A 60948-nucleotide genomic window follows, 5' to 3' on the forward strand; every position below is an offset into this window, starting at 1 on the left:
AACTCCCAGTGGCTTTGCAAAATATTTCCCGCATGATTCCAGGCAGTTAGAATAACTTCAGGAGAGACATGGTATGTACCCATCACTTCAGGTTGCTCTTTCCTGGTAGCAAGTGCATTTTTTCAGATGCCACTACAGTTACCTATGAAGCTGGGTGTCCTACTTCAGAGACTATTTTTTAGCTTTATACTTGCTTCCCAAAATAATGTTATCAGCTACTACTAACTAATAAAAAAGCAACAGAGCTAAAATTTTGAAACAATGAAATTGCTCTTAGAGTTAAGAGCATATCTAGGTGCTAGCCTTTTCTTTGAGTTCATGCCAACAAATGTTTTGAAAAAAAACATGACCTAACTTTTTTTTTTAATTTTTTTTTTTAAGATTTTATTTATTTATTTGACAGACAGATCACAGGTAGGCAGAGAGGCAGGCAGAGAGAGAAGGGAGGAAGCAGGCTCCCTGCTGAGCAGAGAGCCCGATGTGGGGCTCGATCCCAGGACGCTGGGATCATGACCTGAGCAGAAGGCAGCGGCTTTAACCCACCGAGCCACCCAGGCGCCCCTGACTTTTTTTTTTTTTTTTTTTAAAGAAAATTATACTACAATTATTTCACAACTTTAATTTAGGGATCACTGAAAAATTATTTTAAATATATAACTCAGGGGGCTCCTGGGTGGCTCAGTGGGTTAAAGCCTCTGCCTTCGGCTCAGGTCATGGTCTCAGGGTCCTGGGATCGAGCCCTGCATCGGGCTCTCTGCTCAGCAGGGAGCCTGCTTCCTCCTCTCTCCCTGCCTGCCTCTCTGACTACTTGTAATCTCTCTCTGTCAAATAAATAAATAAGATCTTTAGTAAAAAAATATATATATATAACTCAGGGTGCCTGGGTGGTTCAGTCGGTTAAGTGTCTGCCTTTGGCTCAGGTTGTCATCTCGGGGTCCTGGGATCGAGCCCCACGTCAGGCTCCCTGCTCAGCAAGGAACCCCCTTCTCCCTCTTCCTTGCCCTCCCCACTGCTCATGCTTCCTCTCTGTCAAATAAATAAAGAACATCTTTAAAATAAAATAAAATCAATCAATAAATATATACTTGAATACAGATCCTATCAGATTAGCCTCACTCTGGTGTCCATAATCAAAACCAAAGATTCATCTTCGGTTGCTGCTTCCTCTACAAACCTGTATTCACGGTTGCAGTCAGTTTCTTCCTTCACCTTGTCTTACCACCACCCCCTTTCTGTGCGAGGAAGTCCAGGCCCTGAGCCATTCAGGGCAATATTGTCACAGCCACATGGCTGACTCCCTTTTGTCTTTCAAAACTCATCAGCCCTGCAGGCATGGCAATGTCAGGTTAATCTCTCTCAGCCTCCATTTTTACCCTCTTATTTCTCTAATGATTTAAGAGGCTCCAGTGACTGTCTACTGATTGCCAGGTGGAAGCCTCCCGTCGCTGATGAGGCACAGTTGGATGAGTCAAAAATTAGCCATCCCGGAGGCGCTCACAGACGGAGCCACCAGCATGGACACGCCTCAGAGAGGTTATATCCGCCTGGGCTCATTGTGATGAAAGGCCAGTCTTTGACGTGTTTTTAGATACATTATATTTATTAGACTTCCCACTTGGTCCTGGAAAATTGATTCATTCTAATAACCACACAAAGACAGTTATAAACCAGGGCACAGTTTATTCATCTGCCGTGGGCCAACCACCAGCCGGCCTGGGAACAGGACTGGTCAGATGTGAACCAGGCACTCCCTTCCTGGTGAGTTGCTCCCCTCGGAGACAAGACTGTTTATCAGCGGGTGTGTGGGGAGCGCAGATTGGAAAAAGGAAATTGATTGTTGCCTGAAGGAAATGTGCGTCACACTCATACAACCCAACACTGACCTACTCCACCCAAGGGATAGCTCAAGCTAAGAAGGAAATAGAACTATCCTTATCACATAAATCAAAACATCAATCTCCTGGAAAGTGATGGATTAAAAGGATTTTTTTAAAATTGTTATTATTTATTTGTACTAGCTTCCTACACAAAGAGAGAGAGAGAGAGAGAGCACTTGATTTCTGGATTTTGTGTCATGATAGTGTCTCTTTATGATGTGTTATTGCATATAGCCTTCCTTTCATTTTGGGTTCTCTTCATAATGAAGTAAGACTTCATAAACAAGCTATTCCTAAATTGCAATGCAGTATGAGATAAAAGTACATGAATTCCAGCCATTGCTGAACTATAGTTTGTTCATTGTGCCCATTTCATGGCATCTGACTTCTTAACTTTGACTCTAAATACAGGTATTTACCTGACTTTCACTCATTATCCCTATCATATCATAAAATGGCCCTCAAATTCACTTCCCCATCGTAAAACCTTCACGCTGCTAATAAAACCCTACCAAAAGCCTTTCTACCTCCTCTGCATTTGTTAATTCAACAATTTTTCATTCAGAGCTTGCTTTTTGCCAAACACAAAGACCTTGCTCCCCCGGAATGAAGGTGTCAGATTATTATACAAATAACACGGAACAATTTGCTAAGAACTGTAATAGGAGGTCATCACTATGTGTGGGAGAAACCCTGAAAAGGACATGATTTCCTTTATCCTTTGGAGTCACCATATGCTCACAGAAGAGGGGATGCCTACATGTGATCTGTGAGGGTATGGTATGTAGAATAATGCCTTCCAAAGAGAACTACATCCTAGTCCCCAGAAGCTGTGAATAGGTTATACTATGTGGAAAAGAAGAATTAAGAGTGAAGTTGAAATTAAAATTGGTAATTCAGCTGGACATGAGATGGGGAGAAAATCTTGGATTATGAGTGGGCCCAGTGCCATCACAAGGATCCTTAAGAGTGGGAGCAGAAAAAGACTCCATGTCAGAGTGATGCGATAAAAGACTTATATTACTGAATTAAAAAATGGGGGAGGATTAGGAGACGACCAGTGTAGGACGCCTCTACAAGCTTTTAGAAGGCAAAGAAACAGATTCTCTCCTCCAGAAAAGGATACTGCTCTGATCTTAGCAGACACCTTGATATTAGCTCAGAGAAACCCATTTGGGACTTCTGATCCCTAGAACCATAAGAAAATAAATTTATATTGTGTTAAGTGGCTGCATTTATGGTCATTGTTCTACAGCAGCAATAGCCAACGGATATAAAAAGTAAGCAGGATTTCACTGGAGGAAGCAGCTAAGGTTGGGCTTGCGGTCAGGGACCATTACAATTAGTTGAGTATTTGTTGTGGTGAGGCACTCGATCAAGTGCTTTCATGCATCATACCACAAGAGAAGAGGGACTTTTGTATAGTAAATGATGATTCAATAAACTGTCGATAAAGGTTTTTAGTGATTGAGACTAGACAGGTTGCTTTGAGATCCACTGAGCAACGGTACCAAGAAGGTCATTACAGATGTGTTGAAGAGACTGTGTTTATCAAATTCTGGGAAATCAAGCACTGGGATACAGTGAACTGATCTGTAAAGTCACTCCCCCAACCTACAATTCCAACTGCTGTCCTGACAGTCACACCAAGAGATTCCACAGGCACCTCATGGTTACTGGCTTTTAGATTAAACTCATTCCAAGCCTCCTGCACAATCTAGTCGTTCTTCGTAGTTCCCTGTTCCGGGCACCGTGTATGGCTCATCACTCAGGCTTAAAATTTCCAAATCCTCTCTCTCCCCACCTCTCTGCACTCGAAATCCTTCATCACCATGATTTTCTAACACCTCTCTGCTCTTTCACCTTCCTGACATCACCCTTATCTGTGCCATTTTAACCTTGAACTATTATCTACGTTCTTTTCCCAATAAGCCATAAATTTCCCTTCCCCTCATCATACGTCCTTTATAAAGTTTCCTTGCTCTTTCCCTTCTCTGAACTCTTGCAACACGAATTGTTCTTCAAACCATGTAAAACTTCCTGCGAGAATGTCTCCACTCATGTTTCCCCATGCCCTTTCTTACTCACTCCTTAACTCACCACTGCTGACCTCACTACTGTTGGCCATTCTATTGAAATGGTTCTCCCTGAAGTCACAAGTGACCTTCTATTTATCAAATTTCAGGATCTATTTTGAGCCGCCTTCAATTTGACCTCTCTGTGACCTTGATATCATTGACTACTTTTATTTCTGATACTCTTTTCTTCCTTGGATTCTGAACTAACCTATTTCTGGTCTCCCCTTATATTGTTTTACTGTTTACTTTAAAACTCCTCCAACGAGAATTCAGCCTCTTCTGTCCCACTAAGGCTGCTGTTTCCTACAGGCCTAACCTAAGTCCTTGCATCACTTTTCACCATATACTATACATCTCTTCTCTACGTATTGAATATAGGTGTCATTTGAAAATGTAAAAGAACACTAGGATTTCTTAACTGTGATCATTCGAATTCTATCTTTCTAAATACTTTTTGCGTATCTGCTTTATGCTCAGTCACATACTGAACATAGAAGAGAATTCCGAAGTGATGAAGATATAGTTTCTATCTTCTGAAAATTGGTAGTCAATATAGAGAGGGGAAGCATATACACATAAACATTTTGAGAAGCAATCCAAGGCCGCATTCTTTCATTCACCAACAGACAATGACCATTATACAACACCAGCTGAGTGTGGATACTAGATAAATGGCAATAAAGGAATGTCTCTTCTCTTGTGGGTAAAGAGGACAAACACTAAGCCCCACGATAAATAGCTTTCCCCTCTCTATCCTTGAATTGAGACACAAAGAGGAAGTTATATGAAGAGAATGCCATTTCCCAAGTTATGTTCTGCCTAGCATACTGCCTCCTTTTGGCGGTTTTCACAGTTCCTCACCTGCAATAGATGTAACTTACATGAAATCTATTTTTCTGGGTGTGCCTGGGTGGCTCAGTCGTTAAGCGTCTGCTTCTAGCTCAGGGCATGATCCCAGGGTCCTGGGATTGAGCCCTGCATCGGGCTTCCTGCTTGGCAGGAAGCCTGCTTCTCCCTCTCCCACTCCCCCTGCTTGTCTTCCTGCTCTCGCTCGCGCTCTCTCTCTTTCAAATAAATAAATAAAATCTTTTTAAAAAATCTACTTTTATGGTTCGTTAAAATATTTGAAAACCTGTCATCCTTATATATATTTTTTTAAAGTGAATTGGGGTAAATCGAAGGGGGGAGATGAACCATGAGAGACTGTGGACTCTGAGAAACAAACTGAGGGTTTTGGAGGGGAGAGGGTGGGGGAAGCGGTGAGCCTGGTGGTGGGTATTAAGGAGGGCACGGATTGCATGGAGCACTTGGTGTGGTGCATAAGCAATGAATCTTGGAACACTGAAAAAATAAAATTAAATCTAAAAAAAAAAAAAGAAGAAGAAACCCATCTGAGGAATTATAGCAAGGAAAATATTTCCCAGGTCAATTAGAACAGGACTTTCAAGATTGTCCAATCTCTTCTTAGTGAATTATTTATTTACTCATTTGCAACTACAAATCAGACACCTGCATTTTCAGCCATTTCTTTCTCTAGTAAAATAGCCTCAAGTATCTTATCAGATAACAAATTTTAAACATTGGTATTTACACTAGATATAGACTGTACTATCCCTGGTATAGAGCCACTCCTGGCAGACAGTTTACAGGAACAAAACATTCTGGGTTCTTGCCTGCATGAGAATCAGATTAACTCGGGCATATCATGAAGAAAATTCCCCTTTCTGGTCCATTAGGCTACAATTTCAAATGGTCTGGAAAATTTGGAGTGACATTCTTAAACCTGATTCTCCATCTGGAAATTTAGAGCCCACATTTCTTACTATTCTTACCAATAAGAAAGTTTTTGTTTTTACACAAAACAATAATTATTCTATTATATAAGTCTTGGGCACAGGGAAAGGAAGCAAATCTTCTATACACTGGTGCCTACCTAAATCCTGGTATAAAAACTATCAAAAGCTAGAATACTCATCAGATATCATCGTAGTAATAGATGTAATCACTGAAGCTTTGTGGATTAAACTGAAAGAGAAATTCTGAGCTGCAATTACTTTAAAAATAGTTGCTCAATACACTAAACCAGAAAAAATAGTTTTCCTCACACATTTATTTTGATCCTTAGTCAGCCAAAAAATAGTATGAAGTAAACTTTTGCCCTGTTTCAAAACCATATTCTCTGCTAAAAATTCACTTCGCGTGAGAATCTGAAGGTTCATCCAACTTAATCCTTACCACATTTCTCTAGGCACACAAACGGGACTAGATATTAACTCTCAAAGTGAAGACAAAACTAGGCTATATTTTCAAGATTTTATCAAAAAATAGTAAAGAAACAGACTGGTACATACATGACTGTCTGATTTATGACAAAAATGAGACAATACCACAGGAAGAAAAGGATGATCTTTTTCAAGAAATGCTAGTTGGTTAATTGGATAGCTATAGGGGAACAATGCAGTTTGATTCCTAGCTCAATCTTTTCAGAAACAGAGCATCCGAATGAATTATGATTTACATAGGAGAGATGAAATAATAAAGATATTAGAAAAAGATGTAACTAAATATCTATATGCTCTTGGGGTAAGCAAGACTATTTTAATAGACACAGCAAACATTAAACATAAAGAAAAATTGATAATCTGACTATATTAAAGTTAAAGTTTTGTTTCTCAGGAGACATCATCGAAGGATAAATAGGTAGCTCACAGAAGAAAAGAAGCTATTCACAAGGCATGTATTCAACAAGACTCACATTTAGAAACACAAAAACCTATACATCTCAATATGAAGACTGACAACCCAAAAGAGAAATGGGAAGGACTCGAGCAGCCATGTCATAGAAGATCCCCAAATGGCCAATAAGAATCTGAAAGGTACCGAACTTCATTTAGTGTAAAACATTGCAAGCATGGCTCACTTCTTCCATCCTGTCTCTGCTCCCTTTGCCATGTGACTTTGTAGTACTGACTGACTCCGAATCTGAGCTAGACTGTGTGACTCACTTTGACCAATGGAATATTAGCAAATGTCATGCAAACAAAGTTTTGAAAAGCACTTGCACAATTGGGCTTGTTTGCTTTTGCACCTGTGCCATATCCATAAGAATCCTGGGGCGAGCCTGCTGGATGCAGATTGAGAGATGTGTAGAAGAGAGATGAGTAACCCCAGTCACACCAGCTGCAGTCAGCCTAAATCAGATGATAGTCAGCTGATACCCACAGGTATGTGAACAATCCCAGCCAAGAACAGCAGACCCGCCAAACCAGCCCCCCAGCTGACTCTATTCTTGGGATCAGCACATGGTTACTGCGAAATGCCACTGACATTTTGTGGTTGCCTGTTATGAAGCACTATTGTGGCATAGATAAATAATACAATCAGTCATGAAAAAGATGCAAATAAAAACTCAATGTAGTACTTCTATATACAATGAAGATTTCTGAAATGGAAAAGAAGGAAAATCTCAAGTGTTAGCAAGAATTTAAAGCAATCAAAACTTTCACATATTGTTGGTGGGAGTGCAACTTGGTTCAGTTGCTTTGGAAAACTGTTTGCAGTATCTTTTATAGTTGAACCTATGGGTACCCTGTGATTCCATTCCTAGGTATATACCAAGAGATGTGTATGCTCGTTCATTAAGAGACATGTACGAAAATGTTTGTAATAATAAAAAAACTAGAAACTACTCAAATGCCCATCAAATGTGGAATGGACAAATAAGTTATAGTATAGTCACAAAAAGAAATACTATGTAGCAGGGGGAATGAATTATCAACCTATATTCTACCATATGAATGAAAGTCACAAACATAATATTGAACACAAGAAACCAGATATAGGAGACTACTTATTGTGTGAATCCATCTGTCTAATAAATTAAAACAAGAAAAGGTAATCAATGCAATTAGAAATCAGGAAAGTATTTATTCGTAAGTGAGGATAGCTATTGGAAGGAGGACCAAGGGCATTTTGAGGTGGTGGAAATATTCTATTTCTTATTTAGCTACTGGTTATGCTTCTGTGTTCAGTTTGAAAAAATTTATTGAACCATAAACATGATGGACATGCCTCTATATGTGTAGTACACCTCATTAAAAAGGTTAAAAAAAATCACAGGTTTACACCAAAGAGCGGGAATAGAAACAGGGTACCAGATATATTAGATAGAAATTCTTCTAGAGTTTAGTTGCATTTGACAGAAAAGTCAAAATAGCATTAGCATAACTATAGTAGTTTATTTCTCCTTCACATAAATTTCACAAAAATGAAATTCAATGGGAGGTAGTCCAAAATTGGCATGATTGGCTCCATAAATCAGAGCCTTTTCTCCTGCTGTGTCACTATTTCTGGGTTTCATGGTCCCAGATTGCTGTTCAAGTACAAGCCACCATAATTGCACTGTAACCAGCAGGGTCCATAAAGGATCCATAAAGGATCCATTTTCTCCTTTATGGAAACTTTCAAAAAGTGCACATAATACTTCTGTTTACAACCCTTAGGCCAGATCTGAAAAGCAAGTTCATCTCTATCTGCAAAGAAGACTGGGGAATACAGTCTATGTTCCAGGTGATATATGCCCAATTGAAAATGGGGTGTATTTTTTAAAGAAAAAAGAGTATGAAGTGAATATTGGGGGTCAACTGGGAAGATCTGATATACCCTTAAATCCTTTAATGACTTTCTCTTTCTTACCTCTATGTATAATAGGAACTAGTTTTTCTTCCTGAGCAACAGTTGACAACATTTTTCGTAAAGGACCCAGTGGTAACTATTCTAGGTTTTGCCAACCCAGTGGATAAATTGCAGCTATTTATTATGGTAGCACAAAAGCAGCCATATATATTTTGTAACTGAATGAGCATGACTCTGTTCCAGTAAAACTTTATTTGCAAAATATGGCAATGAGCCAGATCTGTCCCATGAGGTGTACTTTGCTGACTTTCACTCTAGATGTTCCAGAAAGCCAGTAAGCCCCATCGGGACAGAGACAACATTTGATTTACTCTCCCCTGTGTCCCCAGGTCCTGGCATAGAGTCCTTGATCAAAAATATTGAGGGGCGCCTGGGTGGCTCAGTGGGTTAAGTTTCTGCCTTTGGCTCAGATCATGATCTCAGGGTCCTGGAATCGAGCCCCGCATTGGGCTCTCTTCTCAGCAGGAAGCCTGCTTCCCTCCCTCTCTCTCTCTGCCTGCCTCTCTGCCTACTTGTGATCTCTCTCTCTCTCTCTCTGTCAAATAAATAAATAAAATCTTAAAAAAATATATTGATTAGGGGTGCCTGGGTGGCTCAGTCGGTTAAGCATCTGCTTTTGGCTCAGGTCATGATCTTAGGGTCCTGGGACGGAGCCCGCTTAGGGCTCTCTGTTCATTGGGGGTTTGCTTCTCCCTCTCTCTCTGTCTCTGCCCTCCACTCGTGCTCACTCTCTCTCTTTCTCTCTCTCAAACAAATAGATAAAATCTTTTAAAAATATTGATTAAAAAATATGGGTAACTATTTAAATGTTACTTCTTCAAGATATTACAGTTTTCACACTAAAGTTTATTTAAAGAAAGAAAAGGAGTTCAGGGATGCCTGGGTGGCTCAGTCAGTTAAGTATCTGTCTTCCGCTCAGGTCATGATCCCAGGATCCTGGGATGGAACCCCACATCGGACTCCCTGTTCAGCGGGGAGCCTGCTTCTCCCTCTGACCCTCCGCCCTCTCGTGTTTTCTCTCTTTCTCTGACAAATAAGTAAATAAAATCTTAAACGAGAGAGAGAGAGAGAGAGAGAGAAAGAGAAGGAGTTGAGTTGAATTTTACCAAGAGATGGTACAACGTTCAAGCAAATGGAGAGGACAGGAAATGTGTGTTTGGAGGGGAAATGAAAAAAAAATAATCCAAAAAGAATAATTTATAAGCCTGCTAGGGTCATGAGGACTTTATAGTTACTAAGTAAACAAACAAACAAAATATTCTCCACTTGCCATGTTCTTTTGGATACTTTTTATTTAAGAGGAATGGTACCAAAGGTCAAGGAAAGGTGGTTTTTTTTTGTTGTTTTTTTTTTTTTTTTTTTTTTTCACTATTAGAGGATCTAAATGTGCTGTAAGCCTGGGGAAGCATTATTTCTTCAAGTTGAGTGACTCTTTTCTTCCGGGGTCTACTCCCTTACCCCATTCATCCTTCTTTTTCTGAAAATGATCCAGGGAAACTCTGTGTGCTCCTTCTCTTGGCATTCCACAAATAGAACACAGCAAGACATTAATGAAGAGAGAAAACAGTTTTCCATTTATTTTGCTTTCAGAAATATACTTGGAATAGCCTGTGCCAGAGTTGTGCTATATCAAAGAAACCATAATCCAAAAGACTAACCTTTTTAAAATGATAACCAACTGTATTTTGTATTTTCATAGAATTACTTTATTTCCATAAAAAACAGAATTTCCATTTTTCCAATCAAGGAGCTGAGTTTCTAAAGCTTCCTGTGGTCTATTTACATTTCCTACAGTAACCTTCTTAAGCAACAGACCAAGGAAAATATGAAACTTATTTTTTATTTCATTTTCCCTTTTTAAAGGAGCTTCTATATTTTCCTGACCTCATTAAAGACCTCAGAGACAACATCAATTTCCAAATATAAATTAGCAGCAAATTAGGAGATGCCTCTTTGTTATAAAAATTATCAACTGTTTTCAGTTATACCATCACCTCTGGTTAGGTCTCATGCATCAGATACTGTTCCTTTCCCACTTTTTTTTTTTTTTTTCCCCCAAGAGCAATGAGTTAGAAAAGAAAGATAGTAAGATGAATCTAAATTTCTATGAGCTGAAGAGGAGGTTTTTTTAAGAGAATGGGCAGATACTCTTAAAGAGAGGCTTGCTCCTAACTATTTAAACAAGACAATGAGGATAGGAAATCAAGACTTTAGAAGGTTGTATTTATTCATTTGTTTAAACAATATTTATTGAGGACTTCTATTTGACCATCATGGTTCTGATGGAAGGAAAAAGAAGGAGTTGCCAGTCATGATGTTGCAGACCTGTGAGCAGGTCTCTGTAAGCTGTTCTGGCTTTTGGGTTATTACAGAAGAAATTATTATAGTGATAAGAAACCTGGAACTTCATCAAACAAATTATTTTGAGAATGTTCTCTTGACTTTCCCACATCCTTTGGGGAGCAGCAGAGCAGGACCACTATTTAAAGCATGAAGATTTTAAATAGTTGTGTGAATGTCATTGAACCTAAGAATCCTGCTGCTTTCTTCATCTGTTACTGTATTCTCTGTTGCCTCTTCAAGTCAACACAAAACAGTCCTTTCAAACTCACAGATGGGGCTAACATTATTTGTTGAAGAATACTTCTTTCCCCTTTGGAGAAAACCTCAATTGGCACAGCACTTCTAGACCTTTTTGTCTTCTTCCCTCAGTCCTGCCCAAGCTAGATGGAATTACTTACCTGATAGGGAAATGTGGAAAGAAAAAAGTAACAGAGCCCTTCCTTCTTGGTTTCTCTTGAATGCAAGCTGTCCACAGGAAGCAATGGTTCTAGGCTCATAAGAATGCCCAAGTTTGGGACTCTGTGCTGGGAAACTCACAGCCTCCAAGCTGGTCTTTCACAGCAACAGAAAAAAAAAAAAAAAATTGTCCCACATGTGAACTTCCTTGCTTTATTTCTCAAATGGTTCTGAACTTGAATAGGGAGAAAGGGTATTATTACTGGTCTCTCCCACCATGATCCCAATATCTGGTACAATGGACCATGGATTTTGAAAAAAGAAGATAGGAAATTGGAATTATAGATGAAGACAAAAAAAATTAAGAATAATAACAACAAAAGACATGCTTAGAGGCATTTGACAGAGCATGATTGGAAGGGAAGGGAAGGGAAATGTACATCTTTGACCTTGACTGCTTTCTTTAGTTCTTTTGAAAATTCACTTCAGAATAGCTTCTGTGTCCAGTTGTCCAGGCATTAGAACAGGGGGTGGCGAACAATGACCTCAGGTCAAATATGGCCTGCTTCCTATATTTGTGTTAAAAAAAATTTTTTTTTTTTTTATTGGGGCACAGCTATGCCTATTCATTTACATATAATCTATCACCACTTTCATACTACAGTGGCAAAATTGAATGGTTGTGATAAAGACCATAAAGCCCACAAACCTAAAATATTTACTATCTGGCCTCTTATAGAGAAGTTTACCAACCCGTGTATTAGTGAGCTTAACAGTCTGATACCCTCTGCTGTGCTTCTCGGCCAGTTCTGTAAACCGATAAGAACAGATACTACACTTGATCTTAGCCAAAAGGCCGAGAAGCGATCAGTTCTGTAAACCAATAGGGGAATATAGGAATATTCAGACAATATATATAAATTGATATAAAAATGGAATATAAAGATAATATATGTAGTCTTGGAATATTAAGTATTGACCTTCATCTTCGGCCAAAGCAGGATTGATCCCAAAATGGGGTGGCTAGTCTGCTTTTGATCCACCATGTGTTAATTACACATGTGAATCTTGGAGATCTATAGTTCAACTTTACCCACAGAAAAGAAGAGGACTTTATTATGGAACAAACAACAAGAAATGAAGGCCTCACCCATATTGTAGGTACAATCTGCATTTGGACAAGGGTAGAAGAAAGATAACTGAAATCCTCATTAAAACAAAGGCCAAAAGTCTCTTAAAGACAGCTTATACAAGTGATGCCTACCCCTTGAGAATTGTGCTGACACAGAAATAGTACAAATACTTATGGCATCAGATGGAGCCATTGTGGAAAGCTTCAGATTAATAGACTTTGCTATTTTTTTAAAATGGTTTTTCCCCTAGAAATGGAGGAAAACATATAGCTAGGATATGGTTCGATTTAAGTATTTCTGGAAATATGGCTGGAAAAAGACATGAAGAGTGATTACCCAGATAGGAAAGTAAGCAAGACTCGAAGAACCCCAAAAGAAGAAAAGTAGGACTGAACCTTAAGAGAGAACTTGCTGAAAAAGGAGAACAAGAAAATACAGACAGACTCCTAGTTTGAGCCTCAGATGATAAAGCAACTGTGCCTGAGGGGGAGTGAGAGGTCACATGGAAACAAGCATGGGACATGCTACAAAGGGAGAAGGCAGAGCCTTGCCAGACATGAGAAGGTCAGAAATACATTGCCACCTGACCAAGTCAACTATGCTCCAGAATCTGGGTTGGCCAAAATATATCAGCACCAAGAAAGATAACGTGGCCACCAACCTTATTGTGTCCAAAAGGAGGAAGCACTATTGGCAGGTACCCAGGTTACATGGAGCTCATCTGAGTAAGCCAAATGTAGTTCAGCAGGCCTGTCCAGTTAATTCCATTAAATAATCCCATTTCAAAGACCCAGGATACTCATAAAACCCACCATGTACAAGGCAAGATGGTACCCACAACTAATAAGTGTGAGAGCAGATAAATTAACTCAAGTTTGCCCACATAACAGGTACGTTGAATTTCTTGACTACAACACCTGAAGTCAAACGACTTTGGTTTAAATTGTATTTTCAACATATGCATTTATGAAAAATGTTTTACATCTTGTAAGACTTAGTTCCCTCATTTAAAAGGAAAAACATTACTCATAGGGTTTTTGTCAAGATTAAATGCAAAATTGTGTGTGACAATGCCTTGTGCCATATCTGGCATATATGACATACTCAATATTCAGGAAATGCTCTTTCCTTTATACCTTTTTAAAGTAAGAGAAGATTGAAAAAAGTGATAAACACAAGCCTAGATTCAATACAAACGTCATCTAAAAGGTTAATGTCCTCTCCCAATCCCACAGTCTTTCATTAAAACCAAAAAAGGGTCTAAGGTTTGTAAGTTAAGATAGTAGCAGACACCGTATCTAATAAAGCCTTTTTGAATTTCCCATTAAATTAAAATATCCACAACTTTAAACAAAAAGACAAAGTAATGACAGTTCTGTAAATAAAAAATAAGAGAAGACCATAGTCCAAAGTACAGGGAGAATTTCCACTGAATGAATTACCCATGAGAATGGAATGAAATGCATGTTCTTGGATTACACAACATATACTCCACCCTCTGAATCAGAACTGGACAGAAGGCCCCAAAGAAGGTAACAAAAACTTTCCCCAATCCAGAAGGTGAAAGTGTGTCCTACTCAGGCAGACAGAAACCCACTCAACAAATGCTTAGGAACTGTGGGTCAGGCAAAATCACGGTCATTTTCTGCTCTCCCATCCCATTCAGCCTTTCTCCCACGCTGGCAGCCTTTTTTTGTTGTTGTTGTTATCTCCATTTAGAGACTAACATTCCTGGATATCACTGCAAGAAGTTGAGTATCATGTGCAGGTATAGAAAGTTTATATCCTGGGACAATTTAGTCACCTAAGGGAAAGTATTGTAAGCAGTGGCAAAACAAAAAAGCATACTGGGCATAGCAGGTGCTGGGGATGATTTTTTCATGTACTATATTGTACAAAGGAACCCTATAAACTGTACTGAAATCTCTGGCTGTCATGAGACCAGAGAATCTGGACAAGATCCCTGCCTAGGATCTGCAGTCACAATACACAAACAATTATGGGGCATCACATTCAACAGGTTGTGAAGACCGACATTAAAGTCATGAAATAGACTGCAGTGGGAATAGATGGAGCTTCTAACATTTATGGGAACCGAGAACTGATTTAGAGCATTTGTCCACTCTGAGAGTAATCCCAGGGCCTGGAGGGACCCCTTCCCAAGAAAGAGTTGGCAAACAAAATTAAAAAAATAAATAAAGCCTGTAAAAAGCTAACACAAAGTAGATGGAATAAGGTCCTTAAAAGTAAAAAAAAAGAAATGTTTTTAACTTATTTATTATAAATATTTCAAAATACATAAAAACAATAAGCATAGTGTGTTAGCTATTTATTGCTGTAAAACAATATTACCACAAATGTAATGGCTTAAATCAACATGCATTTTTTAGCTTATAGTTTTTATGGAATTCAGACATGACTTAAGTAGGCCGTCTGCTCTGTGTCTCACAAGACCAGCATCAACGTATCATCCAGAGTTGTGCTTCCTTTTCTAAGCTCACTCGAGTTGTTGACAAGATTCAGTTCCTTGTGGTTGTAGGACTGAGAGCTTCAGCTTCTTGCTGTCCCTTGATCAGAGGCCACTCTTCACTTTTCATGGCTATCTGCTGTTTCTGCCATGTCAAGTTCTCCAAAGTGGCTTTGGAGAGAAAGATCCCAACAAGATGAGAGTTATCATCTTGTATAATGTAATCACATAATCATGTACCTGCAGTCACATGCATCCCTCACCTTTTCCATATCCTATTGGTTAGAAGCAAGTTACAGTTCTTGTCCACATTCAAAGGGGGGATCCCACAAAGCCATGAACATTAGTAAGTGGGGATATGGAAAGCCATCTCACAAGGCAGCCTGCTTCAGGCTGCCCTCTGGTCCCTAGTGACTCCTTTTCCTGTCACCGGTAAAATAGATTCATTCTTTTCCAAGGATGCCACCCCTCCCTGCCCCCAGATATTGTCTCATTATAATATCTGTTCAGAAGCCATAATCTAAGTCTAGGGTATGGATGAGACTCTTTGGTCTCCTGAAATTCTATAATGCCTCTTGATCTGTGGATCTGTAAAACTAAACAGACAAAATATCTGTCCCTTACAATATTTAATGGTTAGGCAGGAATAGGATAGTGGCTATAAACAGTCCCATTTCATAAAGTAAAATAGAAGATACAAAGAAGTCACTGCTCCATAGCAATTCTGAAATCTAGCCAAGCAAATACTTAGTTTCTTAATTAAATTTCGGTGCTTGGGAATAATTCCTTTGTGGCTCTTGATTCCTTCCTCTGGAGCTTTGGCTCTCTTTTCAGAGTCACCTGTCCTTTTCCATGAAAGGTATCATGGTTTACAGCTGAGTAGTTTTGTTAGCCTACTTCCTGCCAGTAGAATTTGGTGTGCCCCATAGCCTCCTTTCATTTTGCACTCTCTCTCCTTTGTGGGCTTTTCAGAAGCAAGAGCACATCCTGGGTAACCTGACATGATTGGAATTGTGAGTGGTAACTAGTAGTTGAGCATGGCTCCTGGCCAATAGCTAATAAGAAACTGAAGCCCTCAATCCTAAAACCATAAGGAACAGAATTCTGTCGACAATCTGAGTAAGCTTAGAAGCAGACTCTTCCTTCTCTGAATCTCAGATAAGAGTGCAAGCTTGATTGACATTTTGATTGCAGCCCATGAGACACAAAGCAGGGGACCCATCTAACCTGAACTCCTAGAGCACAGAAAATGTGAGATAATAGTTGTGTGTGCTTTTAATCCACTAAGTTTGTAACTAAAACTAATACAGATAGAATTAATAAATCAGATTTAACAGTTGTTAACGCATGACCAATTCTTTTCTTTTTATCTATGCCCTCTACCCATTTTCTTCAATCTCACTGGATTATTTTTGAAGCAGATCTTAGATATCATATCATTTCATCCATAAACATTTTGGTACATATCTCTAAAATATGAGGTCTTTTGTAAAATATAATTAAATCTTTTACACCCTAAATTAGTACACCTAAATTTTTTATTATCACGAAATATCCAATGTTCCAGTTTCCCCAATTGTCTCCCAAGTTGTTTCATTTTTTATGATTTTTTTTTTCAAATCACTTTCAAAATAAAGTTATTCATTGAAGCTGGTTGACATATCTCTTGTTTCTTTTCATCTGTAAGTATAATCTCTCTCTCTCTCTTTCCTTCCATCTCTCCCTTCTTCCCTTCTTATTTTTCTTTTTCCCTTGCAATCTCCTTGCATCCTATGTTGAGTTTCCTATTTTCTAGATTTTGCTGACTGCCTTCCTGTAGCTTTATTTAACACATTATTTTCTCCCCTATATTACCTAGAGCAGAATTTCTCCACCTGGGCATTACTGACATTTTAGATCACAAAATTCTTTGTTGTGAGGAACTGTCCTGTGCACTTTGGGAGGTTGAGACGCAACCCTGATCCTGGATACACCAGGTGCCAGCAGCACCCCATCCCAGGTGTGACAACCAAAAATGTCTCCAGATAATGCCAAATGCCCCAGGGGGAAAGGAGAGCTCACCACTGGGGGAGAACAACGACCTAGAAAAGCAGACTTTTGGCACTAACTTGGTAAGACAAATTTTTAAAAAATGACAAGGCATTTTCTTTGTGACCTAAAAATACACATTAAGAAACTGGATCAGGATCCATAAAGAGCAAATATATTGAAATAACAGCACATACAGAAGCACTTTAACTTTTTAACTTAAAAAAAAAAATCAGAATGTAAAGAAACCCCAATTTCAATAGCAAAATTAAAATCGGCCTTGGATCAACAAGCTAGAACATACATTTGAGAATCTTCCAGAATTCAGAGTTAACAACCAAAGATTTTAATTTTTTTTACAACAAACATTTATTTCATGAGCATTTACTATATGTTAGACACTGTAATAGACACTGGAAATGCAAGAATAAATAAGATGGATTTGGTTCCAACTCATGGTGCTTATATTCTAATGAGAGAGTAGACAGGTATAAGAAAACAAATAATAAACAAAAAATTGCAGGTTTTTAGAAGTGTCATGGGGGAAATAAATTGGATGTTGTAGTAGAGAATATTTGGGCAGGAGAGAAGCTAAGATAGATAAGATAGGCAGGGAAAGCCTCTCTGAGAATAGCCTCTATCATGGGAATAAGATAAAAGATCCACATAAAGAATAAGAAAGGATTATGTAAGGCACAGATAATAGCAACTGTGAAGTCTGTCAGACACATATTCCTTCCTTCATAAATTTTGATCTAGGAGTTATTGTGAAGCCATTTAGGTGCTTCACAAGCATGATAGGAGAGAAAAAAAGACATTGACAAAATAAAGTTGAAAATGCATATAGGAGTCAAATCCTATAGAACATTCATAGACCATCATAAAATATATTATTTTTTATATATATATATTTATATATATATATATTAATCATTATCATAAGTGCAACAGGGAGTTTTTGAAAGAATAAACCATCCCAATATACATGCAATAGGAGTCCCAGAAAGAAAGATGAGAGAGAAAGGGGCAGAAAAGTTATTTGAGAAAATAATGACTGAAAACATCTCAACGCAATGCAAATACTAATCTAAACATTAAAAGGCATGATGAACTCAAAGTAGGAGAAATGCAAAGAGATCCACTCCTAGATACATCAGAATCCAACTGTTAAAAGCCAAAGACTAAAAGGAAATCATGAAAGAAACAAGACAAAATAAATAAATAAATAAAAATAAAAAACAAAAACAAAAAAACCCATCTCATAAATGTGACTGGAAAATCTAAATCTAGAATCAATCTCTTCACTCAATAAGGGGGAATAATAGTCAGTAGATTACACAACAAACAGGAACAGAGAATGGTGTAGGTAGACAGCCTAAGTTTCAAAGAAGAGATTTGGGTTAGCCTTGTTTTTGTTTTAGTCTTTGTTTCCGTGGAAAGGGGATGGATTGTTTGGAAGTAATGGCAAGCAGGGAGACCCCTCACCTTCTGGTATTGATGTGTGCATGCTGCAGAAGACACACAGGAGAACTTGATCTCAGGGGACAACATGGTTTAGTCAACAAAAAGATGAAAACATTCAGAGAAAATGTTGAATTTATAGGGGATATTTAGTTCTCAGATTAAAAATGGTAAGATGTTTTATGTGAAAGATAGAAAAGCAAGAGATCATTTGAGAATTATAGGTATTCCAGAAGAGGCAGGAGCAGAAAATAGAAAGAAAAAATGGTAAAATATAGCAATTAAGGAAAATGGCCTTGGTTAAACAAATATTTGAACGTATATAGATTAAAAGGATTCCCGATTTCATGTAAATAATGGACAATGTTGCAGATAGGGGAGAAAATGGATTCTGTAGTTATATTTAAATTTTTTTTTAATTTAAAGGAAAAGAAAAATAAACTTTTCAAGATTCCAAAAAGAAAAAAATGTATAATCATTGTAATTAAATTATAATTAATGTGAAATCAATGAAAGATATTTTCATATTCAAACATTTAAACATACAGGCCTTTTCCTGAGAAAATTATTTGGTTGTTCAACCCAGCTGACTAGGAAATGAACAGAATCAAGAACAGCAACATCAAGAGACAGCAAGAAGCTTCTAAAAAGAAGCAGATGTATAGCAAAGTAAGAGTGTTTTGTTGGGTTTAGTTTCCATGCACACTCGGTGTTAGAGCTCTACCTAACTAGATTTATGACCAAAAGTGTTTTGTGAATTTAAAATGTGCTCCACACTCAGTATCATAAGGAAAAACTCAATGTAGGAAAAAAATTCTATATAAAAGGAATGGAGAATAAATCATGGCTGTAACTATTATGTTTCCTGAGTATTTACTGTGTGCTGGTGTCCTTCCATGGCCTAGGTTCTTTGCCTGTGTTATTACACTCCATCCATAGAACAACACTCTGAGGTTTATATCCCCTTTATAGATGATAAAAAGTCACACAGCTAGGAAGTGATGGATACCATATTCAAACACAAGGAGTCTGATTCCAGAGACCGTCTCCCCTAATTATCAGATATACTCTTTCTAAACAGAATTGGATGCCTTGGTAATTAAAAAAAAGGTAGGATTAAATATATATATTTGTAAAACTCAAATGCAACCACAGGCATAGTTTAGGAATGATACTTTTACTTTGTACGTCATGCCAAAAGATTAGAGAAAGTAAATCACTGCTTATGTAACAAAAGAAAATAAAGACAAATGGGCAAATGAGCTAAACTCCCTATTAAAATAGTAATCATGTTAAGAAGTAGTCTGTTGTTCCTGATTTTATTTTCCAATTCTGATCCTCTTCTTTAGTGGGACAACAGCCCCAAAAGATGGCCAGAACCAGAGCACAGATTGCTGTTTTTCATACGTGTCTGTCAGTCACTGTTTAATAGACCCTGATGGCTTGTTGTGAACCTTGAGATATATCAAACCGTAGACAGATATTAAAGACACACATAAAAGGATCTAAAAATCAAAAGGAGGATCATAGCAAGAATACCGAGGCTAGGAAGCCTCTCATGAAATAGACTTGCTGGATGAGACAGACGATAATATTAACAAAAATAATAATGGCAATAATATGCACACTTAAGGAGATCCTACTGCAAGATGGAATTGCTGATTTTCGCATTAAAAAATTTAATGAGGGGTGCCTGGGGAGCTCAGTCAGTTAAGCTACTGACTCTTGATTTCAGCTCAGGTCATGACTTCAGGATCACGAATGGAGTCCCAAGCTAGGCTCGGTGCTGAGCGTGGAGCCTGCTTAAGATTCTACTTCTCCCTCTCCTTCTCCCTCTGTCCCTCCCACGCTGTGGGCATGCATGTGCTCTCTCTCAAACAATTTTTTTTTAAATGAATAAACCAAAAATGGGGGGATCACAGAGCAGATATACATGAGGATAGATCCTGGTAACCAATCATGCAAATACTAAAATCTCCAGGAAGAATAAAAGGAACAGAAATGGGAAGACACTGATAAAAGAAATAGAGGGAAATTACTCTGATTTTGAGCTCTTTCAGTCCGCACACTGACATCTTTCTGCAAATCAGCATATCATGATTTCATACTTATTTAATACTAGAGAGTATGTTTGAATTTCAGGAGTAGGGTGACTATTAGTGAAACTGAAAATCACAATACCAGTTCTAAATTAATAACGGGAAAATATAAATGAATAATACATTTTAACGATAAAATAAGAAGAAAAGAAGGAACATCTAAGTGATAGAAAAACATAATAAAGTCGTAAAATAGTAGAGTGGGCATGTACTAAGTGTTCCAGTTTTCTGAATTATGCTACTGAAAGCCAGAAATCAGGGCACCTGGGTGACATAGTTAGACGTCTAACTCTTGGTTTCAGCAGCTCAGGTCTCCATCTCAGGGTGGTGAGATGGAGCCAGTGTTGGGCTTTGTGCTCAGCAGGGAGCCTACTTAAGATTCTCACTCTGCCTCTGCCCCTCCCCCCGCTTGTTCACATGCTTGCTCCCCCCCAAAGAAATAAATCTTTAAAAAGTAGAAAATAAGTAAAAGTTCTTATTTTTATTATTGTTTAAAGATTTTATTTATTTATTTGTCAAAGAGAGAGAGGGAAAAGAGACCAAGCACAAGCAGGGAGAACAGCAGGCAGAGGCAGAAGCAGGCTCCCTGCTGAGCAAAGAACCAGATGTGGGACTCCATCCCAGGACTCCGGGATCATGAGCTGCGCCAAAGGCAGACGCTTAACTAACTGAGCCACACAGGCAGCCCAAAGTTCTTATTTTTAGAACTACATATTGCAATATTTCTGGATGAAATGATATGATTTCTAAGTTTAGTTTCAAAATAATTACAAGGTGTAATGAGTAGCAACTCTTCAGAATTATCAGAAAGCTGAGCAGATAGAAACATTTGCTAGTCTTTGCCCTTGTCTATCTATCTGTAATTCTTGGCTTAGGCAGGTCCTCCCTTATCTACTATGCAAATTCCTATTTTTTTTTTTAAAGATTTTCTTTATTTATTTGACAGACGGAGATCACAAGTAGGCAGAGAGGCAGGCAGAGAGAGAGAGAGAGAGAGAGAGAGGAGGAAGCAGGCTCCCTGCCGAGCAGAGAGCCCGATGCGGGGCTCGATCCCAGGACCCTGAGATCATGACCTGAGCCGAAGGCAGAGGCTTAACCCACTGAGCCACCCAGGAGCCCCTGCAAATTCCTATTTACCCTTGAAGATTCACCTCACAAAATGCTTCTTCTCCAGAATATTCCCTAGTATTATCTGATGGGGTGCTCAACTGAGATCCACTGACTCTCTTTTTCCATTTCTACACACCATCTCCCCAGGGTACTGGGGCACCATTCCCCAACTCTTTCTTTTCCTGCTAACTCAGGCTTCAGGTCTTAGCCAAGATGAGAGCTTTTCTAGGCAGTCTTACCCGACCTGCAAGTGCATCAAAAGTCATTATCAAGAAATTGAAAAGACAACCTACAGAGTGAAAAAAAAAAATTGAAAATCGTATAGCTTATGATAAAGGTCCAGAATATGCTAGGAACCTGTGAAACCTCATGAGAAAAAGACAAACAACCCAGTTAAAAAATGGGCAAAGTGCTTGCTGTGGTCTGAATGTTTGTGTCCCCCACCCCGCAATCCATATGTTGAAATCTTAACCCCCAGTGTGACGGCATCACAAGAGGCCTTTGGGAAATACTAGGTCATGAGAGAAGAGCCTTCATGAATGGAATTAGTGTCCTTATATTAGAGGTTCCAGAGAATTTCCTCACCCATTCTATCATGTGAGGCTACAGCAAAAAGATAGCCATCTAGAAGGTGGGCTTTCCCTAGACACTGACTCTTTTGGTTTCATAAACTTGAATTTTCTAGCCTCTAGAATCATGAAAAATAAATATTTATTGTTTATAAGCTCCTGGTTTGTGGTATTTTTGTTATAGAGCCCAAACAGGCTAAACCAGTATTCAAATAGATATTTTTCCATAGAAGATACCCAAATGGCCAACAATCACATGAAAAATTACTCAACATTATTAGTCATTGGGGAAATGCTAATCAAAACCATAAAAAGATACTACTTCATACCCACTGACATGGCCATAATGAAAAATAAAAAGTGTTGCCAAAGTTGTGGAGAAATTGAAATGCTTGTGCATTGCCGAAAGGAATATGAAATGATTTGGCCACTGTGGACAACAGTTTGGCTGTTTTTTAAAAAGTTAAAGATAGAATTGCCATATGAGCTAGAAATTCCACCCCGAAGAATTGAAAGATCGAATTACCATGTGAACTAGAAATTCTACCCCAAAGAATTGTTTTTTGTTTTTGTTTTGTTTTCAAACAAAAACATACACATACAGATTCATATCATCACTTTTAGCAATAGCCAACAGTTGGAAAGAGCCCAAATGTCCAACAATGGATAAATGGATAAATAGTCATAGCATATACATACAATGGGATATTAACCATGAAAAAGAAAGAAGAACTGATAACAAAATGTAACATGGATGAACCTCAGAAACATTAAGTTAAGTGAAAGAAGCCAACACAAAAAAAGTCACATATTGTATGACTCAATTTATATAAAATATTCTGAGAATTCTGCATATTTAGAATTAAAGAATGTAAGGAGCAGAAGTCTCTATGGGAAACACTCAAGGTACCTGGGCAGGCCTATCCATCCTGAATTTCACAAGATTCATCAATAGAATGTTTGTTTCCTGAATAGAGCAATGTAGGCCCTTTTAGCAAAGAGACCACACTGTTCATTATATCCATATCGAATAAGGTGCCTCACTCCAGACGATGGACACTTTTGCCAGGAATGTCCAGAATATTTATTGAATATTCTTGAATATTTATTCAAGAGATGTCCTTATTTTCTCCCACAATCATGGAAGTAGTTTACACTAAGCAGAAACAGCATTCTTTAACAAGTAAACAGGGACAATAAGTACAAAGGAAAACACAAGAAAACAAGAAAAAGTAAGCCCATGAAAAAGCAGCATAAAACTCAACACATATAAGAGTGTTCCTCAATCTGAAATGCAAATAAAAATAACCTGAAGAATTTTTTTTTTAATTTGATGCCAAGACTGCACCACAAACAAAAATCTAGGTTACACCCAAAGCATCAACATTTTTTATAGATTCCCAGTTGGTTCCATTGTACGACTAAGATGGATTATCATTACAAGAACAAGTATCATGGCAAATATAGTTAATCAAGCTAGGTTTCTAAAAAAAGAATGATAGTTCAGAATGGCATTATTAGCCATGAGGAGCTCTGTGGATCCTACTCTAGCAAAACATCTGGAACTAGTGAAAATTATAAAAAAATAATGACTTAAAGTACCTGAAAAGTGTCCTAGGGGTATATAGCAAATGGAGAAATATTTATTCAAGAAAATACATCAACTCTTGGTAAGAACAGGGAGAATCAAGGCATTTGAGCCACAATCTGCCCTCTCCCTGACCCTCAGCTCAGCACCATAGTACTCTACTCCAGTTGGCTGTAGGTAAGAACACAGGGCTTCCTTTCCTCACAGATTTCAGTCTAGAGCTATAGTTTCTCTCCAGAAGAAGCAGACTGCCAATATTTCTTATTATTCCTGGAGAAGAAGACTGCCAGTATTTCTTATTATTCTTAGCTCTGTGTTGCAGAAGCTCTATATCAGGCAGGTGCAGCTGAGAGTCCTGGGGTCTCTTCTACCCAGACCCAATTTGTTGGACAGAATCTCTACCCCAAATGCACTCTAGTCACCCTTGTCCTGGTCACTTGTAGAGCAGGGGCTGCATACTGAGAGAAGCAAGTAGTCCAACGATTATTATCCTACATATCCCTCTGCTTTTAGAGTAAGGTTGTCACTCCAAAAGAAGTGGGCCTTTGTCCCCGTCACAAGCTCCACAGCAAAGCTAAGTTTCTTCCCAGGAAGAAGAGGCAGATCATAAAAACAGAAAATTCTGTAGCCCTCCTTTATTGAAATAATGTTATCTGGGATAGAACACAGAAAAGTGCAATCTTATGGGGCTATTGAAAAATAATGGAGATTTTGGTAGCAAGTAATTAAGAAGAGACCTTTAGCTCCATGATACCCACAAGCAAAACAGTAGACAAACTAGAGTTAAATCAAGAAAATCAGGGGAAAAAAACAACAAAAACAGTTAACAAGAACTGTATTCTGGTCAGAGCAAGTCTCAAAGACTGCCCTCAAAAAGTACTCCTGGAAAGGGGCCTGAATCTGGCTGGATCAAAATGAGGAACAACATATGCCATAAGCTATTGTCAGAAACAATTGGCCTATTACTGAGAAATTAGTCTGGGCTGCAAGCTGAGTAAGATGCCACTAGAAACAGAACATCCAGAAACCTAACAGTAAGGTTGGGAAAGATACAGTAAATGAAAGCCGGGTGAAAACAACTGTTATCTCCTGGGGGAGAAGGGTCAGGGTAAATGTGCACCTGCCCGTCCATGTCCTCGGAAGAGTAAGATCAAGATGTTATTCCAAAGAGTAACATCAAGCACACTGAGCACCTCCAAAGAGTGCTTGATGTTACATCAAGCACACTGTTGTGGAAATAAATTGTTCAAGATAAGAAAACAACTAAAACAAGGCCAGGGAAGGTAGAGGTTATATAAATCAGCATCTAGAGTTGCTACAATATATTACTGAAATTGTCCAGTTTCTACAAACAATTGAGACATATACAGAAACAAGAAAATGTGATCCCTACATAGGAAAATAAAGCAGGCAAGAGAAATTGCTTTTGAGAGGACCCAGATTTTGTGGATAAAAACTTAAAAGAAGCTTTTGTAAATATGTTCAAAGAACTAAAGGAAAATATTCTAAAAGAAGTAGAAGGTGATATGATGACAATGTCTCAACAAACAGAGAACAGCAATAAAGAGAACTTATTTTTTAAAAAGAAACAAAAAGGATATTTTGACTGGAAGAATACAATAACTGAAATGAGAAATTTATTAAAGAGGTTCAGCCATAGATTTGAGTTGGTAGAGCAAAGATCAGTGAATTGAAGGAAGATTGATAGAGATGACACTATCCAAGGAACAGAAAGGGAAAAAAATGAAAAAAAAAAAAACATGAAAAAATTTCAGAGAATCATGGGACAGTATTAAACAATATTTTTATAATGGAAGTACCAGAAAGTGAGGAAAAGAAAAAGAAAAATATTCAAAGAAATAATGGCTAAAAATGTTCCACATTTAATGAAAAACATTAATCTAAATGTCTAAGCTCAATGAACTCCAAGTATGATCTATACAAAGAGATCCATATTCAAATACATCTGGTCAAATGCTGAAAGACAAAAACAAAAAGAAAATCTAGAAAGCGGGAAGAGAAAAATGACTCATGAAATACGAAGGAACCTCAGTAGTATTCATAGCTAACTTCTCATCAGAAGTAATGGCTACCAGAAGGCAATGGGATGGCAGATTCCAAGTGATGAAAGAAAACTAAGAATCTGATATCCAGCAAAACAACCTCTCAAAAACAAAGGTGAAATAAAGATATTCCCAGATAAACAGAAACTAAGATAACTGGTTGATGGCAGACTTGACTCAGAAGAAATCCTAAAGGAAGAGTTTTAGGCTGAAAACACATGACATTAGATGATCATCTCAGTCTATACTGGTAAATGTAATTATCTAGGAAATTAGAAGAGGCAGTATAGCTGCATGTTTCTTCTTTCTTCTCTTACAGTTTAAAGAGCAATTGTATAAAACAATATGTAAAAAAAATTGAATTGCTAGGGCTATAACATATAGAAATGTAACATATTTGACAATAATAACACAGAAATGATGGTTGAGAGCAAAGTTATGTTAGAGTCAGGCAATGACACCGGGTGGAAATATGAAAAATTGAAGGGAACCAGAAATAATAAATAATAAGCTTAATATAATAAACTATAAATAGGCACTTATATACCTTCCTTCTCTCAGCATCTTTAAAAGACATAAAATAATATAAAATGATAATTATAATAATGTAGTGTGGGTTTAAAGCATATACAAATCTAATTAGTATAACATTAATAGCACAAAAGTTGGGAAAGGAATTATATAATAGTAACATTGTCATCTCATTGGAAGTAAATTATTATAAATTTTAGGAAGATTATGAGAAGTTAAGATTATTAGGAGCCCTTAAACAACAACTAATAAAATAATTAAATAAAATACTGTGAAAAAAAATCAGTAAAGGAATGAAATATTATCCTAGAAAATTTCACTTACTGCAGAAGAAAACAGTAAGAGTAACAAAGGAAAGTAAAAAACACATATGACATAGAAAAGAAAGACTGCAAGACAGCAAATATAAAGCAACAGATCAATCTTAACACTAAATGTAAATGAATTAAGCAATCTAATCAAAAGGTAGAATTTACCAGACTGAATTAAAGAAAACATGATCTAACTATATGCTGTCTAAATAAGAATAATCTAGATTCAAAGATGGAAGTAAGTTGAAAATTAATGGATGAAATGAGATCGTTCATCTAAAAAGCAGCAATAAGAGAGCTAGAGTGACTACCCCAATATCAAATGAAACATACCTGAAAACAAAAATTTCTACTAGGGACAGAAAAAGACATTTTATAATGATAAAATGGTTGATCCATCAGGAAGATAAACATACATACACCAAAAGACAGAGCTCCAAAATACGTAAAGCAAAACCAGACAGAACTGCAGAGAGACATAGACAGTGGGAATAGCTAAAACCTTTAATACTCCACTTTCAGTAATGGTTAGACTGAGTGGGCAGAAGATCAACAAGGACATAGGAAATTTGAGTAACACTTTAAACCAACCCTACCTAGCAGATACCTATAGAATATGCCCCCCCAACAACCACAAAATAATTGTGATAGTTGCATGACTCTGTGAACGTATTAAAACCCATCAAATTGCACACTTTCCATACATTAATTTTATGACATTTGAATTCTATGTCAATAAAGTCATTAAAAATTTTTAAAGAATAAGTGGGATCTGGGTGGCATAGTTGGTTAAGTATCTGACTCTTGGTTTCGGTGGGGTTATGATCTCAGAGTTGGGAGATTGAACCCTGCCTCAAGGCTTCTGGCTCAGAGCAGAGTCCGCTTGGGTTCTCTCTCCCTCTCCCTCTGCCCCTCCCACTTGTGCTCTCTCTTTCTCACTAAACTAAATAAATAAAATCTTTTAAAAAATTTAAAGAATAATACATCTTCCAAAGAATAAGAGAAAATCCCACTTTATGATATAACAATGAGACGTAATAAAAAGAATAAACCAGAGCTCTCAGAAATGAAAAGAGTGATTATAAAGAGAGACTCCAAAGAAGGACTAAGTATCAGAATGGGTACTGTTAAAGGGAAATGATAGAGCTGAGGGATTAACCCCGGTAATTCTCTGAGGATTCAATGCAGAAGTGAAACAAAGAATAAATGAACGAGGAGTTAGGAGACATAAAGGATGAGCCAGCATTTCTCATAGCCACCTAATAGTAGTTCTAGAATAAGAGCACAGAAAGAATTGAGGCAAGGATAAAATCAAAGAAACAATAGAAAAATCTTCCAGATCTCAAGAAAACCCAAATCTTCCGATTCAGAGAGTCCACCAAGTACTGAGCAGGATGAGTCAATCAGTATTTACCTCTGTAGGTATTGAGGATATAAAGCATATCCTAAAAGTCTTACAAAGAAAATATATGTGATCTACCAAGAATTAAAAAATCAGATTGACAACCAGAATTTCATTAGTAGCACTGAACGTAAGAGACCACAGAGCAATAATGTCATAGTTTGATGAAAATGTAATTTTAAATCTATAGCCTTGGACCCATGTTGTATGCTCAGAATTTTATCCACCTTCCATAAAAGAATCACAGAGCAAAAGGTAAATCCAAAAGGAAATACAGTTTTGTTTTGTTTTTTTAAAGATTTTATTCATTTATCTGACAGACAGAGATCGCAAGTAGGCAGAGAGGCAGGCAGAGAGAGAGGAGGAAGCAGGCTCCCCGCCGAGCAGAGAGCCCGATGTGGGGCTCGATCCCAGGACCCCGTGATCATGACCCGAGCCGAAGGCAGAGGCCTCAACCCACTGAGCCCCCCAGGCGCCCCAAGGAAATACAGTTTAAAAAGCAAGAGATTCATCAGCAAATCTTTTCTTTTCCTGATATACAAGATGTATTGTTAATTCTTTACTTAAGGCCAATTTATAAAATCAAAATTCAACAAAGGGATTGAAAGAAAGGGGAAAATGATGGTTAGTGTCATTCATAAACATACCTGCAAAAGTTCCAAACAAAATATTAGCAAACTAAATCCAGCAAAAAAAAAAAAAAAATATATATATATATATATAATTTTATATATATAACAACACAGTACTTTTTTGTTTTTTATTATAGTAAATATACATAACATAAAACCTTACTCCTAACCACTTTTAAGTGTACAGTTCAATAGTATAAAGTGCATTAATATTGTTGTGCACCATTCCCACCTTGCATCTCCAGAACTCTTCTCATTTTGCAAAAATGAAACTCTGTACCATTAAACAATAGTTTCCCATGACATCCTTCCTCCAGCCCTAGGCAACCACTATCCTACTTTCTTTCTCTTTTTTATCTCCTCTTTTCCCATACACCCCAGCTTCTGGTAACCACTATTCTAGAGTCTGTTACTATGAGTTTGGGGTTTTTTTCTCTTTTAATAGTCTACATATAAGTGAGATCTTACAATATTTGTCTTTATGTGTCTGGTTTATTTTACTTAGCATAATGTTCTCCGGTTTTGTCCATATGGTCAGAAATGGCAGGATTTCCTTCTTTCTTAAGCTGAATACTATTGTGTGTGTGTGTGTGTGTGTGTGTGTGTGTGTGTGTGCGCGCGCGCACGCACGCGCGTGTGTGCGTGTGTGTGGGTGCACATTTTCTTTATCCACTCATTGGTCAGTATATCTTATCATTAAATCTAAATAATTGGGGATACATAACATAAAAATAAAAATAACATTTTATTTAAAAATCAAAAGGGATTTCAACATGAGAGTTCTCAAGACAAAGTAAAAGCACAATATATAATGCTTTTGTTTTATGTGTGGAAGAATATAGATACTGATTAAATCAAGACATAATAGAGAAACATAATGTTAATTTAAGTTCTCTACCTCTTCAAGTAACACATCCTCACTCCCTAAAATAGAATTTTTTTTTCCTTTCAGAGAAGTTCTAAGGTAATTGTTGTAGAAATATTCTAGGAAGTTCTAGAAAATATTCCATCATTCCACCCTCTTCAAATTCTCCCCATAGAACTATGTATATGTTATATATTAGGAATCACAGGTCCAGTATCCAGGACCTATAAATATGTTGGGGGGGGGAAAATACTAGGGGGGGCAAGCAGTTTTTTTCCAAAAAAGAAAACTGATACGTTGAAATTTTAACAAATGTGTAATCATATTCTTAACAAAATACTATGTATTAACTTTATTAATTGCTAAATATGGTATCCAAAAAGTACTATTGGAAATAATTTATAGATTACTTTTTTTCACTTAATCAGAATATCTGATGCTGCATAATGATTGCCAAGACATCATAGCTGAACATAAATTAAGATTTATTCAGAGCTGGGGCACCTGGGTGGCTCAGTCAGTTAAGCATCTGCCTCCAGCTCAGATCATCATCCCAGGTCAGGCTCCCTGCTCAGTGCGGAGTCTGCTTCTCCCTCTGCCTCTCTTCACTGCTCCTTTATTGTCTCGCTCATTCTCAAATAAATAAAATCTTTGAAAAAATATTTATTCAGAATTAAATACTTTGAAAACCAAATCACAAAAAAAACTTTCAAAAATTATAAAGGAAAAACACATTAATAGTAATGTGAGTGCGCTTAAATCCATTTGATCTGACATATGGAAGGTCTCTTAAATAAAAGTTGGCAGGGCCTACAGAGACCTTAAAACAGCCCAGAAGAATCTGATTCATGAGGCTGAGTGGAGGTCACTGCTGCTTCTGTCTGCTCACAGCTAGTCTTTGGGGGTTCCTACTCTATCTCTCGCTCTTGCTGCCTCTCTCCTCTGAGTCTGGCCTGGCAGAAGTCGTTCCTGCTTCTCTGATTTGTCCTGCCATGAGGTTAGCACACTGAGGCAAGCCGCTTGCTCCCTGCTCTTCCTCTGTCAGGTGCATATATTCCATTGGTGGGGAAGGAATAGGAAGATTTTTTTTCAGCCTCAGACCAGCTCCTTCTCTGAGCCAGTTTTGCCAGCATTGAGGTAAATATTATGTTTTAATTCCTAGCAGGATGCTGCTGTGTCTGTTTCTCAATGAGTCCAAAATATGGAGGAAAAGGGATAAAGGATTAGGCTTCTTCGGTATTCTCTACAGATATTTTTATTAAATGCTGAGTGTATCTATAAAATAGTAGGAATATGGTATATCATTTCCCATCCACTGGAAGGAAAAGAAGAATGGAACAAAAATCAAATGTTCCAACAAAAAATGGAGAACTACAAAATGGAAAGCACAGGAAACAGGAGACAAAACAAAATCTTAAGAATAAAGCCAAAAAGGTCATTAATTACAATAAACGCCACTTACTTTAGCCATATATATAATACACACACACGCACACACACACACAAAACACACACATTCCTTACATTTACTATTTCAGATTAAGTAAATGCAAGTATTAGTAGATCTACAAAGAGAAGTTAAACTGTATTTCAGTAAAAGAAAAATTAATACATGAAATCACACAAAAAAAGGCAAACACATTCAAATCGACCGAATTTTTATATCCACTATCTCAATACAACTGCAAATCAGAAATTTGAAAGGGTTAATCAACAATTATGTGCTATGAAACTATGAAAAGAGGGAGATAGCAATTATATTCCATGTAAAGAGGTCTGGCAAAACAACAACAACAAACCTTAGAACTAGAAAACTTTTTACTATAGTTCCCTTGATCTTTTCACAACTGTGTTGGTAAATATCAGCAAGGAAATAAATTTGGGAAACTATCACAGGCTTTCAATTCAAAGGAATTGTGGTTGCAAGAACTGCCTTCACAATTTAAAACCAAATTTCACAATAAGCAAGTGATTTGATATGTAAGGGTCATTTTGATACAATCTAGAGTTAATCTTTTTGCCATTGTGAAGTGCATGGCATAGTGGAAATCACACGAATTTCAGAAACATTTAAGATGGCATCCTGGTTCTATCACTTCCGGTTTGTGACCTTGGGTAAATTACTTAGCTTTTCTGAGCCTCAGTTTCTTCACCTATAAATGGGGTTAGTAGCCACTTACTTAATAGGTTTTTATAGAATTAGATTAGTTCATGCATTGATTTGTTAGGGTTGCCATAACAAAGTACCATAAATCAGTTGGCTTAAACAGTAGAAATTTATTGTCTCACAGTTCTGGAGGCTACAAATCCAAGATCAAGGTATCAGCAGAATCGGCTCCTCCTAAAGGCTGTGAGGAAGAACGTTCCTCAGATGCAGATGGCCATTTTTTCCTCTGTCTTCACATTGTCTTCTCTCTAGAAACTTTTATGTCCAATTTTCTCCTTTTTATAAGGATACAAGCCATATTGGATTAGGGCCTACCTGAATGAACTCACTTCAACATTATTCTTTCTGTAAAGACCATTTCTACAAATAAGGTCACATTCTAAAGTCCTAAGGCTTAAGACTTTACTGTATGAGCTTTGAAGAGACACAATGCAACCTGTAATCAGTACCTTTCATTATTATTGTCTTTAATGTTCCCACAAAATTGAAGAAATCATTGTTTGAAGTCAGGTCAGAACAGACCAACATGGTATGAGAAAAGAGAAAGAGTACAGAACTCTGAGACTCCTGCATAGGAAGATCAATCCCCCCCTCTCCCCCAACTCTGTCACCACCTCCCCTCTACCCACAAAACACTCTGCTTGGGACACCACAAAAACCAAGGAAAGCCACTGTAGATGAGAGTCCCTGCCTACTGAGAACTCAGACTCTTTCTCTTGAGTCATCTTGGTAAAGGCTGGCCCTAATTCTATTTGTATATGGCTCAACCTCAAACACCAGCTATAGATGAGTACTTTAATTTAAACTGGTGAGTGGTATTTGTGGTCATCCTACCCTGGAGAAACCTGACACTGAAGTTTCTGGCAAAGAGACAACTGTGAGTGTGTCTTTACTTAAAAATTTTCATGCAAGTTCTCATGGAAGAAAGTTCATTTAAGGAATCAAGGCAATGGTAATATAAAGATATATGTCATACAATTTGTTTAGAAATATGCCTGTTGTGGCAAACTCTCAGCCACAAAATCATAGAGAATTAGAATGTTTTCCCTTGGACAAAGTACCCATCCACTATGAGAAAAAAATGGCCAGCCTTCATGCTGTTGGTGATAAACTCTCTCCCTCTTTATAAATAAGCTGAGAAATCCAGGCAAAATTGCAAATTCACGCAATGAATTCAGACTGACTTAAATTTCATATCTTCCCTGGTGGCCAACTTATGAGCTGTCTATATTCAGGGTGAAGCCTTTTTTCCCTTCTTTTCTTTGGCAAGAATACAGACTGTTGGATTATTTGCCTTGCATATTTTTGATACCTGAACCAGCTTATATAGAATATCTTTAAACAGATATGCATTTATCTTCAAAGAATGAAGTACTTGCTTGCTTGGATAAATGAGAAAGGGATAGCTTACCTCTCAACCCCTCCCAGTTTTTAGTAAAAATTATGAAGATTTTCTTTATCCTGTTTCCACTTCATCGACAGAATAAGGAAATGTGTGGAGACCTCTCCCAAAATGGGACCTGTCAATGTGAATGTTGCTGAAGTCTGGTTTGCTGTCCAAACGCCAAACTACAAAATCGATTTCCTAGTATGTGGACCTCTTACGTGTTACACAGACACGGGAGAGAATGACTGGAAAGAACACAGACGCTGGATTCACAAAGGCTCAGGTCTAAAGCTAACACTGTAATTTATCAGCTGCACCCTTGGGCAAATAGCTTCACCTGTCTGAGCCTGTTTCCTCCTTTCTAAAATGGTGTTTGGGGGAATAGAAACAACTGTGAGGCTCCAAGAGTAAACTGCAGTGAGAAGGGAGAGAAAACTAGAGAGTGGGTAAGTTGGACAGGCTGCTCCTCAGAGAGAGATTTGGTCAGGGGCAAAAAGGGTGGGCCCCGAAGTGAGAGAAAGAAGGACATGATCATTTACTGGCAGGGCTGAGTCCTGGAGAGCACGACAGGCCCACCCACAGAACAGGTCCCATTTGGTTCCTGCATTAACCCAAGGACAGGAGATCATCATTCCCATCCCACAGAGGCTGAGTGAAGTTATGCAAATTATCCAAAGCCACAGAATGTATGAGATGTGGAACCAGGAATTAAAATTGTGTCTGTTTGACTCCAAAACTTGTGGTTTTCCATCACACCAAAGTGCATTAAATAATAATATCAATAATCATAATAACAATCTTATTCCTGTGGAATCCAAAGGGAAACTGTGCCTCTGTCCCTAGGTTAATCTTCCTTAGCTCAGGCCTTGTTCATCTTCCCAGCATCTGTCCTCCTGAATGTTGCAGCTCTGTTACTAGATGTTCCTAACATTGTGTTTCGCCATCTTCCCAGCCTATCTTTGCCCTTCCCAAACTCTTGACCAGAATTCAAGTTTCTATTTTACCTTCACAATTACCTTCTCTATTTTACCTTCATTCTTATTTGACCCCTAGTGCTGCCTGCCAGCCAAGTCCTGATTCTGACAGGTTTTCTCTGGAAATGTAGAAACCGTTTTTCATCTCATTCACTACATCTTCCTTGAGACCTTAATCCCTTCAAGAATTCCTTCCTTAATTCTACAAGAGCTCCCAGCTGGGTTAGGGACCTCTTTATGAGTTCCCTAAATCCTCCCTTCCTATTCCTATCAGGGCCCTTAACAAACTCTACTAGATCCCATTAGTTCATGTGCCCTCTTCCCCTTCCCCCAAAGTATTAGTGCTTGGGAAAATCTGTATCTTACCCATCATCAACTTCTCAGCACTTTATATGGAATCTCACACAGAGTAAGTATTCAATCAATACTTGTTGAATGTAAGAGTGGATATCGAGCAGAAGTGAATGAACCAGCGGACAGTTAACTCAAGTAAGCTCCACAAACATTATAATTATACATTATGATTTATTCCCACAGATCCCTTGATGTGGTAACAAATGAAGTTATTTTCAAATGATTTTGGTGATTTAAATAGTTTAAAGATAATCTAAATTTGAAGAGTATTTTGTGAATGGCAAGACTTAAGAAGTTAGAAATCTGAGTTCAAAATCTTCATCCAACATTTATAATATTTTGGCTTTTTTGCCATGAAGCAAACAAAAGTCTGGTTTGCTTATGATAGTGTCCTTAGTTTAATTTGAAGAAAGGTCCAGTTTATTGTCATCTTATTTCCTTCACTGTTTCTACCATCTTAAAGCTTTTTATCACTGCCTGTTTTAGATATTCTCCAAATAATAGAGGCAACATTATCCAAAGTTTATTCAAACTTATCTGAACCTTTTGGGGCTAGAAATTAGGTGGGAACTGTTTTCTTCATGAGATTTCCAGTGCTTTTTGGCTTGAAAGGCTGGAAATGCAACAAGAATAGCTTTTCTTGCGGTATTTTGGTTTCTACTCCCAACCAAAATCAGGAAGTGCAGAGATGCACAAAAATTAAAATAAAGGGGAAAAAGTTAACTCAACTTTTTGAACCTTAAACAAGATTCAGGTTCAATTTCAGTTTAAGGCAAAGGTTCAACTAGGATCTTGTTTTATCCAAACCACTTGGCCCTTCCATTGAAATAACTGGTAGGCTTACATATGGGATTCTTTTCTAATGTAAGAATAAAGGGAATTACTGGTATATAGAATCATTATGTCAACAGACTGTTCCATGATACTATCATTGTGATGCTACAGTTCTACTGGACAGTAGCTTCAGTGAAAGCCCAGGGCCTTATAACTGCAACTTTTACTTCTCAGAACTCATCTTCTTTTAATATAGTATTTTATAGAATAGGACTCCAATAAGATAAGCTTTGTCCAGGCTGAGTTTGCCATTTGTCTTTGGGCACACAAAGAAAAAAGGAAGATTACTTTGTTATGACTCCTGTTTAGAACCAAAAGTTGGCTTCTGCAGGCATCTGATTCATTAGTGAGTTGACCAGGAAGACAGAATTCTTGCCTACACATCAAGAGTAGGGTGAAGCAGAGTTAAAAAACAACTGATCAAATCATTAGGACAGTGAATGCTTAACTCCTTGAAATTACATTTTATTTCTTAAGACTCTAAAGTTTTGGAGAGCGCCAAATTCTATCCACATACAGCCAAGAACAGTAGGGATTCGTGAATGGGAGAAAAACCAGGTTTGCTATAAACTGTGAGTGGATTAAAAACAAGATTCTAGCACTCAGGAATAATTGGTATCCCAAGAAGAGTCTTCAGGTTAGATTTATTAGCTGTTCTATTACTGGAGAACAACTTGACTACAGGAACCTATTTGCCTGATAAGTGCCAAAGGAAATAAGTAGAACTATTTTTCTCTTAGACTGTGTCTACATGAGAAAGAAGTTGGCCAAACAAGCCAAAGCGTTCAATTCACTTAAGAAACGCCCATCAAACCAGTTGCCTGGCACTGAATGCTTGCTTTTCAGCTAGTTGCCCTGGTGTCACTTAGATGCTACCACACTCAAATGTCTCCACGGATTGACATTTTAATAAGAACCAATTTGAAATTTAAACCTTCGCTAGGTTTCGATGCCCCTGCGAAAGGACGTTAATAAAAATCTTTGCCTAATTAATACAACAAACATGCATAGCCTCTCAGGATAAATGTCTACCAAGCTTATTTTGTTAAAAATTTTCTGATATTTTGACCTTTATCCTAGTCCCCAAACATTTAAGTGACAGACATTTAAGGTATGTTTTGATAGTAATATCTTTTATGGCTTTGAATAAGGGATCTCTGCATACACTATTTTGTACAACATGCTGATAAACTGTCTGAAATTTGTTCCCCAGGACAAGATACAAAGATGTTTGATTGGGTATATAGAGGGGTTGCTTTATCAAATACCCCCAACATTATCAGGGTACTTGCAGATAAAATTTGTAATGATATTTTGTGAAATTTCTTATGATTTAATATGTTGAGAGTATTTCAGCAATCTTTAAAGTGCTACAAAAATGTAATGTAGATCATTAGCATCTACCTTCTCTTATTTGAATATATCATAATAATCTACCAAGTCAAGTTTGAGAAAACCCCACAGCAGCTCCATGTTGAAAAATAAGAAGCAGTATCATTTTCTGGGGGTGAGGGGGGGAGAATGTTGCTGTTGGTAGACAAGAGGGATCAGCCAATTGTCTCAAGTTATTACACAAAAATAAAGACCAATTGTTTGTCTCGGATATATATAGTATCTTTGTACCAGATCTAATGCGGAGGGAGTACCAGGTAAGCAGAGGAAGTTCCTAAGGACATCTAAACAGTGGACAGATTGTGTGGACACTCTTCATTTTCTTGATGACATCAGGTCCATTCTATGCAGCTATGTCTTTAGACATGCTTTAAATGTCTCTGACACTGTGTGGAAATGGAAAGTAGACCTTTTGTAGAACTGCCGTTAAGTGCCAGGTTAAAAAGATGCCAGACTTTTCAAGGAAAGTGGATTTCCCTTGTGTGTTCTGGCTTACAAAGTCTGTCTCTTTCATTTTAGGAATAAAATTGTCGCACCTTCTAAATTGCAGAATAAGCCAAACTCAACAAAGTCTTGTTTTTCTGTGAATGATCTTGACCGGTCCCCTGAGAAAGGGAGTTGGGTGGGGAATGTAAATGTATGAAGAAGGAGAAAAAAGATTAGCTCATATTATTGCAGTAAACATTTCATCTGTCCACTATCTGCCTCTATTATGAAAGGTTTTTTGATGCAAGATACAAAGTGCTGGCTGGTATAACAGAATCTTAGATGTCTCTCTATTCGGAATGGAAAGTGAAAAGAAACCACCAAGGAAATGTCTCCACCCATGTATATCTTGTATATCTCAAACTAACCAGGGACAATCCTTTTGAAGTAAAGAACATCTGAATTTCTTTAAATAATCAACCTTTGAGGGGGATCCTGGAAGCAACATTGCCCAGTTATATTGATGACTTCATGACATAGATATCGTCCTACTTAGAATAAGCTAAATCTAAAATACCTATCCACAAAGCATCAACTTTTATGGTTCACATTCTCAATCATCTTGTCATTCAAATATATATGAATACTCACACATATATATACACTCTTGTATACGTATTTGTTATATGCACATATTTTTATACATGTATTTATTATCATGATTGATCTATAGTTGTCTCTAAACAATGACCTGCCTTTACCAGGAAGGTGACAAAATATAAGAAATTAATAAAGACAGAAGCCATAGAGTTATACAAAAACTAATAAATCAGCACAACCTGAAATGAATAGTCTTACAATATGCAGTTAATTTTCTGCCATGTGAAATCAATATATCCTTTTTTTTTTTTTTAAGATTTTATTTATTTACTTGAGAGAGAGAGAGCATAAGAGCGTGACAAAGGGTGAGGGAGAAGCAGGCTCCCGTGAGCAGGGAGCCTGATATGGGGCTCCACGGGGAGCTCCACGCAGGCCTCAATCCCAGAATCCCAGGATCATGACCTGAGCCGAAGGCAGATGCCTAACTGACTGAGCCACCCAAGTTCCCCCGAAATCAATATGTCTTAATTTTTAAAACATTGTAATGGAAAGAATCAAATGATGACCTTTCTTTTGTTATTGTTGTTAATCACCATGTCCCACTGCCCCACAGCTATTTAGTGGTATTAAAAGAATACAGAGAAGGAAACATTTTCTAAGATGACTGTGTTGAAAGGTTGTAATGGAGTTTAATATAGTTTTGGAAATTCAATTCCACTTATTTTGTCTGGTGCGTGTATGTGCATAAGATCAGGTTACTGAGAAAGAAAACATACACTGTTCTTTTCATGCCTGAAACGAGTGAATGACAGCTAAAACATGAGGTGAGGATAAGGGGGCTGATGAGGGCAATTGGTATAGTCAGGAGAGATAACTTAAGATATCCCGGGATAGGGGTTTGGCAAACTGTTGATTTGCTGAGGCAGCCCTTCTCACCTTTGGGAAGATTCATTTTCAAATGTTCTGTTGATCAGATTCCACTGATGATTTTTCTCCCGAGGGCCCACATATCTTGTACCGGCCTTTCTTTCAACACTTTCCCCACTGTGTTACCTATATTTGGGTTGTCTTTCTCATCACCACAACCATGAACATCTCAAAAACCACATCCACTAAATATTTGTGTTCACCTCATAGTTTTTCACTTGCATAAATCCATTAAATTTAGAAATATTTTTAAGGAGAATTAGGACACTTTTAAGGTAATGTGGCTTTAAAGTATAGCTCAACAGAACTGCTTCTCAAGTGGCAAGTCATTAAAAAAAAAAAGACCATATCACGTATTTCTCTTTGACAGACCACTGTCTGTCTCTATAGAATATATACTGAAAACCTATTTGGTGCATAAAACTGAGTCCCATTTTGATACTTAATTATTGTAGAACAACTATTCTCACAGTGTCGTCTGGGTCCTCTGAGAGTCCCAAGATCTTTTCAGGTATTTAAAGGTTAAAAACTAATCTTGTGATCATACTAAACCATAACATGCTCTTTCACTAGGTTGACATTTGCACTAATGGTGCAAAGGCAATAATGGATAAGCTGTTTGTGTTATAGCACAAATTAAAGCAATGACATCAAACTGTATAAGTAATTGTGTTGTTCACTTTCACACATTGGTCCAAAAAAAAAAAAAAAGAGCAAGTTTCACTTGAGAATGTTATCCATGAGGCAGTAAACATTTTAAATTTCATTCAATCATCTGCTTAGGCTTAACGATATTTGATGAAATGGGATGTATTCACAAAGGCGTGTCTGCTGCATATCAAGATATGAAGGATGTCTCAAAGATAGGCTCTTCTGTGATTTTTAAATTACGAACAGAATCATCAACTCTTCTTTACAGAACACTGTTTTTACTTAAAAGACCAGTTTATAGATAAGCTATGACTATTCAGATTTGGGCATTTTGTTGATAATGTCTCCAAAAATGGAAGAACAACAACAACAAAAAACCCAAGTAAGGCTGTCACAACAAGGAAAACGATGAATAGTTTTATTGCCAGTGAACTTTTCCCCACCACTGGTAACTTTCCAGCGTCCTTATACTTGAAACTTCTTACATAAAATAGGTCAAGTTATTAACGAATATTATTTTTTTACATCATGTAATAAAATGGGTCTATATTTGGAAGATCTGCATACTCAAAAAACTAACTTTTTGTAAATGACCAATAAGGGATACAAGATCGTGAATGTGTAAAAAAGCATGAGATTGGCCAGTTGATTTTAATATAATAAAAAAGAGGGTGTTTTCATTGATAATGGTTCCAGATTCTAAATAACATTAACCTTTAAGAAACTAATTTCTTGTCAAGTTTTGGTATAATATCAAAGAATATTCATAATTATCTGAAAAGTTAAAAATGCTTTCAACTTTTCTAGCTTTTAAAAGTTATAAAGTATTTTTCCCTTTTCTCCCTTCATACAACTCAATGAAACAATCTATTACAACAGATTGAATACAAAAGCAAATAGAAGAAAACTGCTATCTTCTGTTAAACCAAAAATTAAACAAATTTGCCTATAAAATAATATCAATTTTCTCTCCAAGTTTCTTGCTTTAAAAAATTATTTTTTATTAAAAATGTTATCTGCACTACTATGTAAATGGGTTTCTTACTGTTATTTTAAATAAAATAATAAAGAAATATTTTTAACTTTCTTGGTTTTCATTTCCAGGATGTTAAAAAGTGATATAACCTACATAAAGCAAAAACACTCTATGCTCCTCACTAATTTTAGAGTATAAAAGTTTCCTGAAACCGAAAAGTTTGAGAACTGCTGCTAGGGAGAAATGAGGGGACAGTTTTGGTCTCTAAGAGAACCAACAAATTAAGAATTACTTGCCTATAATTTATTGGTCAAAAATAATAAACACCTTGAAAAGTTGAAAAGTTACAAGAATGAAATCACATGTTAAATTCTGACTAGCACAAAGTTTTTAACATAAAACTTCCAATAAATGTTTTAAAACATCTAATACAAGAAACCTTTCTTTAAATAAAAGTAACCAGGTATTCCACAGAAGTTCAAGAAATCCTCCTTAATTCTTCACGGTCACAAAATGCGTTTAGAAATTACTTCCTCTCTTTTCTGTCATCTCATAAATTTTGCAAGTCAACTTTTAGCTTTTAATCCTTATTTGCAAATTAGAAAAGCTTAAGCTATTGACTTTCAGAATACCAGTGTCCTTACTATAAATACCGGTGTTTCTTCAGACTTTCTCATTTCTTCCCTTCCTTGTTCATGCCAAAACTATTTATTGAGCAGCTAGTCTCAACTGAGCAACATGCAAAAAGTTAGTAGAGGCAGAAACCACAGGACTGCAAGAACCGTGTAGTGGTCAGCAAGGACCGTGCACAAAGATGCATGAGAGATTGCCTTTACACTTGGAAATTTTTCTGGGCAGAGCTTGAATATTCATTCATTTTACTACTGTATTCAGGTTTTCCCAAATGACCGCCTGCTCCCTTGAAAACCTCAATATGATGGAAAGCCTTGGGGGGAGTTGATCAAGGAACACAGTGTTCCATGCCACTGACAGACGGGCACAGCCCCCTTCCCTTGCATCTTCCCTTGGTCACCTCCACTGGTTCTCTACCCACGTCGGAGGTAGTGAAGTGTCCACTATGACTGTGAAGAGAAAATAGAGGGATTCCATTTGCTACCTCAAATTTGTACTTACTTTAAGTCAATATTAGTATTAGTTATTCTAACTAAAGCAACTTACAGACTTAGTTGTTGGCACTACTCGGACATACCTGGAGAATAGCACCTCCAAGCCAAAATGCTGCAAAAGTCATAGTGCATTTCAGGCACACTCTGTTTCATATGGCACCAATAACAAATACTGTTGGAAAGCATTTCCAAAGATTCCAGATTCTCTTAAGAACTCCAAGTCTAATTACCAAGCAAACTGGAAGGTCTAGAAATATTTATAGATATTTACTTATGACATCGTAATTTCCAGCTAATTATGGAATAATTACACAGGGCCTTTTGCTTTTGTACCTGGAAAATAAAATGAACATGCTAACTTCTGTATGTATTGGTGGGCAATGGATGTATGTAGAGTCAAGCATTTCTTCTTTTTTTTCCCAAAAGACAACTCATGGCCAAGGAGGCCTCCTTTTTCCATGCAGAATCCTGAGCATAATCTACATGATACCCGTTTTCTATTTCTCCCTGAGTGTTCAATCCCATCACACACACATAGAAACTTCTGGTAGCTTCAGCACCCCTACCTGCAATTACTACCACCAAGGAAAGTTATTATTCACCATAACCCAGAAGCAGCAATTGTATCCCAGCGCACACACAAGGAAAGGCAAGATTCAACCAGCCGTGTGGAGCATAGACTGCCATGATTCCCAGGAATCACCCAAATTTGAGTCAATCATCAATAGAGAGAAGTCAATAGGATTCGTCTTGGATTCTTGACGGAAATATTGCCGTCAGGATCTCGCAGCTCCTCTCTCTCTGCAAACGGTTTGGTTATTTTAAGGAAAGTAAAAAGAAGTGGAAATGGAAGCTTGGTTCTGTCATTGGGCACCAGCAAGACGTTTCTTTTCTTCAGGGAACATGGGACACTGGTATAAGAGGGTTGGGACCAGGATTTAGGCAGAAATGGAGTCAAATCTTAGGGGCATGAGGCTGGGAAATGTATTTAACCTCTCTGAATTTCAACAATCTCATCTGTAAAATGAGAATTAATTTATCTGCTTCAGAGAGTTGCTGGGAGGAGTAAATGAGTGAATAGGCAGGGATTCCTTTAGTATCCTTCTCTTTCTTCTTGGGTGTTAGTTCTCTGCCAGCTCTGTCAAAACACTCCAAGAGTACGTTATATTGCCTGACATCTCCCTTCTGCCACTCCAGACTGAGGGCTCTGCCATTGTACTAATCCAATAAAATTTTAATAATTACTTAAATATTTTATGCCAGAAGTGTTTCTCTATTTTTACTATAAGGAATTGCCCTACTCCAGTTGGACTGAATTCAACAAGTAGTTATTGAAGATCTGCTAGGTATAAGGCATCGAGATCAAGCTCAATGAGGATAACACCGTGCTTACGCTCTAGAAACTTACAAGAGGGGTTTGCTACTCAGCATGGACATAAACCCTGATAATATGTGAAGGGACAAAGAGGTGCCTCAGGAGATGTGCAGCTGGTGTTTGAGGGGTTCATAGCAAAGCAGATGCAAGAGAGAGTGTCTTCATGTGGCCCTTCGACCCAGGCGGACCTTGGAAAGTTTTCCATCTGCTGTGAACACACAGAGAGTGAAGACTCCTGGAGACTTTAGAAAACACTTCATCCAAAGTGGGGCTGCGCAAGTTGGTAGAATCTCTCCCACCTTTCCCTTCATTGTTAGCACTCAGCAAACGTATGGCAAACCTGCCTGAGAATATTCAAACACTTTAATACAGTGCTGTAGACTTATCCTCTCATGGAGTCAAAAGAAGTTTGCCTTCAGTTGAATTCGGTGGGGGGGGTGAGGGGGTGGGGGGGAGGTAAATCTATATAGCTCCATAAACAGTACAGCACAAAGTCTGTTGCAATTCTGTGTAATTTTCTATAATCATGTATACTTAAGTGAAATTTACATTATCATTTCGGCTGCACTATGGAAATGATTCTTTTAGCCTACAGCTATTAGAACCACCCTGGTGCCAGGACCAAGTTGTCAGCACCAGGGGAAACAATTTCGTGGGGTTTCTCTTTACACTGACACACGGCTCCTATTAGTGCTTTTGTCTCTTATTTTGTTTTTTTTCCCCCAACTCATGCAGTTTGCCTCTTTGGGTGGAAATGAAAACAATTTCAAGAATGAAAAGTTTCAGTTTGTAGCTAAAAATAGCCCCAATCATCAGCAGGGGAGGCAATTCCTCAGCTACTTGCAACAAAGATGACCTCTTTGCCAGGCTTGGTCTCCAGCAGGAGGTGTCTACTCTTGAGCTCCTTTTACATGGGCTCAAAAATAAACAGCCAGCTCCTCTGGCTGGCCTCCCTCCTTGAATGGAGGCAGGGAACTTTCTGTACAAAGAAATATTTTCCCATCAAGCTAGGGGCTAATCCTAACCCAGTCAAGGAGTCAACTGAAGCATCTGATGTATGTTATACATTTGTAGCTTTTAATAACAGGTGCCCCAGTGAACCAACTTAGTATCTTTCAACCTTGAAGATTCACCACATTGAGAGTCTTCATATTACAAAGGCAAGACTGTACATTAAATTATTCTCTAAAAAATAAAATCAAAGTCTTTTTTTTTTTTTCAAATAAGCCTCTACCTTGAATATACATCACTCCCGAGGTCACAGGAATACATTATCATATTATAAGACACCAAGTAAGCAAAAACGTGAAAAGTAAATGCCAAGTCCAGGAAAAGTCTTACTTAAAATTCTCTCCTATCTTTAAGGCTGACAGTAAAACATACACAGCTGAACCAGCACTCTGAAAAATTGAAACCACATGGTGTCCTTACCCCAGGTACCACTAGTGTATGAGAAGGAAACATGCCAAATTTGCTTTTACAAATAGAGAAATTGAGGCAAAACACCATAAGGAACTATGGAAAAGTTAGAGTTATGATCCAGGGATCCGTCTTAATATCATCAAGCTGTTAGCTTAATCGACTTTCCCAGAATAGAGACAAAGTGCACACAATTTTAAGTCATGTATTCAGATGTGTAAGATCTTAACTTTATTTTTTTTTTGCAAAGCAATATGATATCTACTTTGAATCCTCATTGTGCCCAGTGTTAAGAAATGTAATCTTGATCAATTTCAGGTAAATCCGGCAAGATACAATTTATTGGTGGTAAATTCACATTTTCCCTATGACCCCTTCTCCCCAGAATGGCACCCAAGTTCCTGGGGTACTCCAGGTTGTGTCGATGGAGTTTGGGTGGGGCAAAGAGAGGGATCCATCATCGGATGATATACTCATTATCGAATCTATTGTACATTATTGTACATTACTGCCTCCTCGCTATTATTCTTCCTCCATTTTTGCATCTACTGAGATGCCTAAATATCCCATCTGTCGAGATCTCGTATTCCTTTATCCTGACCACAATGACAATAGGACCCTCCAAGTCTTCCCATCTCAGCATCACATCTGACCATTTACTGTGGTCAAATATATAAGCATCCTTGGGGGAGTGTCTGGGACTCTGAGAGGATGCCTCTCCGTCTCCCTTTGACACACGACTCAGCGGTTTCACTTTCTCTCTCCCATGCCATGATGACGCTTACTCACCCCCATTCCTGGAGGTTACTTTGTGAAGCGGGAGGACATAACAGGAAGAAAGTCTGGTTGAAAGACATGCAGAAGGACCTTAATATCTTTCTTCTAGTTCAGCTCTTCTTCCTGTTGCCAAAACTTTAGGATCTTACTCTAATCTGCCAAACTGGCAAAAGAAATGAGCTCAAACACATATTCTTAGATATTTTAATTAATACTTCATAATATTGTCTTACCTCAGGAAAATGGGTTTAAGATAATGAAATTAAGAGGTGCCTGGGTGGCTCAGTCGTTAAGCGTCTGCCTTTGGCTCAGGTCATGATCCCAGGGTCCTGGGATCAAACCCTGCATCAGGCTCCCTGCTTGGCGGGAAGCCTGCTTCTCCCTCTCCCACTCCCCCTGCTTGTGTTCCCTCTCTCACTATGTCTCTCTCTGTCAAATAAATAAATAAAATCTTTTAAAAAAAGATAATGAAATTAAAACCAAATACTTACTATTCTCTCTTTTCTCAAATAATGTCATAAAACTGTAGAAAAGTATGGAGACCAGATAAGAACACTGGACTGGAGATGATAAATTTAAGAGTTTTGGATAGCATTTTTATTTGAAAGACACCGTCTGTACTGTCTTAGTTTTTTTGTTTTTGTTTTTTGTTTTTACCTTTCTTTCCTTCTTTCCTTCCTTCCTGTTCTTTTGGAACAAACAGTATTACAAATAGGCATTATATTTGTACAGTGACTGATCTAGGTGCCACTTGAAGCACTTATCAATTATTCTAATCTTATTATGATCTCTAAAGAAACGATACAAAGATCCTCTATGCCACCTCATATAACCCTTGGTCCTATGCCTCCTTATCCCATTACTTATTTGGAGTATGTTTATGTTCTTTTTCAGTATATTTTAAGATGCTTGAGGATAAAGATCATGTTTTCTAGAACAAAGACCACTTTCAAAGCACTCTAATTCAAAGCTAGGAATATTGTCTAGAGGTCAAAAATGATGAAGGAGAATAATAATGCATCATGAAAACAACGTGAGCAGAGAGATATAATTCAGTCCCCCTCTTCCACAACTTACTGACTGGACAAATTTTAAGAAACCAAACTGAACATTGTGAGAATCAAATAAGATGGTAGTTTCTGGTAAGCCTTCAAAGCAATAAATGGAATGAATGAAGAGCTTCCCATAACGGGATGTAAACGGTGGCCAAAAAAAAAATGTGTCAGGTGAGAAATAAGGAGAAATATGAAGCGGAAGAGCCAGAATCTGCAGAGGCCAGAGGCAACTGATATTTCCGCAGCGTATTATGGAAATGGCAGGTGATTTCATGTAACTGGAAGTGAAAGGACAAAAGTGACAGAGGAGTCGTCCACTTCTGACCAGAATGGACTAGCAGAGACCATATTTATCCTCCTGCCTGAAAAAAAATACTGAGCTAAATATATGAAACAATATTTTCAAAACATTATGTGGGCATCAGGTAATGAAGGACAGTGATCCCAAAGAATTGGGAAATGAATCAATAGTATTTTTTCCTGAGCTTCATGCCTTTAATGAGTTTATATGCCTCAGAGCAGGCAAAAAGACCACGAGCAGAGTCCAGCACATCCTTTGAGATGAGGACACAGAGCTGAGAGTCTGAAGGAACCAAGATGGCTGGAGTTAAAAGACGGAGTACTGGACAGGCAAGTGTTACGTTGCAGAATTCAAAAGGTCTGTAAAGGGTCCTGCTTATGTGTTCTGCAGTGTACTGATCACCACATTTATGTAAGAAAATAACTCCAAGACAGGGGAAGAATTACCCAAAAAGGATTAAAGGGACTAGTACCCGGCACTCACTTAGGCCCAGGAATACTGCCTGTTTCCACAAGCCAGACAGAAAAATCTCATAATTCGTAGGGCATTAGTTAGAGTACTCAGAAGGGTCTTGCCTCAAGAGTGAAGAATAATTTGACATAGACTAAGCAGCACTCTGGTCCCACCTAACAATTCTTAAAAGCAAAACCAAGAGGATCAAATGGTTTCCAAGTAACATAACTGCATCCCACAACAAAGCTCAAGAACAAAGGTAAAATTCAACGTGTCTGGCATCCAATCAAAAAAACAATTTATGTAGATACTCCACCCTCAAGGAATGGGAAAGCACAGCTTTCTTTCGACTTAAACGTGGGTTGTGACTTCCTTCAAAAAAGTACATTATGGAAAGGAGGGAGAAAGACAACTTCACAGCACAGAGATCTGGTACTTGCTACCTCAGCCAGATGATCAAGGTTAACATGAGAATGGCAGTTCTCCCCTCAAAGAGACATAATCCCAGCCTAACTGTGATTTAAAACAAAACAAAACAAAACAGGCAAGTAACTGAAGGCCTTTCTACAAAATACCTTACCAATACTCCTCAACACTATCAAGGTCACTGGAAATAGGGAAAGTCAGAAATTATCACAGCTGCAGCAGCTCTTTCTGCCCACAGGTCCTGTCCCAGTGCTGTTGCACCAAAAAAAAAAAAAAAAGAAAGAAAGAAAAAGAAATTATCACAGCCAAGAGAAGCCTAAGAACACATGAGTGATAAATGTAATCCTGGATGGGATCCTAGGACAGGAAAAGACATTCAGTAAAAAAAAAAAAAAAAGAAAGAAAAGAAAAGAAAAAAGAAAATATGGTGGTGCCTGGGTAGCTCAGTCAGTTAAGGGTCTGCCTCTTGATTTTGGCTCTGGTCCTCAGGTCATGAGGGTCATGAGAACGCTGTGCTCTGTGTTCCGTAGGGAGTCTATTTGAGTTTCTTTTCTTCTGTCCCTTCTGCCCCCAAAAGATGGATTTAGTTAATAATAATGTATCAATATTGGCCATCTATTATCATAAATGGGCCAAACTTATGTAAGATGTTAATAGTGGGGTAAATTTAGCATGGGGTATATGGGGACTCTCTGCATTATCTTCGCATTTTTTCTGTAAATCTACAACTGTCCCCAAATGGAAAGTTTATTTAAAATAGAATACAGCTCAAAAACAAACAAACAAACAAATAAAAAATTACCAGGCATCCAAAAAAGCAGGGAAACACGATCCTCAACCTCAATAAGGAAAAAAATAAACCAGTTAGAGCTGCTGCCGATGTTATAATTAATAGGAAAGAACATTAAAATGATTGTAATGGAATTCTGTATGTTTAAAAAATAGAGACATAAAGTTAAAAAAAAAAAAAAAAGGTCCTCAAATTTCCATAGTTGAAAACTATAGTATCTGAGATGAAAAATACACTGGATAAGATTAAGGGCAGATTAGATGCTTCTCCTCCCCCCACCAAAAATCACTTAACTTGAAGAAATAACAATAGAAATAGAAACTATACTGAAAGGAACATAGAGAAAAAAATAATTAAAAAAAATGAAACGAAGTATCAGTGAACTGTGAGATAACTTCAACTAACTTAAAATACATGTAATTGGAGTTTCCATGGAAGGGGGGAATATTTGAAAAAATAATGACTCAATTTTTTCTAAAATTGATGGGAAATAGAATCCCATAGATTTAAAAAGCTCAACAAGGGCCAAGCACAAAAGTCGACAGAAAACTACACTATAGGACACTGTGAACAAACTGCTAAAATCCAATGATAAAATCTTAAAAATAGCCAGAGAGAAAAGATACATTATGTACTGGAAAAACAAAGATAAGGATGACAGAAGATTTCTCGTCAGAGGCAATATAAGCAAGAAGTGAGCAACATCTTAAAAATACTGACAGAAAAAAAAAAATACTGACAGAAAAAAAACCAAAACACTATCAACCTAGAACTCGATACTCATGAATGTCTCTCTGAAATAAAGACACAGTACTTCTTTAGAGAACAAAAGCTGAGAGCATTCATTACATGGCAACCTGTATTACAGAGATGTTAAAGGAAATTCTTCTCGCAGAAGAAATAGGATACCAGATTTGGACCTATATATGGTTAAAATGAGTATGAATATTTTAAACACATTTTTCTATTTTTAGTCATCTTAATGGATAATTTCACTAGGAGTGATATAGGAGAAAGGGTAGATATTCAGGTCAACGAAATAGAAGAAACTCCAGGCATATTGTCTGCAAGCTGGAGACCCAGGAAAGCCTGTATTTGACCAATGATGCTGAACATCTTCTCATGTGCTTTTTACTATCTGGTATTTTCTTTGGTGAAGCATCTACTCTTACTTTTGCCCGTATTTTTATTGGGTGATCATTTTCTTAATGTTGATGTTGAAAGTTCTTTATATATTCTGGATACAAGTCCTTTATCAGATATGTAATTTGCACACATTCTCTTCCAGTCTGTTGCTCATCTTTTCAGTCTTAACTTGAAGGTACAGCAATAGATACAGAAAATATTTGTCTATTCAGTGTCTTTCAAAGAGCAGTCATTCTTAATTTTGATGAAGACTAATTCAAAATTAAAAAAAAAAACAGATAAGTCAGTTAATTTAGTCCTTGTTACTCTGTCTTAACTAGGATAAGTAGTCTTTTCTGCCTTTTTTTAAGTTCCATACATCTACCCTAGTTGGAACTTGAGAAATTAATCCAACTTCTTTATATTGCAAGTGAGAAAAACAGAAGCCCATTTCTTTTCAACAAGCATTTACTGGACACCTTTTAAAGACTTGAGATACATATGAGTATGTACTGGAAATTAATAATATTCTCTCTGGTGTGGGATCTGAGCGACTTAGCAAATTGATAGACAATTCTGATATAGCCTTTATAGATCCAGAGAAGGTACAGGTCCATGATCCAAAGTTCAGATGAAATTAAGAGAAAGAAGCAGGAATGAAAGATAGAAATAATTGCTTTTAACCAGAAGAACTTTAACCAGAAGAACTTCTGTACACCAGAAGCTGTGACGCTTCACCCATTACAGGGAGCACAAGACACCAGCAGACCTCCACACACAGGAGCAGAATCTGTGGCACGGAGTTCATTCTGAAAGAAAGCAGACTCAAAGGCACCCTCTCAGGAAGCAGTAAGGCCTCAAGCTAAACACAGAAGAGACTGAGCCAGGTGCTTTCCTTTCCTTCTCCCAAACTCAGAAAATCTGGGGCAGAGGGAGGTCACTAGAGTTCCTGAAGCAGAGGTGTCTTCTACAGAACCCTGGAAGGAGTGGAAGATAAGTGTTCTCCCAAACACACATCATTTTGCATATTTATTGGACGTGTCTCAAACTCCAAACCTCTTGTCAAATCCACGTAAGTTCCATGACTTCTACTATTATCCTACTACTCACATATGTGAGACCACATGTAGGAATGCAAACAGCCTCCTTGTGTAACTAAAAAAAAGTAATTAAGAAAAAGTAAAGAAAAGCATAGAATATAACCATCTTATTACAGAATATGTGTCCTTTTTAAAAACTAATATTTTCTCAAAACTTATAACAGTGCCTGGCATATAGTAAGTGTTCAATAAATATCTGTAAGAGGAATGTGGAAATAATTAGCTTCAACTCATAGGCTAATGGTCTAACTCTAGATTGGTGCCAAAAGTTTCTTTAAAAAAGTGCAAAATAATTCAAGTAATAGACATTCAAAAATATTGACTTGTACTATAAGATCAAGACTAGGTGGAGAGCACAGATTCTAGGCCCCGGGCTTAAATTCTGGTGCTTTCTTGCACAGGTTGCTATGACCCTCTGAGCCCAAGTCCTCTATTCTATAAATTAGGAACAATAATATTATGTATTCCAAAGTGATTTTCTGAAAGTAAGTGAAATAATCCATTACAAGGGCCTAACCCAATGTCTAACACGTAGTTACTCAATAAATATTAGCTGAAGTAATAGAATGATGGTATTAACCAGTCAAGTAAGACAGTAGAGATCTCTCGATTTCTGATCAACAAAATAGAGTAATTGTGACTCCATTGTCTCCACCACAGTTTCCAAGAAGATCAAATGAAAGAGCTTCAGGAAAGAACTATGTGGATATAAGATCTCCCCAGTAGACCATATTTTTTCAGGCTCCCACTGCTCTTCATTAACTGATGACCCTAATAAAGACATAGAAAACCAGGGATCTTTGGGTGAGATCAGTGTTTCATAGGCTAAGAAGCTTTCCTGAGCCCATCTGCAAAGCTGCTGACAATCTTTTTATTGCTGAGGGTTGTGCCTCTTAACTAGGCTGTCATCATTTCTTTTCTCAAACTGGGTGTGGGTGGGGGGAGCGTGGTGAGCCACCGCTGAGAGGCAGCCTCTCTGGGTGGTCTGCCTGCTGCTGCTCAGGCTGATGCTGCTGTCACTTCTTAAGTCATCAACTCTTTGGCTTTTTTATGACTTTGTATTCCCTTGCATTCATTGACCTCTCGTGCAGAGTATACAGTTGTTAAACTCTATGAGCTGCAAATATTGATAGTCAAATGATTTTAAGGGAAGAAAACCTATCTACAAAGCACAACTTCCCTGATTTAGCATATATATACACATAGATATAAATACATAAATATATGTGTTATATGCTATACATATAGCATAATACATATGTATATGTATATATATTAAGAGCAAAACATTTTATAGATGTGTGAAAAGGAAGAAGAGTGTTATTTCAGTACAATGAATTGCTTGATAAACTTTGCACTCTTGAAACAACTCTGTGACTTACTGGCATAATTTAGGATTCTGACACTGAAAATGGCAACATACCCATAATTCCTCTCAGTGTGGATCATCCCAATCTGAACTCTTTTATTTACTTATAGTTAACCCATCTCTGTTTATGGCAATTCTCCTGCCCATAGCCACACCACATTCTAAGCTGTAAATAATAGTACTAAGTAGAAAGTAAGATGCATTAACCGAGGTTTTAAATACAAAAGGTATCGGGGCGCCTGGGTGGCTCAGTGGGTTAAAGCCTCTGCCTTCGGCTCAGGTCATGATCCCAGGGTCCTGGGTTCGAGCCCCGCATCGGGCTGTCTGCTCAGCAGGGAGCCTGCTTCCACCTCTCTCTCTCTTTGCCCGCCTCTCTGCCTCCTTGTGATCTCTGCCTGTCAAATAAATAAATAAAATCTTAAAAAAAAAAAAAATACAAAAGGTATCATCAGTTGCATGGCTTAAATTTCCTGTCTTAATTAAGGCTTTCCTGGTTGGCAGTTTCCAAAATTCACATCACGTTATTTGAAGAGACAAATACTCACAGATTAGGGTGACAATCAATCCCAATTTGTCTGGAATTTAGGGATTTCCCAGAATTCATGGCTTTTGTGCTAAAATTGGGATAGGTACTGGTAAATTGAGATGGTTGGTCACTGTAGCACAGGTGTTGCTACGATGAAATATATTGGAAAGATGTTTGGGTACCTATGGAATTCAAGGGCAGGAAACAGATTGGCTCCTTAAGAATCTAGAATAAGAAGCTGGATATCCATGGGGCACCTGGGCGGCTCAGTGGGTTAAGCCTCTGTTTTCGGCTCTGGTCATGATCTCAGGGTCCTGGGATCAAGCCCTGCATGGGACTCCCTACTTAGCAGGGAACCTTCTTCCTCCCCCCCCCCCCACCTGCTTCTCTGCCTACTTGTGATCTCTGTCTGTCAAATAAATAAATAAAATCTTAAAAAAAAAAAAGAAACTGGATATCCATCTGTAGGCACACAGCTGTTTTTTCTTTCTCTACTTTGTAAACTCTAGTTCTCTCTGAATGTATGTTGTACACTCCCTCTCATTTTTCCATTCTATCTTACTCTTTTACCTTAATAAAAAGATGCAAGAATATAATTTCGTGGAATTTAGGGGCCTATATCCCTATAACATAATCTTCAAGGATCAAGCAACAATATGTTCTAATGTCTTTCCAGGAATGTTGTTTAGCCAATAACTAGAATCCCAAACATGCTCATATTGTCTCAGAATGCATGGGTCACAATCTAAAATTCTACCTCAATGATCATATTGTTTATCGATCATATGGTTTGAGGAAATGCTGCAGAATACTATGGTAGTAACTTCTTCCAGCCCAGTGAATTCTGAGGAGCCCTTAAATGGAAATACTTCTGTCTTCTGACAGCATATTTTAATCCTTTGTTATAGTTCTCTCGAATATTTTAAACATTAGACTCAACTCAGCCTCGAACAATTACTTGATTAATTGAGACACTTATCTCAAAAACATTGGCCTCCAGTCTCCTAACATTTGGACTAAACCTGTGATTATTTCAATGACAGATGTCTCAGGAATTTGTTTGCATATCTGGAATTCTCACTATGAGAGGATTCTCTAAATGGTTGGTTGAGTTTAATTGAAACGTAGCTTGTTCAATGTTAGTTTACAAGTCACCCTCAAAATTGTAAACAGAATGAACCAATCATTGTATTAGCTAACTGCTTGCTAGCCACTGCTCTAAGACAATTAATTAATTCATACTTTAATTTTCAATAATAAGCTATTAGTAGAACCATAAAAATACATTTAAAAATTAACTTGTAATTGTTTATGGTTCTCTGCTATTGTCTTACAAAATAAGTAAGTTCTAATCAGTGAGTTCTAAGTGAATTTTACTCCTTGATTGAATAAAATTATTCAGTTCTCCCTAAAAGTTTAATGGCACCTAAATAGAGTGATTCTACCCGAAGGAATCTGGAATGTTTTACTACCTATGATATATTTTTTTAAAGATTTTATTTATTTATTTGACAGACAGAGATCACAAGTAGGCAGAGAGGCAGGCAGAGAGAAAGGAAGGGAAGCAGGCTCCCCGCTGAGCAGAGAGCCCAACGCTGGGCTCCATCCCAGGACCCTGGGATCATGACCTGAGCCAAAGGCAGAGGCTTTAATCCACTGAGCCACCCAGGTGCCCCACTACCTATGATATTTTTATCAAGGCTTATTTTTCTTAAGATGTGCCCCTCATTGATTTGAGTACAGACCCGTTTTCCATTGCTTGTATCTGAACACATTATATCTTAGAAATTTCTTAGACATTAATATATAATATCTTAGAAATTTCTTCTTGTAGCTTTAAGTCCATTCACATACATAGATTATTATGGCATTATTCTTCTAATATAATGCTTATTTTTACTAAATGTTCCTTTTATATTACATTAGTATCCATAAATAGTTTAAAAAGTCAATGATGGTCAATGCCTTGTGGTAACAAACATAAAGTAGTCTCCCATCCCACCCCTCATCACCCCCCAAAAATAACTTCAACTCTTTAAGCTGTTTCCTTGCACTTATATGCTTAAGTCTGTATAACAGGATCATACTACTCTTCATTTTTTAAAATTATTTTTATTAACCTATAATGTATTATTTGCCCCAGGGTACAGGTCTGTGAATCATCAGGCTTACACATTTCACAGCACTCACCATAGTACATACCCTCCCCAATGTCCATAACCCAACAATCATATCCCTACCCCCCCAACCCCCAGCAACCATCAGTTTGTTTTGTGAGATTAAGAGTCTCTTATGGTTTGTCTCCCTCAGTTTTACATGTTATACTTTGAATCCTATTAAGGAATATATGGACTTAGAAGTTTTAAATCTTGCTTTCTACCTCATTCTCCATGCAAATATCCTCCTCCGTCCCATCTATTCAATGAAGCTATGATTTGTGGTTAAATCAATATGTCAGATAGTCTTACAATGATTTACACGTAAATATTATTCAGAGATGAACCATGTGAAATTATTTGATTATCTTTGTTTCTCACATAAACATTCTTCCCTAGAGTTAGTAGTTGCCTAGGATTGCGTTTCTTTATTTGCTCTTTTAGCCTCTTCTACCTACCTATGTTGGGTTGCTCTGTTAACTTGAGAAATCTGTATAGTTTCCTGTTAGAGATGGCCAAAAGAGAAACTTGTACAGTTTTAAAAGTAGGACTAGTTTCCAAAGGTCTTTTTTATGTTCAGAACTGTGACAGACAAACACAGGGTCCAGCAGGTACAGGGTTGCTCTCCTCTGGGTCCTGTCCTGTTCTTCCTGTTCCAATAGTGACTTTGGGTCTACCATCAGATGCGGTATTGACACAGAAGTAAGAACTTTCCATAGATCTCTCCATGAGCTCCCCTTTGAAGGACCCATTTTGGTGGTTAGATGTACTTGACTTCTCGGATTTTCTTACATGCTTCAACTTATCCACATCTACCAGGGCTTTATGAGGGCTGCTTAGTGGCTTAGTGGCTTACTTCTCTAATTCTTCTATTCCTTCTATTCCTTCTATTCCTTCTGGACTTTACACTCCCAGCTTGTCTACATTATGTATGGCTAAATTCCAACAATTATCCCTAAATACTCTTATAGTGATTGTACTTCTCTGCTGAAACTTAACAGAAAGTTTATCATGAATATTTCCCCAGACTCTTGAAAGAATTATAAATCTCCTCCCAAAATATCCATTTGCATTAGATAATTTATTATTTCAACCTCTTTTTTTTCCCCCTTAGAGGTTCCCTTTTAGATTTTTCTGTCCTGATTTGATGCACACTGGCTGCTCTGAGAGTCTGATGCACATATGTTATCTGGGGTACCCTTCACTTTTATCCTGAGAAGTCCCTTCATGTATCACCAGTAGTCAGGTTTCCTGTTGTCCAGATTCCATAAATTCCTCTCTTTTGATTTGGACCCTTGTTTTGGTGAAGTAATACCTACAGTAGCTTCCTAAGGTCCATGAAGATAAAAATATTCTTATACCTGTATCAATCCTCCATTTTAAAAATAAGACTTCATATTTTCATCTCCTTGCCTTTTTTCTCTATTTTCTTAATGGAATCTCCTCAAGTGTATCTTCCAAACTTCTAAAAAAATTTTTTCAGTTTTTGTGCTTTTAATTTCCAAGAGTTCTTCCTCCATATATGTTTGTCTTGTATGATGTCTTGCTTCTATGTTTTGGATGTAGTAACTACTCTTCCCTCTATGAAGAATGAAATTAAATTTGAAAGACTACTGTGCTTCATGAATTGTGTTCTTCTATTAGTTTCTTTTTGTTTCTGTCATGTTAGCATAGGACACGCCATCCAGAGGTTCAGTAGATGCTCTGGGCATATGGAGAAGGCACATCTATATAGAATGGTATATAGACTCAATAGAGACTGTAGGACTACAGCTATATATAAAGGAGTTCTCTATGGTGAGTGGACAGGGACAGCAAATAGTGATTTTGATTTTGTTTCTTTAGATGATTTGTTTCTTTTGCTTTGCTTAGTTTTTGGAGTCTTATACATAGATTTGAGAAATCAGGTTTATACATTGAGTAACTTCATTTATTTAAGGAACTATTCCTTCACTTTCTTATAGATGTGAGTCTGAAAATGGTCTTAGGTGGTTATATGAAATGTATCTTTTCATACAGTCTCTAAATGCCTTTCAAGCATTTCATATAGTAATCAATAAAAAAGCCATATTCCATGTGTATGTTTCACTCAAGATAAAAGAGACAATTTGACATGTTGTTGGGAAGAAATTAATTGGAATATAAGGAACATAGAAACTAACACTATACGAAAAAGAAAAGATATAAATGAAAATGCTGACCTTGACTGAGAACACAAACAAAATAGTACAAAATTTTCCAAAGTAAAAATGGTGCCATCTAATTAAATAACTCCATTACACAATATAATGTTTCCAAAATAGTCTCAGAATCCATCTTTCTGAAAACTAGGCTATTTTATAAACAGAATTTGGTGTTCCAACCTAGGAATTATGACAGAATTTCTTTGTATATTTAATTCTTATCTTGAACACTAAAGAGCTAACTCTTTCCTTTTGGTTGGAATTCAAATCTATAAGTCACCTCTAAGAGAAAAATTTCATGAAATTCAGTATTTGTAAAAAATTCCATTAAAAATGCCCTTTGTGGGTTTAGCTTAAAATTATGCAAGAGTGGAAATACCTAGTGAATAATAATTTATTTTTCTTTTTTAAAAGTACTATTACCACTGCTTGAAATATTTACATATAATATTTTATATTTTCCAAAGGTTTCAGGTATCCTTGTTATTTTCTTAATTTAGTAAGTAGTTAATGGACACTGTGTGCCAGACAAAGTCCTAGGCATTGGGGTTAGAAAATAAGCAAAATACAATCTCCTCTTTGTTCTCTATACTTTGATAAAAGAGACATTCAAGTTTATAGTTACCACAATTTGTTATACTACAGGGTGATACATACTAAAATACAGACTGAGTGACGGTGCTTAGATTACATGGGTGGGTAAACATCAAGTCTTAGGGACAGAATGTCAAAAAGGCTGATCAGAGAATTGAAATCAAAGGAAGCGAAAAAATGTAAGGGATGATAGGAGGAGGGATAGGAAAGCTGTCCTAACTATGGGGAGTAGCCTTATAGAGCTCCAGTGGTGAGAGGACCTAAAGCGGTTCCTAGCAAAATGTGGATGGTGAGTAGGGGAAGACATGTTTTTGAAGATAAGATAAGATTAAGCCTCTTATAAGCCATATGAAGGATTTGGGGCTTTGAGCAGAGAAATAACTTGATTAGATTTGGCCTTTAGAAGGATTGTTCTGCTCAATGAGAAATTTAGAGGCAGAACTGAAGGTGAACCAGACCAGAGAAGAAGAGCAATGAGATGCTTACTGCAACGTATTTGGGCGAGAAATGATGATGACCTAAATTAGTTGAATACTGGTGGAGATGGAGAGGGGAGGTCTGATTTGAAGATAGTAAGAGAGTTCATTAGAACTTGGTGATTGATTTGATGTAGGGAGTGGGTTATTCAAAGAAATCAAGGTTGACGTGAAAGCTTCTGGCTTTAGCGTCTGGGTAAACGGAAAAGAAGAAATAACAAGCGCAACTTGGATACCTAAGCAATGTCCAAGTATATCCGTGCAGTGAGAATTCGGTCATGCTACAGATGAGAGAGTGAGCTGTCCTAGAGAAATAGTGTAACTGAAGTTGCAGGAGCAGATAGTGTCACTCACGGAGAGCAGGCAGATGAGAAGAGAGGAATTCTGTGAGGTATGGGAGAGAACACTGTTAGAAATCTTGGCCTAAGATGACTAAGCAAAGTATCCAGTTCAGAATTGATATATTCTGAATTTCTGGCCCATCAATTCATTCTTTCTGACTTTCACAATGGCACATCAACAAGACTGAGAGAGTCTTGTCCAGGCAGCTTCAGACTAAAACCCTCCCAATATATGAGAGAAAAATTTCAAAACAGTGTTGCCACAAACATGGAGTAGCATTATTTAATTGAGAGGAAAAGGAAATGTTTAAAATTTATGGGGTCCTTTCTTTGTCAAGTGCCAAAGGAACAATAAGATTGAGAACACAGTGATAGACTCAAGTATAAGGGAAAAGATAATGTGCTAGATGGTGGGCAAAATATATTTGAGGTATTTGTCCTTCATTCAGACAGAGATTCCAGTAGGAATCTAGAAATCTGAGCTGGATCTATGTATCAGGGATGGACACATGGTTTGAGAAGCTATCAATATCCAAGGTGGTAGTAAAAAGCTTGGAAAAGGCTGGATTTTCTGTAGACACTTACCAGAAAGATATTGTTCACTCTGCATCACTCTGGAGGAAAGATGTTTTTCCTCCCTTTAAAAAATTGAGTCAAAACTAGGAAAAGCTAAGTAGCTGGCTAAATGTGTAACAAATGGTGAAAGAAGAGCTTGAGGTCTAGGTTCCTGACTATAAATTTTGCTATTTCCACTAACAGTAGGAAATAATAACAACAATAATAATTTTCACAATACAGTTTGGTAGCCTCTGAGTTATGTAGGCACCTAAAATGCAGAAAGAATCCTGGTAGAAATGCTAAATTAGGCAGTCAGGATTTAAATGTTCACTAAGACTTTCATTCAACTGTTATTCTCTAAAACCATACCAAAAACCAAAAACAAAAAACTTAATTTCTAGAAACCTTTAGGCAGAATTTCTTGTTGAATCTACTTCAACAACAATAATAAAAAAAAAAATGTCTTTTTGGAAAAAAGAAAGCTCAGAGCCACACAAGTAGAGGCTCATTATCAAGAGAATGATCACAAAATCATGTCTTTCATTTTGAAAAGAGGAGTTCCATTAAGACAAACATTTCAGAAATTCAGCCAGCGGCATTCCAGCATTTTATTTTGTTTTTAACCAATTGAAAATTTATTATAACAAACAAGACAGTTGGTACCATTCAATTCAATATCACGGAATGTTCCAATATTTAAATTTAAAACAAAAAGGAAAGACTAGAAACATTAAAAAAGGAAAAGCCAAAATATTCACTGTTTGGAGACAATTTAAAAGAAACAGGTAGGAAAAATCTTCTGTCATCTTAGCTATTATAATTCTTATTGGTTATTTCTTACATATAAGAAGATGATTTGGGGTGCCTCGATGGCTCATTTGTTAAGAGTCTGCCTTCGGCTCAGGTCATGATCCCAGGACTCTGGGATTGAGCCCCACATCGGCCTCCCTGCTCAGCGGGAAACCTGCTTCTCCCTCTCCCACTCCCCCTGCTTGTGTTCCCTCTCTCACTGTGTCTCTCTCTGTCGAATAAATAAATAAAATCCTTTTTTGAAAAAAAGATTTATTTTTGTAAGCCAATCTTGGATCCAATTACCTTTTAAAACTCTGTTACTAGTTTTATTAGTATTTTAGTTGATTCTCTTGGATTTTCTATGTAGGTGGGTGAGGAAATTTTAAGAGTTCTCCAAAATCATTTTATTTACCTCTTGGGCTTACATGAGGATTCTTTCCTTGCATCTCTTCCAGAAATGTGGGGCAACTGACTGAGTTGTGAATACAACAATAGTTATGCATACCATTTCATTCTGGCCAAAAAATCCCCCAAATTATCTTTCACACTCTCTTCTCTATTTGCCTACTAGATGGTAAGACACAGAGCAATCTGGAAGTCCTCACTGATAATGGCAGAGCTGTCAATCTAGGTTCCCAAAATGGCTCACATTTAACTAAACTCCATTGCTGGTCATTTGCACAGTATTCAGAATGTGTGTTCATGGAGGCAGATACTCTGGTCCCAGCAAATACCACGATCTTTTGGAGCAAGAAGAATTGTCAGGGTGGCCTGACTGCTTCAGTTCTGGAGTCCTTGTTTATCAGCCTTAGTTGAAACATACAATCCGCTATTGCACCTTGCTTCTGAGCAAGGCAGTTTTGATGGGGGGACCAGGGTTTATGGAACACATTTTTTAACAGCTTGGCAACAACAGGTATCAGAAAACACCTGCCATTTATCGATAACCTAAGCAGCATTTCTATATACTCCTACCTCCCAGCATGTAAAGCACTTGGTGCAAATGCCAAAGTTGTGCATTTCCTGGGATGAATCAAACCATGGAATTATACTTATGATCCTAAAAAAAAAGTGTCAAAAGTGAGTCCCATGATCCCATCATGACTCATCCAGAGTTTCTCAACCTGTGGTGGGATATCTTCACCACCAGTGTTTTACCTCTGCTTGAACAATTTGGCCTTTTTCAAAGACACCCACTCACACCTAAAAGTAGAAGGTGTCTCAGGAGCCATATCCCATCTGTCCCTTGGGGAGATCCCGGCTGCAGCACAGGCTCTTGTGTCCTCAGAAGAATGGAAGGATTGGAGGGAACAGGGCCAGGCTGATTACATGGGGGCAGATTCCTTTGACAACATCAAGAGGAAACTGGACACTTACCTCCAGTAGAAACACTGCCATTTCCCCAGGGACACGTCCACTTCACAGGCACTTGTTTCTGATACTTAGTATCTGGAACTGGGTTAGGAAAGGTCCATTACAGTTGCTACGGGCTTTGCTAGATTCCGTCAGATGAGGGGATTTTGCAGGACAACAGGTGAGAACTGGGCAAAAGTTGTGAAGTAGCAGTTCTGTTACGTGGAGAGCATTCTGCTTTCTAATCCTAGGCTTATTCATTATTCAGCTCATGTGTTGGAAATTCTTAATTTTGCTGATGGCCAGCATATGTGGT

At 37.5% G+C, this 60948-nt stretch overlaps 1 pseudogene across 1 annotated transcript; it reads left to right on the forward strand.

Annotated features, from left to right (window-relative positions):
- The first annotated feature begins 7097 nt into the window (after positions 1-7097).
- On the forward strand, positions 7098-60665 carry LOC308347077 (glycogenin-1-like; annotated as a pseudogene). The gene is made up of 2 exons: positions 7098-7179; positions 59851-60665. The product of its transcript is annotated as a glycogenin-1-like (transcript).
- Positions 60666-60948: the final 283 nt, after the last annotated feature.

This window comes from Martes martes, assembly GCF_963455335.1.
Source record: "Martes martes genome assembly, chromosome: 8".
NCBI lineage: Eukaryota > Metazoa > Chordata > Mammalia > Carnivora > Mustelidae > Martes > Martes martes.